The sequence below is a fragment of the Strix uralensis genome, chromosome 1 (assembly GCF_047716275.1).
Source record: "Strix uralensis isolate ZFMK-TIS-50842 chromosome 1, bStrUra1, whole genome shotgun sequence".
In the NCBI taxonomy this organism is placed as follows: Eukaryota; Metazoa; Chordata; class Aves; order Strigiformes; family Strigidae; genus Strix; species Strix uralensis.
The window spans coordinates 65,604,490-65,675,993 of NC_133972.1; the positions used below are offsets into that span (position 1 = coordinate 65,604,490).

The 71,504-nt window shown below is 45.3% G+C and overlaps 2 protein-coding genes across 2 annotated transcripts; one reads left to right on the forward strand and one right to left on the reverse strand.

The window, feature by feature from the left end:
• Positions 1-1,983: 1,983 nt before the first annotated feature.
• Positions 1,984-20,676, forward strand: LOC141949241 (elastase-1-like). The gene is made up of 8 exons (XM_074883017.1): positions 1,984-2,131; positions 12,189-12,292; positions 12,440-12,549; positions 13,336-13,467; positions 14,127-14,263; positions 14,410-14,555; positions 16,016-16,165; positions 20,554-20,676. Exons 1-8 carry the CDS (start codon positions 1,984-1,986, stop codon positions 20,674-20,676), a joined length of 1,050 nt encoding a protein of 349 aa, XP_074739118.1.
• A 4,758-nt stretch (positions 20,677-25,434) lies between these two features.
• On the reverse strand, positions 25,435-40,887 carry CSRNP1 (cysteine and serine rich nuclear protein 1). The gene is made up of 5 exons (XM_074869380.1): positions 40,779-40,887; positions 33,739-33,934; positions 31,146-31,405; positions 30,479-30,775; positions 25,435-29,335 (listed from the first exon to the last, which is right to left on the reverse strand). The coding sequence occupies exons 2-5, from the start codon at positions 33,908-33,910 to the stop codon at positions 28,352-28,354; spliced, it is 1,713 nt and encodes a 570-aa protein (XP_074725481.1). The 5' UTR covers positions 33,911-33,934; positions 40,779-40,887; the 3' UTR covers positions 25,435-28,351.
• Between the last annotated feature and the right edge of the window lie 30,617 nt (positions 40,888-71,504).

The window sequence follows — 71,504 nt, forward strand, 5'->3', positions numbered from 1 at the left end:
TTGTCTAAATCCTCTTGGACTTTGGCTCTTCATGTGCCACATTGCCACAACTTTTCTGACAGAGTGTTTATAACTTGTAGAAGTGATTTTTCTGCTCTGGTGAACTTAGCCATTCCTTCCATCATTTGGGTTAAGACTACATTCCTGAGCAATGCTCTGTCTCTTATCAAATCCAAGACTTCTCCTTGTAGGGATATCTGCAAGGTAGGTTGGCTGCTGTCTTGAGGTTTTCCTGTGCATTTTCGTTTAATTGTCAAGTACAGCACCCTTTTGTAGAGTCCTTTATCAATGCTTAAACCAAGTTCTTACACTCTGCAGAAGACTAATTTGATTCAACACTTTCAATGAGTTAGTTATCCCATTATTCTCCAGGGAGAGAACAATGTACCATTGTTGCCTCAATCCCCTGAAAATTTACAGTGTTCTCTTACCTTCGGTCACTGCAAGCTCTTCAAGAACAGCATGAACCTATTAGAAGCTGGCAGTACTGACAGTAGCACTGTGCTTTGTGTTTGAGGACCTTGGCATAGCCTTTAGCACCAAAACAAGCATTCTGAGTTCTTGCTCAAGATGTGAAAGCCATCTTCTCTGTGCTTTCCATTCCCATCTTTCTGCATCAGCACATGTTCAGTGAAAAGTTGTCAGCTCTGTTACTCCAGACAAGTAGGTGTTCAGCATCATATCCTGAAGTTGCACAATTCAGTTTGAGCCTCTGTTCTCCTGCAGTCCTTCTTCTTGAATTTCTCAGGGCAGGAAGGGCATTCCAGTTTGAATTTGCTTCTGCTGCAGGTGAACGTCTTACCTGGAAATATCAAAACCCATCTAAAAATAGTTCAAGGGCAAGGTTCCTAATAGCTATTTGCTAGTATTAAAGAACAGAGGAGGCTGGGAAACCACTGAGGATTTAAGTAACTTGAACACAGTAATTCAGAAACTGTTATTAAAGTTTGTCATTGGTAATCCTCATTAGGAAGACTGGCTTACTATCTTCTTCTCTCAGTCAGGTTGACTATGTTTGTTTACCATGGGTCAGAACCATATCCAGTAGAGACCTCTGTTGCTCAATTGCTTTGCAGCATCCAGGCTTACAAAAGAGGCATCTGGACAGAGTTTCAGTTGACAAAAAAATTTGTTCTGAGTCTATTAGTAAATCAAATGGGTGGTACTCATTCTTTATTCCTGAGTCCAACTGGCAAGACACATCTAATGTCCATGTGATTAAACTCTTTCATCTCTGAACCAGAGTGTGTGCAACCCAGTTGCCTATTGAAATTGTTCCTGGCCCATATTATGCATTAAAATGTGACCAAGTATTGTCTGAGACTATGGTGGCTGACATGGGGCAAAACCACACCAGGAATTGTGCAAACAGTTTCACAATATAGACAGCAGAAGGAAATGCCAAGCCCTTAGCTCTGGTGCAGTTTATTTCTTGCCATAGAAGGAGCTTTGGGTCTGAACATAAATGTAGGAAAGTTCCCTTTGAGCCAGCTAAGCCTCTGGAGTTCTGGCTTTGACTTGGGCTTGGTGATATTGAAGATGCAGAGCATGGAGTCGGTCAGTGTACCAACTCTCCTGATCACTTCTTCAGTTGATCAGCATGAATATGTCACTTCTGCAGAAAGTCCGGAGTTTTCTTTATCAATGGCAAACATGGAGAAGGGATGTATCAGAATGCCTTTCAAATTATCTTTGCTACCCTAGTTAATAGTCACGGTTGCCTCCTTGCCTGGTTGGAAGGTTCATCCCAGTGATCTGAAAGCTCAAATTTGTCATGCTTGGGAATATCATAAAGCCCTACGTGAAGAAAATCCATCAAACAAACATAGTAACAGATAATATCACTGCTATAATATCAATAAAAGAAGTACTGCAAGGTTCCCATCTTCTTTACCAGCAAGCTTTTACATCAAGTTTATCAGTGACTTAGTTGTCAAGAGCTTCAAACATAGTAATGAAAGTGCTAATTTAAAGCTGATGACCATGAAATGGGAAATGGTGGAAGAAGGGATGGACAATTGTATCCTGAGAGATAGACAATTGTATCCTAAGCAACGTAGCTCAAGGAAAGATGAAGAGCAAGGGCCTGAGCAGCAGGCCCAATGGATACAGCCCCAGATGAGGCTTCTCAGTTTGTTTTTTTTTTTTCTCATTTTCTCACAAGGTAGCAGTTTCCACAGAAGTCTGATCCAAGGTTGCAGCTCCACTATATCAGAGCTGACCCTGAACACAGGCAGCTGAACACCAGGAGGTGTGAGGACACTGTTGCAGCATCTGCTGTTGCACTCACAACCCTTGCCAAGCAGGGTTTGCCAGTAGACATTCAGCTGATCCTAGTCTGGCCAAGGACCTTCTGGTTTGAGGGTATCCAGTGAGTCCAAGAACCCTGCCCTTCCTTCCAGATCTTCTTGTACTTGTTTCAGGCCAGAATTGTGGTCCCAGGCTCTGCTGTCCCTGTTTAATGGTGTTGGTGTTGGTTGCCCTTCTGGATGAGAGCACACCTGCAACTTCTCAGCAAGAAAAATTCTGATCCTCAGTCAAAAATTGTTTTGCTGTGCATCCAAGTACACATGATCATCAACTGCTGTCATCTCAGATGCTTTTGTCCATTTGGCTGAAATACCAGGCACTGCAAATACAGTTAATTGAAGCTAAACTAGATGGGCATCTCCACCAACCAGTTGTGAATACTTAGCCATGACTTTGACATTGACAAATGGAGGCATTCAGTCTTTTTCTGCTCTTTATGTTGAGTTTCCTGAAATTGGCTGGAATTCTATTCTTTGAGATATGTTTTTGTATGTAAATTCCTACATCTCTTGCTTTGAGGCCATAAGCATTTTTCCAGAAATTCTGATGCTGAGAGAAACAGGTATTTGTAGGGTGTGTACCTTTCTTTTTACACCAGCATGAATGACATGAGAAAGAAGAAAAGAGGGAAAATAGAGGAGGGTACCTTGTAGGTATCCCATGTGCATACTACTGAGATAAGAATTTGTCAGTCTTGAGTGAGTGAATATACGTACAGGAAAAGCACGAATGTACATATTGACAACACACTTAGAAATAGATCTAGAATATTAATATCTAACCATTCCTTTTTTTAACATCTTTTCGTTTTAAAGATAAAAGAAAATGTAGCACTTCTGAAAACTTCCATGCTTCCAAGACCTGGAGTAAGATGAAATTAGCTATAGAACAGGTATGCAAATAGTAGCAGTGTAAGGTGATTAATTTTTAGCTTGGGAAACAGTGTGATTTATGACATATTTAGAAAAACAAATGCATAAGCACTCTGTTTACATATGGGGTAGTTAGAATTTTTAGACAAAGATGCATATTGCTTTTTATTAGTCACTATTTGAGAAACTAGGAAGTACCATATAGAATTTAATGTTACAGTAATTTAGATAAGAAGGAAGTGGCATAACAGGGTGTAAGAACAGCAGAAAAATTATTAAAGAAGTTTTGTCCTTGTTTGCAAGAGAGCCTAAATCAGCTAAAGATGTTACAGAAATACAGTTTAGTGGCTACTACAGACATATGCAATGTAGAAAATGCTCTCAGTGTACTTGCAGAAATGGCAAAAAATTAGGTAAAAAATTCTTTAGATCTTTTCATACACATTCCTTTCTGTTATAAATTGCTAATAGACTTCCACTTTGCTTTTTTACCTGTTTTTTCTTCACAATGAATAGCATTTTCTTCTTAACTTGAAGCTAAAATCTTTGAAATTAAATTAATAAGCATATTAAAATTACTATATATGAATGTGTTTACTACTCTTTTCTACGTTGAGTATGGTCTAAAAGAGACAGAGTGTATGCTATTTATCTTGTACTTTTTTCTCTTTACTTAAGGTCAAGGTGAACTTTGCCAGTAAACACACTGGGTGAGATTCTGATGTCATTAATACTAAGCTTTTCCATTGATTTCAGTGGAGTTAAGCGTACCAGTATTTATAGAGCTTCATAGACTAATTTTTCTAAAGCATACAGTTTATTTGCTTATAGAAAATCACACCCATAACTCCTAAGAGTTATGAAAACTGTGGATTTCAGTAAACTGCTCTTTAGTGCAACAGTTACTTAAAAAACTTAAAGAGATTGAATTATGTACTGAGTGTTCTACAGAATCCAGAGGCAAGATCAAGCTACTATGCTGTTAAAAGTAAATAAATAGCACATTATTTCTCAAGACTTACCCTTTCAGTTCTGTGTTGTGCATAAATAATTTGCATTATTCATGTTTTGCTCCTTTCCCAAGATTTTCAATATAGTCAAATCAATACTGGGAAATAGCAGTGCGAAACTACAACTAGCTGAACACTCTGGTCCTGATCCAGCAAAATATTTATCTACATGCTTCCCCTGCACGAATGTGTGTACTTAATTATTTTAATAAAACTATGTGAATGCTCAAAACTAATCATCAACCATTAAACGTATTAAAGTGAGTAATGTATTTTGCTACTTAAAGGAGCCCTTTGACCTTGATTTGTTTAGCAGTGTTTTGAATCATTAAGAGTTGAATCATCCAAATTCTTCGTACTGCACTGAGGAAACATGTCACATTGACAGCACCCAGCTGTAAAAGGTTATTCCTGGAAATGGTATCTTTGCCTGTAACACCAGAGATGGTTTTCCTTTTGTATCTTCTGTGCCCAATGACGAGGTGAAAAGCTTTTACGGGTGTTTTAATTATAAGAACTTTTGATTCATATATTCCATCTAGTTTGTCAATGATATGTTGTTCTAATATAAAGATTTCATATATAAATTCTACTATATTATGAGATTCTAGGAGCCTGTCTGTAGGTATTTGGGTGCAAGGTAAAAAGGTAAAAGTGTGGGTATATGTTCCGTGTTTTTTAATGCTGTATCGGGAGTTTACTATAAATGGCAGTACTGAGGGCTATTCCACAGTCTGTTAACAACCTGTTTGGTTTTGAATTAGCTTTTTGTAACATGACAGTGCAAGATACAATATGATCACTAACCTATGAAGGGAGATTGCTGTAATTCATGTGATTTATATTTTCTTAGAAGGAAAGCATTCAAATTATGACAGTGACCCAAGCCCATGAGATACTTAAAACAGACTGCCAAGGCCAGAACTCAACTAAAACAATTAGCAGAAATAAACTGGGTGTTGTCAGAAAAAATGGAGTGCTAGTTGCTGCTCATCTCCCAGTTCATCAGTCCTTATGTACTGTTTTACTCTCCAAATGAAACATGTACTAAAGCAATAACACATAGTCCCGAGGACTTGTGCCAGCACCTGGACTCTGAAAAGCAAGTGATGTGACATGGTCCTCTTTTGTGAGTGCAATACCTGTGACCATGTCAGCCCTCATTTCCCAGCCCTGGGTAGTGTAAGCCCACCCAGTGTGGCACTTCACTTGCAAACTGGATAAGGATCCAGGGTGCGTTTTTTCCTTGAAGCTCTCTTTTTGGGGGTTTCCTAACACAATGTACACATGAATTCAATTAAAATGTCCAGATAGAAAAAAATTGTACCACAGGTCACATGTTCATTATCTTAATGTTTTCTGGGATATCCTATTTTAACTCTAAATCTGTTGTGATACCAGCTCTGAAGTGCTGTTTTAATCTCAGATTAAACTCAAGAAGCTATAGTGGTGGTAAACAACTATTTTTTCTGCATCTCTTGAAGTCTTCAAACTCACCTTCAGTTACCTAAAGAATGAGAGATATGTGGAGGTGATAGAAGTTTGTCATGATGTAAGAAGTCATTCAAAGAACTTTGAATTACATCATGAGAAAAATAGTTTTAAATTTATTATTAACTGTCTTTTTTTTAACTAGGTTTTGACACTCTCTCCAGGTTATCCAAAGATTCAAGATTTTAGAAAAGGCACAAGCAGCAATCAAACCCTAAAAATGAGATATTAATACAAAATGTTTAGCTATTAGAGATGTCAGTAAACACTAGATATATAAAAATAAGTTGAGTAAAATATGTATTTTAGACTTTTTAATTAACATAAAATTAAAGTTTTCACTTTTTAAAGAACAACGTGGGATGACAGCTGTTTAAGAAAAGACTAAGATGACTCAGACATGAACACTAAAGTCTGTGTGTGTTCAACAAGGGAGAGCTTTAGGTTCACCAGCAGGGGACATTGCATTTATCATAGCTGTATTATAAAGATGATTCAATTTAAAAGACAGTGAGTACCAGACCCTCTCTCTTGCAGCCACTTATATTATTTGCTCAGGCTGAAAGCCCCCCGAAGTGGCAGTAATTTGGATTGATCAATTTTAAACATCATTTGCCTGCCTGGATGGTGCAGAAAGGTTTTAAATAAAACCAGTAAGACTGTCATATGCAGTAGTCTGTGTTAAGGACATTACAAGACCTGCCATCTCCAGCAGCCTCCAGGACCCAGGTTTTCTCCGGCTCAGCTGCTGGAGCCTGGTCTGGTGTGCCCTCAGTGGGAACACTGGGCCCTTATACCTGCTATATGATCTGCTACTTGCCATCTAGTCCAGCTTGGTTGTCCTGCACAGCCTCCTTGAATACCCTAATCCTCAACTTCATCTTCTTTTTCGTTCTTATCAGTAGCACCATCCAGGTTAGCTCTCTCCAAAGCTCAGCCTGTAGTTCCTTAATGGCCCATCAGTTATGGTCTGGAAATTTTTGGTCTTCATCATCATCTTAATTATCCCTTGTCTACCAGGTTTGTGTCTCTGTGTTTTGTTTACCCCTTTCCCTTTTTCTTGTTATCCCCTCTGAACTAAAAAGGTCCCTGATCTTGTAACTTTAATGAAGCAGATGCTCTTACATTACATGTACCCTCAACAGTCTGTATATCAAACTTCTCTAAAAATCACTTTTAGAGTAGAGTTTATGTGCGCATTATAATTTACCCACACCTCAGGTGCCTAATAAATTTATCAGGTAGCATTTTTCATGTATGTGTACATCACAGCATATACTAACGCTAGTGCTACTCAGTCACTTGCCCTTTCCATCAAACATCATCACATGAAACATCAGTAAATATGGGTTGTGTGTGCATTCTATGAGACCAACCTTAAATTTAATAAACATTTTTATCATTAAAGTGAATATACAGTCATTACCTCATGTCATTTTACATGTCCAGTGTTGAAATGTGAAGTTTTCTCACTTACTATTTTTATGTTTCTTTCTTCCTAAGCATTTCTTTTGAGTCAGATATATTTTTAGATGAACCTTCAAAGATATGCTTCTGGATACTGTGTGGTCTGACAAATTAGCCATTTCATATCATGCTTACCTTTTTACAGCTCAATGGTACTCATACTGAAACAAAGACTTCATCCTGTAGCAATAAAAAGAGGAGGAAATAGTGAAGTCATTTGTCCCTTTATCCTCATTTATTGATGATTAAGGACACTGTAGTATAATTAAGACCTGTACATTCGATTAATGCTTTGTCAGTGTTTTCAGGATAGTGTATCCATAGACTTTTTAACTTATATAACAGAAGGGTTTCTGCTCATGTTGTCCTAACTTGGTGCCAATTGAGTATAAGCTAAGAATATTTATGGGTTTATTAGTGTGTTGATCAACTCAACCTCAGATATGAAAGAGAAGGAATATAGAGACAAAATAATGAAAAAGGTAATACTTTGCATGCATTGGAAGGAATCTTCTCTTGTCCTACTAAATACATTTAAAACTATCTCTGTTGAGAAGGGGAGCATGTGATTTATATTAGCGCATACTTAACAATGTGCTTAATACTGTCCTGAATGGAGATATTGAATTGCTGCTATACAGAAGAAAGGGAACCTTGGCATTTGCACTGCAAAAATAAAACTGAAGCTTTCATTTCTAGAGACATATAAATAAAGATATATGCAGAGCTGAACTATGTCATGCCAAAGATACATCTAGCCAGTAGCCTAGTGACAATGGCCAATAGCAGATGCTTAGGAAAGGCGTGTAAGAGCAGAGCAGACATAAAGCTGCACAGTAAACCCTCCCAATGTCTGGAAGTCAGTTTGTGCTTTAGGGCCTCCCCGAAAGATGACTATATCCTCATCTTTGTGTTCAGTAGCTTCCAATGGATCTCGTCAAGTTCACCCAAATCTCCTTATTTGCTTGTACAGTCCTGGAATCCATCCTATTCCTCACAACCTCCCTTATCCTTTCCATAACTCCTAAAATAATCTACTCACTCAGAAAATGCTGCTGTCATCAAAATATTTAATTCTGATGCTCTGAGAGCAAGGATAAAAAGGCTATATACTAATTAACTAAACAGTACCAGAGCACTAATTAACTAAACAATACTAGAGCACCAATTAACTAAACAGTGCTAGAACACCAACTCAGACATTGTCCTGCTTTTTCTGTACAGTTAAATGTTAGTACAGTCTATCATAACACTGTTTTGCTCCAGCCCACACTCCTCATAGCAACTTTTATGTGTAGTTTGGAAAGTTAGTATGGATGAGAGATGTTGCTCTCAAACCATGCTCCACCGACAGCGTGGATGAGACCTCTCTGGTTTTATAAAAGAGTTTTGCCATATGGACACAAACAGGGCCACCTGGGTTGGCTTTGTGGTGTGAATGGCGTCCCATTTTGATTACTGGTAAAGACTTGAAGCACAGAAATTCATTTTTTGCCTACACTTGTGAGAAACCCTAAGCAGCTCTGGCTTGAGATGGTCCCTCAAAGAGGAAGAGTCCTGGACTCCAATTCCAGGACCGTTCATGGTCTGAAAAAAATTTCATAGCCCCAGGAGGGTTATGGGCCTCTGAGATTTATCAGTAGGTGAGATGTTGTGTTTTGGATGGCAGCTCTAGACTTTGGCATCTCAAGCAAAGCTTCACAATTGGAGCTCCATGGTAAAGCTGCAGTACCGAAAACTAATCAACCTTCTCATTGCCATTAATGCTAATCTGCATGTTTTTTCTTTTCCTTCCCTTACAATTAAAGTTCTAACTCATAAATTCAAATTTTCACCCTGACAAGTGCTTGTACATGGAACAGCTTCCCAATCCCAATGCTCAAACTCCTCTCTCTCCATTCACATATGTCGCTTAGGTTCACCTTTTCCACAAACCATATATGTAGAGTCCAGACAAAAACACAGACAGTCCCTCAAGAGCTCTATGCTAAAACAATGCCTGAAGTGGAAGAATTCTGAAAACAGCTGTAATTCATCATCCTCAGTGTAATTTATTTCTCCTTTGGGCATTACAACACAGCCCAACATCAAAGCCACTCAGCTGCAGAATGATTATGATACCATGAGCATTGCTGTGGAGTACAGATTATGGACAACTACTCAAGCTAAACGGCATGATGTCCAAAAGGAGAATAAACAAACAACAGTGTTCTACAACTGAGTTATATGTAGGGAACATATAAAGTCTTTGGAAAAATAAATTAGCAATAGAAAATGAGTGAGTCTGCCAGGTCTAACAAGGATGATATATGTAGTGAAAGTGAGTGAAGAGACTGTTTGGCTAGGAGGCCACTTGCTGACATCCTAGCCAAAACTAACTGCAACTAAAAATGATCTATGATGTAAGGGGGAAAAAAGTGTTCAATGACTTAAAGAAGGTCTCAGTGCTGAAATATCACACTGAACTTTTTATGACTTCCAGTGAAATAAAAATGATTTGTTAAAGAGGGCTGTTGGGATGATATGGAAAAGGTCCTGGTTCTACTGTGTCCATTCCATGGACAGTGGATCCCATTGGCATACCTGGGTGGATGATCCTTGCTATCCTCTCTAGTTAATTTCCTTAACTCTTCTATTTTTTACTTGACAATTGGTCTGTGGCTGCAGTTCAAGTTGAAGATGAGCTTTACTTCCCACCCGTTGATGGCCTGTGTGTTGAAGAGGATTTCCCCTGATCATGGGAACAAGTCTCTGAGTTTCTGCTAGCTATAGGCATTTCTTGTTTTCTTCCTCACTGGACATGTAAAGCGGGGCTGTATTTTACATTTAACTGGAGATCTTATACATCTGCTATGCTCCTGGATAGATGCCTTAAACCATTAAAGAGATATGAATCATGATGCTCCACAAGTATAAAATGGTTAGGGAACTGCAGTTAATGGGGATATAAAAAAGCAAAACATACTTCCCCCTAGAATAAAGTTATCCATTACAAAGGCTTCTACATTTTCTTCTGAAGTGCTCCATCAAGGCCGCTGTCAAAGATGGGATGCAGATCTTGGTAATATTACCTGGTGCCTTCCCTACCTACTGCCTGTCCCAGGATGCCGGAAAGCAGCTTGGCAGAAAAGGACCTGGGGGTCCTGGTGGACACCAAATCAAACATGATCCAGCAGTGTGCCCTTGCCACAAAGAAGGCAAATGGTATCCTGAGCTGCATAAGGCAAAGCATGACCAGCAGGTCAAGGGAGGTGATCATTCCCCTCAGCACTGGAGAGGCTACACCTGGAGTACGGGGTCCAGTTCTGGGCTCCCCGGTACCAAACAGACATGAACATACTGGAGAGAGTCCAGCAAAGGGCCACAAAGATGATGAAGGGACTGGAGCACCTCTCCTATGAGGAATGTCTGAGAGAGCTGGGACAGTTCAGCCTGGAGGAGGGGAAGGTCAGGGAGGATCTAATCAATGTGCATAAATACCTGAAGGGAGGGTGCAAAGAGGATGGAGTCAGGCATCAGTGATGCCAAGTGACTGGACCAGAGGCTGTGGGCACAAACTGAAACAGAGGTGGTTCCCTCTGAACATCAGGAAACGCTTTTCTACTGTGAGGGTGCCTGAGCACTGGCAGAGCTTGTCCAGGGAGGTTGTGGAGTCTCTATCCTTGGACATATTCAAAAGCCATCTGGACCAGATCTCAGTGGCCTTGCTTGAGCATGGGAGTTGGACCAGATAACCTCCAGACCTGCAACCTCAACTATTCTGTGATTATGGGACCTTTTCCATTCCTCAGAGATATCCCAGGTTTCTTCCAGCTACAGCATCCCCCTTGGCCATAGCCCACCTCCCTACCTACCCTCTTGCCACTGAGAGCCAGCATTTTGGGGCAGGCAGAGCAGAACTCATTCAGCAGGGAGGAGGGAGCAGAAAAGAATCCTAAAAAAGGGTCAGCATGTTCAGCCAAGGTCAGTTTAATACGTCCAGCCAAGGTTGAAACACCCTCAGTGGTTACGCTTCTCCCTGTTTGCTATTGCTCTTTTTATCTAGTTGACAAAGATCAGTTCATGTTACATGGAGTAGCAGACAGCTGGACTGATAGATAAATTTCTTACAAGGGAATACAACATGTGCATCAACGATTTCTAGTCTGAAGTGTTGGCTTCTTGAGCCTGGTTTTGCACTGCTTTGTTTTTGACTTGATCTGAGAACACTCTGAATTTATCAGGTTTTTTTCTGCTTCATGGCCCTGTGGGAACTATGCAGTGTGGAGGTGTTTGTGTAACCTTGGGCTCTACCTTGAACAGTTTGCTGCTCCCCCTTTTTTTCCACATAGAGAACATTTTTCATCAGATCAGTTTAATGAGTTATGAGTATAGATAAATTGTATTAATCACAAATTTAGACAGCTTCTTATCAGATATTTTAGTATAAAAAGAGTTCGTCTTGGGAAAAATGCTACCACTTCATTAAAGATGCTTCAGTTTCTGCTTCTTCTTAGTTGCCTGGGTAAGTTGCAATTGAAATATTTGAGCTGGGAAAGGGCGAACCTCTCAACCTCTAAGAGGTGCAAATTAGAGCATATCATTTTTCTCTCTGCAGTTACTGTGCTAGGGCAAAACCTAATGTGGACATATTTATTCTGGTGGGAAGGAGTTTTCTCTATTGCGGGAACAAGATCTCCATAAGAAAGATCTAATAGTTCTCTGAGGGAGGGGAACGGAAACCTACAACCTGAAAGAAAGGGGATTTAGGTTGGTCCACAACCACCTGGCAGTTAGGATGGGGTTGTATGGAGTACGGGAAACAAGTCAATTTATATGAAAGCTTTGCATCTTGAAGCCTGTTTATGGTATTTAAAGAGCCTCCAGGATGGAGAGCAATCACAGTGTCACCACGTGCGAGTCTCAATCACTTGATCTTTCAGACCTGCTTAGCTGGCTGCCCTGCACAGCACAAGTCTGTTGCTGGCAGTAACCCGAGATGACTGATGCTGTTTAGAAATCCACATGACAAACTGCACTCCTTTTTTTGTGTGGTTAGGCGCAATCTCTGGAAGTCCCCTAAGGGATACTCTTCAGGAGGATGTGCTGACAGGGCGAATAATTGGTGGCCATGAGGCTGACCCACACAGCTGGAAGTGGCAGGTAAAGCTGGTGTCTTATACTTGGAAGAAGCCTTATACTTGAAAAAACAGTGAGAAAATGACAGCTTCTGCTGTCCAAAGCCACACACACTGTTTCTGCAGAGGCACAGCATGGCTTGGGTGTAAAATATGTTGTCATTTGATCCAGGTATCGCTTCAGATTGCCTATCCTGACTACCCGGGGTACTACTCTCACATTTGCGGTGGAACCCTTATCACCGGCAAATGGGTCATGACTGCAGCCCATTGCTTCAGCATGTGAGTAGGATAAAAAGCATTAAAATTCTTGTTCTGCTCCTCATTTGTGCTGCAGACAGGAGCCAGACCCTTCTCACCCTCTGAGCTGTTCCTTGCACAGCTGGACATCTTACTGCACACTTAATCAAGGGAACTGGAAAACTCTGTTTGCCTTAGTCTTGATTTTACATATTAATTACTGACTTTCTGGGAGTGGAAATCAAGCTGATTGCTGATTTGCATAAGAGGAGGTGCATCTGCATAAATGTGAGCATTTTGAAGGGGTTTGCATCCTGAGAAACCTGCAGAGATGGAGAGATTGTACAAAAGGCGTGTTTCCTAGCTCACAGGCCATGTTGTACAATTTGCTCTGCATCATGTCTAACATGCACCACCTAAATGATACAACATGACACCAATAAGCGAACACTCCTCTTTAATTACTCATGCCTTTAGTGAATGTACTTACAATAAAGTGTAACATGCTGATCCTTCACACTCTGTTTCAGAAGATGCAGAGATGCAAAATGAAGGTTCTCGTTCAAGACCAACCTCAGCACTGTTAGCTGATGCTGCACCTTCACTTGTTTTGCCAGCAAACCGCAGGCAGCATTTGCCTAGTTCATAAGACCATTTAGCTACAGTCCATTGAAAATCTGCCGGTGGAAGGTGCTTTACAAATTATTACATTGGTGGAAGGTCTCAGTGGTGCAGGAATTACACTACAAAGCTAGCTGTGGGGAGTGTTTTTTACATTTCATTTACATTACATTTACATTCATCACATATTCTGTGATTCATTTTCAGGCCAGAAGGATCAACCTACCGAGTGGTTCTGGGTGAGCATGATCTCTTGCAGGAGGATGGCACTGAGTACGCTATTGATGTGGATAGAGTCTTCATTAACGAAGGCTGGAATCCCAATAACATCGCCAATGGGTAATTATTTTGGATATCATCAGGTGGTTGAATGGTACTTAGCACCTTGTCCCACTAGCGTTTATGTGTATATTCAGTCCAGTTTCCAGTGAGGTTGGATTTGTGGGAAGCACTGGAAGATGGTGCAATGGAGATTTCCCAAATGACCTCCTCTCTTGGAGGTGTTACATGGTGTCTATGTGGATGATCTCAGTCCTGTTTTGCCCAAGATGGGGGAAGGATGGGCCTCACAGATGAATCCAGGATGTACAGCAGATTCAGGAGCTTGCCAGCAGTCACACCACTGTTTACATCTGATGAAGGAAAGCCAACAAGGAAATGCTGACAGATTGTCTTAAACCGCCCCTCAGAGGCATGCTTGTCAACTCAGGGTCCACTGAAATTCACTCTGAGGTTGGGTGCCTCCAAAGAAGTGAAGATTTTGGGGGGGTGTTAGTCCTTTATCAGTCTGTACCATGACCTCTTCTCTCTTAGTTGCTCATATTTTCCTGTTGTCTGTGATAGCTATAAGGATTAATTAATGATGTTTGCAAGGTGCTACTCTATCATCATGCCAGAGGCTAGAGACCTGTATAAGTGACAAAATGTGAGTGAGGACATATGGTTTATGATAATTCAGGATTTTTGGTAAAGAGTCTTTTACCTGTACCCCATTTCAGCTATGACATTGCCCTGCTGCGCCTCAGTTCTCCTGCCTATGACAATGGGTTTGTTGAGCTGGGACTGCTTCCATCTGAAGGAGACATTTTGCCCAATGACTATCCCTGCTATATTACTGGATGGGGCGCAACTAGTGGTAAGTAAGGGTGAAGGAGGAGTGTTGAGGGTCCCTCCTGGTTTCAGAGGGGCCACCATGCAGATAAGGCTGAACAAGGCAGGGTGTGGGCTTCCTTCCTCAACTGCTGGAGCTTCTGAACCAAAATCTCACCCTTTCTTTGCCAGTGGATGGCAGCGTCCCAGACAGACTGCAGGAGGTGATGATGCCAATTGTTGACCATAAGATCTGCTCCCAGGATGACTGGTGGGGATCTCAAGCAAAAGTCACTATGATCTGTGCAGGTGGAGATGGCGTGAGGGCTGGATGCAGTGTAAGATCTGTTATTATAAGAGGATTTTCAAGATCCTCTCTTTCTCTTTCCTTCCTATCTGACCTTGCTGTTCCTTCAGCTGGGACCTGGTTTTGCCATTTCTTCACCTGCAATAGCTCTGCTTCAAATCCTGGCCCCCTTGCTGCTTTCTGCTGAATATCTTCTAAACCAGACTGCACCACATTCCTCCAGGTCCCCACAGAGCAGCCAGCAGAGAGAAAACCTCCAAATCCTCAGGGTGTATCTCTTCCCTCTGATTTTGGAGGGGAGATTTGCCCTTTATTCCAGCAGCATGTCCCATTGACCAGCTCCGGGGGACTAGGTTGAGACTTTGTCAGTCCCCTCTGCCCTCATCCAAAGGATGAAGCTGCACGGTAGTCTTACCACTCCTCCAATGTTGCTGTCATGTTGCACCCCAGACCAGGCAGTGTTCCCCACTGCTTGTCACCCCTCTCCTGCCCAGCCGCTCTGCTTACAATAGCTGAGGTTGCTGCAAGTTTTGGCTGTGTCCAACTGCACCATCTAGCCCAGGTTAGGTGGAAAAGGAAGATCCTGTGAGGTTCCCTTTATCCCAGGGACTCCAGGTGGCCCCAGGTGGTAAGGAGGTTTGGCATGTGAAGGCAGGTGATACCAGTTACCTCTGCCCATATTCCCTTCCCTACAGAGGTGGCTTCTGGTGAAAGTAAACATGCAGAGCCCTGAAAAAATAATGGACAAATATGTAACATATTTGATTATGTAAATATATGAATATAGTAAAATATAGAAATAAAACAGGTTATATAATTATACATAGTAAAATTATAGGTATGGTATAATTATAAATCTATAGATGATTAGTGTATTTTTTGGTGTGGTTTAATTACGGCAGGACCTTGTTACAAACCGGGTTCTGAGCCAAGCAAGAGCCTTTATCTTCTCATATATTTTAACTCAAATTGCTTTCTTTTTCACCACCTTAACTTCCTGGGACCCTTTGAATATACTTGTTTGCAAAGCACAAGGGGAGTAGTATTTCCCTTCTACCTGTTTCCTTGTAGCTGGAGAGTGCACTGATTTTTTAACGGAGATGCTGTGCAGGTGGACCTTGCTGGGAAGGATTGCATGTGATGCAACGTGCCCTGGACCATTTGCTTACAGTCACTATATTTGCAATGGTGGTGGTAAATGAGGGTTTCAGCCCTTCCCGGGATGTGTATGTGTATATATGAGTGTGTGTCTGTGCGTGTAGACTAAGATAACAAATAGTCTGATCTTTGCAACACCTTGGTAGGTGCTGGGTAGTCTCTGCTCCCATGCTGCTGGAGAGCAGTCAGCCCTTTGCAAAGTAAGCAGCACAAATTTTTACTTTCATGTTCAGAACAGTGATTAACTAACTAGCGCTCCTTAGTCCTATCCAGTCATTCCTCAATTGCTCAGATAATTTGGCTTAATATGTTCCTCTCCTTCCTCTGATCCAGGGGGACTCTGGGGGCCCTCTCAACTGTTACAAAGATGGTCACTGGCAAGTCCATGGGATTGTCAGTTTTGGGCTAGTTCCTTACTGTAACACCTACAAGAAGCCCACAGTCTTCACACGTGTATCAGCCTACGTGGACTGGATCCGCAATGTAAGTTGCTTAGTGCCTGCGAGGTAACCTGACGCATCTTCTGTGAAGGCAAGGGAGTGCCAGAGTGATTGGAGTCTTTAATTTATTAAACTGTTAAGAGTTGAACTGGGGGATCTGGGGAGATCTAAAATCAGGATATTTGGTGCTACTTTTGGTGTACTCAAACAATTTTAAGGAAGGAGCTGCTGCCTTATAGCTGAAATGTTCTGCTGAGGACCACAGAAAAAATTCAAGCCAGGCAGGAGCTGGGCTTCATGTCCAAAAAATTACCATCGCCATTCACACAGACAGAACCTTACTCCAGGAAACCACTGAAGGAATTAGCTGGCCGATGAATGGGAAATGCAGTAGACATGAAGCATCTCTACAAGTGCAAGTCCTGCAGTGCCGCACTATGCACTTTCAGCTTTACATTTGACAATGAGCAATGAACTCTTTGCTCCCAGAAATAATGTCTGGCACAAGAAGCAGCTGTTTCCCAGGCACAGGTGGTGGTTCTGTAGAAATGCCAATGTAAACCATGCTGGAAAGAATGGTGGGGAGAGATATTTTAAATCACTGCACATAACAGGGAGGCTACTGCAGTCCATAAACCTTTCTGGGTGGGAACAGGTCATTGGAGCAGTCCCCTGTCCCAGCTGGGAACAAACCCTGCTTCAGAGCACTTACACGTGATGGAGACATGCATTATTCTGGCTCTGTACTGAATTCACTTCTCTTTTGTTTTCCAGATTATAACGGATAATGGGGGTTACTAGAGAAGGATCGACTGGTGCATGAATATGAGAAGAGCTAGAATGAAGTATCTCTGCTCATTAACCCTTCTCTCATCCCTTCTACACCTCTTTGGGCTATTGATAGAAAAATTTGGCTAAGAGTATAATAAAATATCAGTGATTACAACCTATTGCTGTGTTTGCTCGGCCTTAGGCACAGGTTCAGACCCAGTCAGCAGGGAAGGAGGCTCCAGCAAATGCTGCAGCCTGTAAAGACAATATAAACCGATGACGGTGTCCTTAACTTGGGGCTGGGCTGTGGGCAGCAAGCACAGCTCTTCAGGGCTGTCAATTTAGCACCAAACCCACTCTGCAGAAAATGACCACGATGAGATTTTTTGGCTGAGGGATTCCACAGGGATAACCCCACCAGTGGCAAAGGTGGTCAGCTTGGTGCTTGCAAGTTGGTGGGAACAGAGCAATGGTGTGACGCTGCTGGGCACAAGTATAAACTGGGAGAGGAGTGGCTAGAGAGCAGCCCCGCAGAAACGGATCTGGGGGTGCTGGTCAGCAGCGGGCTCAGTATGAGTCAGCGCTGTGCCCTGGCAGCCAAGAGGGCAAACTGCATCCTGGAGTGCATCAAACACAGCATGACCAGCTGGTCAAAACTGGTGATTATCCCACTGTATTCAGTGTTGGTGCTAACTCACCTTGAATATTGTGCGCAGTTCTGGGCCCCACAATTTAAGAAGGAAGTTAAGGTCCTTGAATGAGTCCAGAGGAGGGTGACAAAGCTGGTCAAAGGGCTGGAAGGAATATCCTAAGAAGAGCTGCTAAGGACTTTGGGTTTGTCTAGTTTGGAGAAGAGACTCATTGCTCCCTACAGCTACCTGAGGAGGGGAAGTGGAGAGGGAGGTGTTGAGCTCTTCTCCCTGGGATCCAGTGATAGGGTGAGTGGGAATGATTCAAAGCTGCGCCAAGGGAGTTGCCGACTGGACATTAGGAAGCATTTCTTTACCAAGAGGGTGGTCAAACCCTGGAACAGGCTTCCTAGAGAGGTGGCTGATGCCCCAAACCTGTCAGTGTTTAAGAGGCACTTGGTCAATGCCCTTAAAAACATGCTTTAACTTTTGGTCAGCCCTGAAATGGTCAGGCAGCTGGACTAGATGATCGTTGTAGGTCCCTTCCAGCTGAAATTATTCTATTCTATTCTATTCTATTCTATTCTATTCTATTCTATTCTATTCTATTCTATTCTATTCTATTCTATTCTATTCTATTCTATTCTATTCTATTCTATAGCAGCCGGCAGATATTTGCTTGCAGAACTGGGTTCTCTTTATATTTCTAAACAAACAGCTTCAATACAGCACTGCTTATACAGAGGGAAACTGCCTCAAGTATACAGGCAAACTCAACTGATAGAAAGTACAATCCATCTTATTCTTAAATTCACTCTGTGCAGGATGTTTATTTTTTAAATTTATTATCTAAGACTAAGTGCATAGAAAAGGGAATTTCTAGGGTGCTTTTCTAGTGAGGAAGCAATAAATTCAGTGTAAAATAATCTCCTGTGCCGTTAGGCATGCAGGGACCTGTACTCCAGCCAGCCAGGCAAGCCTATCTGCAGTGTAAAACTTTTCCAAATAAAAGCCACGTTCCTATTAGACACACAACAGGGTAATAAAGGGAGGGAAGGAGGAAGAGAGGGAGATGTACATGCACAATAAAGCAAGATTTGTCTTTTGATGAACTACAAGACCATCTTCTAGGAATACATGGGGAATCCCACAACCTTCCCTCTCCTCCTTTTGCTGTGTATAAGATGAGCATTTATGAATGAAGGATTTTGATTTGGTTCTTTTTCCATTTTACACTACTTATGTTCCATCTTTCCTAAAGCCTGCACACACCTAGGGCATAGCAGTATTTTTTGCAAAACCCTCTGTTTTTTGGGAATGCACATTTCTTCTCTCGAAAAGCCACTAGAGGGCATTGGCAAACCAAAGGAATATCCAATCCGGTTATCACTGACTGCTAAAGAAGTTTTGTGGGCCGAGAATGATAAAATGGCATGTACACAGCCTTGAACTCTGTCCTTCTTGTTTGCTTGCAGACACACAGATAAGCAATGACACACAGGAGCTGCCTTTCGCTGCCGTTATCCAGAGGTCTGACTTGCAAACAGATAAATCTTCCTTATTACGGCAAGCACAAATGAAAATGAAACCAGTGGTGCTTTCTTTAAGGCTTGTAAAGGAGTGGCGTCCCAGCTGTATTTTTAGCTCTCTGCTTTATTGAACTGCACTTGGCAGTGTCTCCTGGGTGCTCAGTAGTTTGACAATTCTCTTCTGACAAGTAAAAAAAACCCTGAATCTCAGCTTTCCTGCCCCTTAATATTGCTGAATGGTTCTTGCTCATTTTAAGACAGCATGTGTGATTTCTGCTGCTACATCAAGTTCAAATATTTAACTTCTCCTGAAAGAGCCTGGATCTGTTAGGCTCAGTGATGGAGTAATGTCCCTTATAAGAGCGCTTAGCAGCCAAGTGATTGGAGCATGCTGGCATCTGAGATCTTGGCCTGACTACATTCAAGCTTTTCCCTTTGAATTTCAGAAGGAATTAAAAAGACATAGATCAAAGATTTTGGGAAATTAGATTTTTAAAGGGAGCCCCTCAAACAGCTTCAAAAAATTACTCAGATGCTGAGAAGTGAAGTATTAGCGTGTCTGGTGGTTTTGCAGTGTCTGATGCCTGGGCTGGGGGTCAGTGCATGGGCCACAGGGGGATTTGGGGATGTCACATGAGGTCCCAAATTCTCATCAGTCTCCATCCCTGGCCTGGGCTGAGCAGAACTGGGAACTGTTGAGGCCATTCCTGCTCCCTGGGCCAAAAGCACTCCTGGGACCAAAAGCACTCCTGGGACCATGTTTGTTAGCAATTTAATCAGTATGAGTGTGCCTTGCCACAGCCCAAAACACCACAACCATCCCCTGTTCATCCCCTGACGTGACAGCAGTGATAGGCTACACCTGTTTCTGCCCAAAGCCATGCAACTGCCCTGGTCTCCACGGGGCAGCTGTGACCATCGCGTGCTTGAAACCTCTTGTCACAAGCTGCTCTGAAAGCCAGGCTGGACATTACTCCTTTAAATTCTTCCTCCACATGAGCAAGACCTGGACCTGTTGCTGCAACAGCCAAGAGGAGAAACATCAAGCTGCACTGGCAGGAGCAGGAGAATCAGGTGCTGGAGACGTACAGCTCTAATTCAGGGTCATTATCACGTCCCCAGTGCCAAGAGGAGTGTTTCTTTCCACGTTTTGATGACAGGAACAGCTTGTGCTTCTCAACCATGATTTATTGCATAGGATAAGAGAGAGATGATAGCCTGGCAGCACGTGGACAGGGTACATGTGCTTCTCCTATGCCTCATTTACCTCTTACTATCCAAGAGCCATGTTAGAACTACTTGTTCGCCAGAGCTGCTGTGCAAAGCTGTGATCCCAGGAGCACCCCTCAGGAAGCCTATGGAAAATGCTGTGTTTCATGCAGGTTTTACTGTGTGAAGATACTAGGTGTCACAGTGATATAACATCCAATAGCATTGGGAAAACATGGCTGGGCACAGTACTGTAATGCTCATACATAATGGTCCCATCCTTTTCTCCAAAGCTGGGCGGTGAGGATGCAGCTAAACCGGAGAACAAACTAGATTTTGAAAAACTGGTGCTCCCTACATCTTTATGGGGAGCAGAAAAAGGAGCCAGCTGTGGCAACAGGACACTTATCTCTTGAGGGTGGTCCCATCAGGTGTAGGGTGCTCCAGTGAGGTGTAGGAATGGCTACTTGAGCTATTTGGGGAGGTAAGGCTGCAGATGCTGTGAAACACAGCTTGGGGGTGCAGGGATAAAATACAATGGTCAGTGCCATTAGGGATATCTGAGGACATCCCATCCTATCCTGCTGCGTCAAAGGGGCAGAGCTCTCCTGAGTTCTCTTGTCATCTCCACCAGCCCCATGGGGATGTCTTCATACCCTTAAGCATCTCAGCTGGCCCAAAACACAACAAAGCTGGGGAGCTTTAAAGTCACACAGAGATAAGCTCAGCAATGGGACCTTCAGACACACCACAGCTGAATAGAGATGTTCTGGTTATAGACATCTCCTCATCCAAATAGTACTCTGGGCTGCTATACTTTATCAGAATAACCCCTAAAATCTCTAGTTGAAATTATATCACTATGTCACCCAATCATTCCCTTGCTCACTTGCAGACAAAAATGATGGGTATTTGGGAGTATGACTACAATGGGCTCCCTTGCCTCCTGACAGCTATTCAACCTTAATTACCAGAAAGCACTTTGGGATGTTTTCACTATGAAAAACACTTCAGGACCAATAACTTCTCATCCCTATTTATTTCAAAGTAGTACCAAAGTATTTATTTCCAGGGAAGTGTAATAGATAACAGTTTCCTACACAGGGTATCTCACTGGAGCAGGTTTATTTTGGAGGGAGATCCTTTTATGTTGTTCATTCTGGTGTCACGATTCTCCTGTAATGTTTTACCCTGGTGTGTGGCTTGTGTGGTCCCCAGGGAATCAGGTCCCCAAGCCATCTGGGGCTTTTCAGCCTCCTTGGCTGGACTGACCTGGAAGTAGTCACAGCCTTCACACTCATGCCAAAGTATTTCAGCTCTGTTGGTCCCAGATATTCTCCCTTTGGTGGGTTGAGCCTACTGATGTGATGGAGCCAGGGCATGTCCAGCCACAGTCATTTTGGTCCCTCACTCAGCTTCCCTGGCCAAAATGTAGGTGCATCTCTGGGGGGTTTTGAGCATTTACCTTCTGGAGATGGTTTCCTCCAGCTGTGGATGTGTGTGCTAGGCCAGGTGAAGAAACACAACCAAGCCCCGGGACATCCCCACCTCTCCTCCACACCCAAGCCGGCCATTTAAGCCTTATTTTGCTGGTTTTTAATATGATATTTCAGTGAGATACATGGTGTCTTTGGTGCCACAGAGGAGGACAACCATTGCCGAAGAGCAATTTGGGCAGCACTGAGAGGCTGGGAGAAGGAGGCAGCTGCCCAGTAGATGGCAATACTGCCATTCACTCAGCAGCAGGTTTAGAGGATTAAAACAAGCTGCTGGAAACTGTGGATTAAGCATCACCGAAAACTCTTAATGGTCATAGCTGTGAAGGAGAAAACTTAGTTCTCTCTTTTAACTGCTTACCTGAAGTCTCACTTTAGCCAGCGCTCTGGCAACACAGGAATTTTTGCTGTTTTACACAGGGAAGACACCAAAGCCAGAATACTTAAATTTATTCAGTGCATTAACATCATCTGTTTCCCCAGATACTGAGGACTCACAGCTCCTCCAGAGATTATGACCACAGAGGGGCCCTCACATGGTGCAGAAATCAAGCTGCTTTTATTTTGCTATGTAATTTGGGTTGATTTGGTGGAGAGGACACTTCCTTATAGTGCTATGAGCATTTCTGTGACATTGAACGTCGTTACCTCAAAGAATAAGGAATAACAGCTGAACTTTTTTTTCCCCATCCCTTAGCATTGACAGACTAAAACTCAAATGGGCCACAGGAATGTGTCAATGATTGCCAAGGTGATCTCTGAGTTAAAAATCTCAGCACCTACAAGCTCAATCCTATGGAAAATGCACGTACATAGGCAGAGAAAGTGCCTGTTACAGTGACCGAAGTCTTGAAGCCAGCAGGGATGCAGAGGTATCACCTGGAATGCTTTTATTGCCTTTGCAGAAGGCTTGAGGCAACCTTACACCCTGTAGTGTCATGCTGCTTGGTCACACAGTGCAAAACTGCCTTTTTCTTCAATCAACCAGACACATGATGAGAAAAGGTTTTTTTTCCCAATGCTCCTGCCTCCAAAGCAGGCATAAGCCCTTTGCATGCAGGATCTGGCCCTACGGAAATGCCCCTGCTGCTGCAGAGCCAACACCCCTGACCGTGCCTTGCCCTGGACCTCCTGGGTTGTTTTTTTTTTCTCTGACAGAGATAAAGTCCATCCTACCCGTCATTTTATAGCTGTTTCTGCAGAGAAAAGTCCTTGGGTGTCTCATTCCCGCATGGCGCCAGGTCTGGCGGAGCCAAGCCTCGTGTCACAGCCCGTCTCCACCGGCCGTGGGTCGTCAAATGACTCATCCTTTTTCCGGAGGCTGCTCTGCCACTCGGAGAGAATTGCTTTTTAGTCTGGTGACTGCACGCATGGTTCAACTCTTGTAGACACCTAAAAATGAAACGAAAGTGGGCGATGAGTAATTCTGTGCCTCTAGGTGTTACAAGCAAGGCATACAGGGTGGCTGTATGAAGGTAAAAAAGAAAATAAATGAAAATAAAAGAGGGTGATGAAGCCCTAAGCAAGGTGGGAAGTACACAGACAGGTTTAATTGGGGTCAGTAAATCACCCAGTCCCAGGGATGGGAAGGAGCACCACTGCCTGCTGTCAAATGGGGTGTGTGTCCCAGCTCTCTGTCACCAGACTGGGGCACATCCATCCTCGTGTGTGCAGAAAGTCAGCTTGCCTCAACCCTGCCATGGCCAGGGAGCAAATTGAGGGTTGCACCTGTGTAGGTTTCACCCCTTTTAAGATGCAGCCCTGTAAAAGTTGAGTGGCCATAGCTTTAACATCAGCACCTTTCAGAGAGACAATCCCCAGCCAGCTGGGGAAAATCCTCCAGGGCTTCTCCTGCCTTGCTCTTCAAAGTAAACATGAACTCCCCTTGGCACAAAGAGGCTGTGATAAACTCTGCCATTTCCCCATGGAGATGCCTGTGCCGGAGGCTGGTTGATGGGATGCAGCACCTTGGGGATGTTTCAGCACTGTCCCTTGTCCCCTGGCCACCACGATGCCCTTTGCTGGGGCACAGTGCAAAGTCATCACTGTGAGCTGAAAACCCACCAGTGAGGCAGCTGGAGCCATATGCTGGGGGCTCTTCCCCTCCCAATCAGAAAATAATTAATATAAGAGGGAATCATAGGCATAAACCCCATAAAAGAAAAAAGAAAACACAACTAAACACATCCTTCTGGTGGGAAAACTGGAGTCGGGCTTCACTGCATGTTGCAGAACAGCCACAGATGGGCCTCTTTCAGTATTGCTGTTTTTACGGCCCAGCAAATAATTTGTAACAAATAGTTTATTCAATTAATTGAGCTTCTCTGCTCTGGGGGCAGATGGCAACCTTTAAAAATGGATTCCCGGTGGAAAACTAGACAATGGCATTCTTAGGCCAACTTCCTTTGCTTTCAGGTCAATGCCAGTGGTTATGATTTATGCCTGTGCTGCCAGATGCAAGCCCATGGGACAGGTGTGCATTTCCCCATCCAGGTTTCTGGGATTTATTCAGCTTTTCTGTTGCACCATGGGCTGGCTCACATCCTCACCCTCTTATTTCCCTGCTGCTGCCAGGACCAAGCGTATTTTCTCTGCTTTTCCCCTGTGGTGCAAGATCATGGTGATGCTTCTTCTTGGCTGCAACCTTCCAGGTCCCAGGGGTGCCATGGGGTGATAAGAAACAGTTTTTAGCCCATGAGTGAAAGAGGATTCCAGGGATTCCCAAGGGTTTCCCAAGATTTCTCCTATATGTTCCTTGGTGATGGAGATGCTGCCATCATCACTGTCTTTTCCATTGTCCCATGGACAGGGGCAGCCACCATCCACAAGCCAACATGTTGCATCACATTTTTGCCCTCAAATTAATTAAGCAAATCACCAAAAAGGTCCCTTCTAGTTCCAGCCCTGGGAAAAACCAGTCTTGCCAGCCCAGACTCTCCCAGCCAAAATGTGCCAGTTCAGCTTAAAATTTGAAAGCAGAGGCTGGCACTGGGTGCTTATCTGTGAAGAAACCTGTCTCTGGATGAACTCAGAGGGACTTTTGGGCACACCTCATGCATCTCCAGCTGCCCCAAGATTCTCTCCCATGTGCTTTGCTAGTGTTCCCCGCTACGTTTCAGTGTCACGGTGACATGAAGGCTGTGATGGACCTGGGGACACCTTGGAGGCTACCTGGGAAGTCCTCCCCTTTGCGTACTCAGCTGCTGTGCGTGAAGCAGGGCTCTGCAGGGATGGATGAGCTGCCTCGGTTCCATGCCTCCTCCAGGCAGTAGGTCCCCTTCGCTCTGGGGACCGACCCTATGGCTGGTTTCCCACTATGGGACTGGCCCCATGCTGGTGTTGAGCCTCCCAAGCTCCCCACGTGCCTTTCCCCAATGCAAGGGCATGGGGATGCTCTTCCATGGGCTGCTTTTGGGGGTGGGTGAGAAAAGCAGTGGGCATCCCCAAGCTCAGGAGAAGCCCCTTGGAGGACACCAGGCTGGGACAAGGACTGCTTCTGCCCTGGTAGGATGCTTTCATCTCAAAACTTGGGGTGGGAATCCCAGGGCATCCATTAGCTTCAAAAAGGAGTCAAAAAAGCCAAAAACAAAAAAGGGACAACTATGACATATAATGCAGCGTACACACTCGTCATCCAAATTTTTGAGCCACAGTAAAGGATAAACAGGGTGAAGATGCTGCCGTATTCAAAATTCTTTTATTGAAAGTGTAATGGAAATTTCTTCATATTGCTTTGATGAAATGAGAGACAGCAGCTGTAGACAAATATGCTTTTTTATAAACAAATGCAAATGGATAAGGTAAAAATAAAGCATTTTTTTTAACTTGTACCTTTAAGCAACATAATCACAATATATACACAAAGAAAGCTAAAATAAAGCTATGTTGAAACCAAACTGTTTCAATCAATACATTAGATAATTACAGATTGTGTCAATAAATACCCAGCTTTTAAACTGTTTAACAGGCAACTTTTTACACAGATACCGAGAAGAAAAAAAAATTATATATTTACAATTCAGTGCCCTGGAAAAAAAAAAAGATAAAAAAATCTTTTTTTTTTTTTGGCACCAACACAAATAAAAAGAATAAATTATAGAAAAAATCCACAAAGGCAGGCGTCTATCCCTGTCATTCATTTAAAAAAAATGTTGTGTATATATATAAAATATATACATATATAGACATACATATTTGTATATATATGGATATATTTTATATATATATAAAAACACATATATATGCAGAAAACCTAGGAATGTTATAAAATATATTAGTGCCAATAAATACAGAACGGTACCAGACTTTCAACTGTCAGTAATTTTGATGCAGTCTGAAGGATAGAAACTACCACCTAGGAGATAACTGAAGGGGATTTTTCAGTCTAAAGAAACGACGACAACAAAAAATAATAATATTATATATATATATATCTCCAGAAAATCCTCCATCTGCCAGTAGTATTCCTACAGTCGCCCTCCTGCCCAGCGGGGAGGTCCCCGGGGGCGATGCTTCGCAGGAGGATGTGGCAGCGAGCGTGGGTGAGCACCCGCTCACAGCCGCGGCAGGTCAGCTCCGCTTCTAAGTTGACTGGCTCAATACCAGAGAAGATGTAAAATTAAATAGTAATAATAATGATTTTAAAAAAAACCAAACAACCCAGCCTTTGTCATATTCGTACACCAGAAGTTTCCTAAACTGCCAGCAGGTTTGCACGAGGCACCTGTCAAATAGCAGGTACCCAAAAGCACCATCCCTGTCGTCGGGGATATAAACAGTTCAGCCAATGGAAAAATCCTCAAATCCGTATTTTGGGTTTTTTCCCCCCCCATTTGGGTGCCTCTGCACACCCCAGGAGCTCCTCCCAGCATGCCGCTCTCAGGGCAGCAGGGCTGGGATGTCAGAGCTGCCACCTCCTCCCAGGAATCACTTGAATCACCAAATCTCACATTTTTGAAAGGGGGAGTTAAAGCCGGTAGGTTTTAAAGCCTTTTGTTTTTTTTTAATAACGCTGGCGTAGGCACTTAGTGTATCACTGACATACAGATTTTATGTCCAATTACATCTCACGGCCAAATAGTGTCATGTTCTCAGACTGATTTAAATAGCAAAAGGCCAAGAGGGCCTCCAATATCCTTCCTAAACATGATTTCTCTCATTTTAAAACACAAAAGCCTTCAAGTTTTTCAGCTTTGTTTTCAGGAATTAGTTTTTCTTCCCTCTAAAACCGTACTCAAAGGATAAATAACCCCATAACCTTCATATCCATCTATTTTACTTGATTTACCCGATTTACCTATATAAAAATAAATAGTATAAACAGTCTGACCCACTAGACTTTGGAGCTGTGATACCCTTGACGTTGGGATGTCCTAAGGAGCACTTGCTGAGGAACATGAGCACAGTGTTGCTGTTGTTCGTTTTGCTCTCCCAAAGCACCCCCCAGGGCTGCAAAGGTCCTTCTTATTACATACCCCCCCGCCACCACGGTTCCTCTGCATATTCAGGCACCATAATTGATTGGAAAAGGTCTCATGGCCAATCCTTTGGAAATTCAATAAATTATGAAATAACTTATGAAAAGGGTTGGGGTTTTTTTGTTTAAATAAGAGTTAGTTCATATTTCTTGAATAGTTGAAGGTTTTGCTTGTTTTGCTCTTCATAGTGATATTATGGAGATGGATATCAGACACCACCATCGTATCTGCTAGAGGGCTGATAGAAACCAAAGGATGTTGTATGAACATTTCCCCCACCCCCCTCCTCCCACCCATTTGCATTCAGCTCTTTTAGAAATGTGAAGTGAAGACCAAACATCCAACATCTTTCAGACTCAGAGAAAACAGGGTCATCTTTAGGATGGGTGCTGCTGAAGACCTGATTGCCCTTCCAGGTCACTGATAAACCACAGTGCTATTCATGTACTACAGATAGGAAATAAATAAATACAGATATATTATGCAAAAAAATATGATTGTACACATAATACATCTGAGGTATTACCAATTTAAATAAGGTTTCATGCTAGTTCAAGCTTCGGTGGCTAGTTAAATTCTGGAATTTGCAATAAATAGATGAAGAATGATTATGTATATAGTGTATGGATCACTTCTGTAAACCTTGTCTGATTAAACGTAAGAGGGTGTTGGGCTAACTCTTACGCAAACCACAAATTTTCACAATAAATACAGCTTCAAAAAGTTGTCTTAAGAAGTTCCTGCAACACTGAAACGTTTCTAGAAGGGGCTGTGTGTACGACTGGCAACATTAGCGAGGAGTATTTCTCAACAGGTCTTTTCATACAAAACACAAAGAAATTCATACATGAAAGTCTTTTTTCCCTCCCTCCCCACCCCATCATGAAAGTTTAGAAATTTTTGCACAAACAGTGAGAGAACTGATTGTAGCTGCAGTATGTCAAAACGTCCATGTTCTATAAAGACCAAAAATAGTTTGCTTAGAAAGTTTTTTTGTTTGTTTTTTTCCTCCTTATTTTTGAGTAGCACATCATCCTTTCAGTGAAAGTTTGCCTGTCCGACTGTTCTTCAGTTTTCCTTCTGGCGCCGGTCCTTGCCACCCAACCCACGTGGGTGTTTCACACTTTCACTGTCTCCATCAGCGATGACTTGATGGCATCCTCCAAAAGTTGATTGTCTGTGAAAGGGGCCGGGGTTTCGGGGACAGATTCGGACAAACCAATGAGGGACTCCAAGAAACAGGAGCCCTGATCTCCAGCTTGTGGGAAGCCAGGGAAATTAGGCAACTGAAACTGTAACGCTGAGAAGTTATCGAGGTTCTCATACTCCTTTAAGGAGTTGTAAAGGGGTCCCAAGTTATAGTCTGAGAAGGACTGGAAGAAATCCAAGGAGTCAGAGGAAAGGCTGAGGTCGGCGTAGCTCTTGGAGCAAGGCTCAGCTGGGGATGAGGCGCAGCAGGACAGCCCATCGCACCGCGCGTGGGCAGCATCCTCCAGCAAACCGCCGCCATCCTGGTTGGCGTTCTCGTCCAGGCACTCAGAGAGGTGGGACAAGTGGCCAGGGACAGGCTTGGCCTCGCCGCTGTGGTCCTCGATGAAGAAGTCGGTGGGATGGAAGCAACTCAGGTCATCCTGGCCGTGGCCCCCCTCTTCCTCAGCATCCGAGTCGTTGAAATGGAGGATGCGTGCCAAGCCATCATCATCCACATCCGACTGGGATTTGTCGGAGGGGAGGCTCTCATAGGACTCCTCCAGGTCCTCACTGGGATGGGAGGAGATGGAGGAGTCTGTCATGTCGCTGCTGCAGCTGTTCTCCCCCAGGGCCTCCAGGTCGGGGCTGAACTGGAAGGCAGGTGCCAGCGGCACCGCACGCTCCTCCAAGGAGCCCTTCCCCACTGCGCATCCCAGCGACGGGAGCCTCTCCCGAAAAGGGGGCTCGGCCTCCGCCACCTTCTCGCTGCTCTGCTGCTGCTTCTCCAGCTCCAGCTTCATGATGGTGTGGATGAAGTGGGTCTGCACACGGGCCTGATTGAACTCGATCCTGCCCTCGGTGTTGCCGCAGCCATCCTTGGTGCAGCCACAGGGGAAGGAGGTGTGATCCATCTGGCATGGGGATAAGCAGAGTTGGGAGGGTTAGGACCAAATTCAGCGGCAGAAAATCGAAACTGCCCATGACTCACCCACCCTGAGAAACCACGTAACGGCTGAGGGGTTTAAAAGCAGACGGAAAAAACAAAAATAATAAAAGACACCCTGCTCTTTTGAAGGGTTGTCATAAAAAAGAGTTGGATTTCAGTACAACTGAAGAAAGTTTAAAAGTTCCAAAAAAAGCAAAATATAACGCTCCAAAAGGAGACATAAGGGGGGAAACAGGAGTTTTTATATATTGCACCATGGTATTTAATACCTGATCCATATCGTGAGCTTTTGCCCCTTGCCAAGATAAGGACAAGTTGCCCAAGAGGCACCTGCAGCACCTTTATGTCCCCCTTGGCAGCAGCCACTAGAGGGGGGCTGTGTCACACACATGGAGCACCCATCTGCCTGTGAACACCCACCCTACACCACCCCCAGCCTGCAACCACGGCATGGAGGGAGCAAGCGGCACTCAGAAGAGGGAATATGGCTCCCCAAACACAGCTGGGCAGGCATCTGTAAAAACTGAAATGAAAAATATAACAACCTAATTGAATACAGAGGGATTATCCCACTTTGCAGGTGGTCTGCACAGCAAGCTGTGGGCTGATGCTCAGCTGACACTCCCACATTTGCCTGAGAGCACTGGGAGTTGTGACACACACCAAGGGAAAATAAAATTAAAAATAAAACTAGGAGGAGGAAAAAAAATTGCAGCCTTGCATGAGAAGCAAGAAGCTTTAGTTTGCAAAGACATTCCCACGTGGCCCATCTTCAACAGGAGACCAAGCAGGTACAGGTCTCGTGGGGATGGACAGGATGGGTGCATTCACGCTGCAGGCTCGGGCACATCCCCACTGCTGCAGTGGCAGTGCAGGGACAGCTGCATGTGTGATTTGGGAAGTGGAGGCTTTCGAGCAGCGTCTCCCTTGCCACCTGGGGAGCATCTCCAAAAGCTTTTCTTGCCTGCTTCGCTCCGAGTGCGGTGGGAACAGATGCATTTTACAGGCTGCTCTAACTTTGTCCTGCTTGCTCAAAACCCCTCTGCTTTAACATACACATAAGATGGAGTCACGACTTTTCCCCCATGCCCAGAGGCAAGAGTAGTACCTGACATTTAATGCCCGCCAAGCTGCAGCTGCAGGTCTCTGGGTCACAGACCTCCCGGCAGTCGCAACCACAGTCCTCCCGGGACAAGCGGATGTTGTGCAGCTCCCGCTTCTCCTCCTTGTCGATCTTCTTCACCCCCACGGCTTTCAGCAGTGCGCGTCTCTTCTTGGCGGGGTAGGGCTGGAGGAAGAAGCCATCCTCCAGGTCCACGTTGCTGACATCAATGTCATCGTCGGAGATGTCTTCAATGGTGAGCTGGTTGGCCTCCTCCGACTCCTTCGTGCCGTTCATGGTTAGCTAAGGACAAAAAATGGGCAAAGCATTAGGGACCTGTTGCAGACACAGCACCATCAGCACCCCCAGGCCAGGAGAAACAAGAAAGGAAAGATCTGCCCCCTATGGTGGCTGACCCCAGGACCATCATCTGTGTCAGAGCCCCCAAACACCTGACAGACACCTGACATGTGGAGTGCAATATCTTTTTCATCACTTTTCAAAGGTGGAGAACTGAGCTGAAAGCCCCACATCAGAGCCTGTGTTTTTTGGACACACAAACAGGGTTAAGGACCGATGCCCCCAGGTCTCAGAGAGGCTCCTACTAAAAACTGGACATTAACTAATGATATCCACCAGCTGCTCACCAATCCAGCCCCATGCTCCTACTCACTTTCCATTTCAATGCTTCCAACTTCTCCTCTTTTAATTTCTCTTCGAGTTTCTCCCGACGAATATTTTCCTGCTCCTTTGAAAACTCTGCTAGCGTGAACTGCCGGGAGGAGCTGTGTTTGCTCACCATCCCCAGGGTACAGCCCCCACGACTAGGCACGCTCGTGAACCCCTGGCAGCGTGGGAAGTAAAACACAGTGACCCGGTCAAACTCCACATTGTTCTTCTTTAGTCGCTTGCATTTCTTCAGGATAGACGTGGCTAAAAATGGGGGAAGAAAAAAAAGCACAAAGTTAGTACTGCCATCCTGCAGACAGGATAGAAATATTACAAAAACAGGCCGTAAATATTACAAACTTGCAATTACTCTCTCAACAGGGAGATGATGGGACAGGGTTACAGCATTGCTTGATGGCTTCTGGTGTTTCAGGATCTAATGCTTCAAAGGTGGGATGAGGATAGAGAGGAAACTAAGCCAAGTCTCGATGCACTGGAGTCACTGATCAGATTCAACCCTAAGAAACGGCTGCTGCTTCTCCTTCCCGCTTGACTTCCTCCAGGAAACATACATTTGCTTATTCTTCACGTGCAGCAGAGCATAACGAACAAGTAACAAACCATCCTACATGCCTGTCTTTCTCTAAACCCAAGCACCCTGCCCCACGTCCCAGAGCTCATGGTCTGCTCCTGGGATGTCAGAACACCAACACTCCAGTGCTGTGTGGCTCCACTTTTTGTGGCAGGGCAGAAAATAGCCGAAATGGCTGTTTTTCTGGTACTTCCTTTCACCATTCACTGGAGGAACTATGAATCTATAGTTTATTCTCAAGAAACTCATTTGAGAGCAGCTGCAAAGATGCTAATCTTTATGCAGGTGATCCCAGGGTAAACATAGCAGTACATGACTCTGGTTTATCTTAAACTGCTGAAACATGCTACACACCATTTAAAGCAGAGCCTCTCCAGAGATACCTGGTTCTGCACATTTGCATGTGCAAACGTAGCAGATGGAGGTGGACTAATTAGCCAGGGCAGTTTCAGAGTCAAAGAGTTTCCACGAAGTAGCTGGCCATGGAAAGCAAAGCAAAATGCAGCAGTATGGGGTTACAGAGCTGCTTTTTCTGCTGCATGAGCACGTCAAGAATGAAAATCAGCTATGCACAAATTCAGTCGTGGGGTTTTTCAGTCCCATTCTCTGCTGGTGCATGGATATGGTTGCCACCATGGAGAATATGGGAAAACAATAACCCAGAAAGGATGGATGACTCCCGCAGAGCTGGGATCCAAGCCCCACACTTGGAATGGCAGAGGCACAGGCAGCCCTTCTATGGGAGTCAACTATGGGACTGCCGAAAACCCAAGGGGCTCGGTTTGGCTGGACCCAAAGGCTGGGAAAGTGTGAGACCGGGCAGTTAGCTGCACCCACATTTCACAAGTCTCATTTGCCAAAATATAGCATTTCAGTTTCATACGAAAAAAAAAATAGCGTTCACCCAGCTGCGTCAGCAGCTTCTGCTAAATAGCTGGGGGTTTCACACTGGGCTCTGCAGTCACTTTGATGATATCTTTGCACTGCACGTTGCATTTTCATAATAACCTTGACTCAATCTTCTAAAACATTAGCTCTTTATCAAAAGGCAAGTTAACCACCGCGATCATCTATCAGATAAGCTGCTGCACTTTGGCATTTGCTTCTCTCTCCCCGCACCCCTCCTCCGAAATTGTTTTCCCATTCCTGACCCTTTTCCAATTGAGCCAGAGAATACAAGAAGTTCATTGTTTTGTCACAAAACCTGGGAAGACAAGCAAGAATGAGACTCTTTATTATTACAAGACTTCTAAAGCCTTTTCAGCCCACTGCATGTTTGTGTATGTCTACCAAGTGGACCTTAACTGCTACATACTGTGGGTGATCAGTATAATTTACTAGGTTGGACTATTACTCCTCTGTGAAGATGTTCCCCTATTGTATTTTTTATTTTTCCCTTCACATGGCAGATAAAGGATTTTACAACCTTGTCTTCTGTGTGTTTTCTTAAAAGCTCTCAAAACTGACATTGCTGGAAAAACAAAATAGCATTTATCTGTACTAACAGCAGAGGCAATGTCAAACGTGTCATGTTCTTTGGCAAAGTACCCAATTTAGGAAATGAGTTCTGAAATGGTAATTACGCCACTGCTTAATCATTTTTAAAAACTAGTGTTATGGCCTTTGCTGTCTGTTTAGTTTTTGCCTATGGAATGGCTTGACAGGGGATTGAGGGATGGCAGGATGGTTCTACAGCACTGGCTTGGAGGCACCTGCATGCCTCTGCACACCCAGGTCCTTCAGTTTCTACTCCTGGAAATTTGGACTTTAGCAAAAACATTATAAAGGAATGATAAATGCTGGAAGGACGGGCTGAGGAAGACTACCCTGAGGAAACCTACAAGATAAATTGGTGTAATGACAGGGAGCTGGCATTACAGCCACTGCCACCCCTAAAGCTGTGCTCCAAGGGGGTCTCTGCATGGTGATAACCCACAACCACGCAACAAAAAACCCATGCAGAGGGATGTCTGATCCCAGGAAAGGGGCTGCTGGAGATACTCACGGGTGAAGCTGGGCGTTAAGGCAGAGCTGGGCTTGGGCTCTCCATGGGAGCTCTCCTCATCCGACTCCCAGCCTGAGGACGCAGAGGAGGAGAGGGGGGAGCAGGAGGAGGAGGAGCAGTAGGTACTGTCATCCCCCAGCTCTTCATACTTCCTTTTCAATACTCCACTCATGGTTATACTGTATTTTTCATATAACTGGAAACAAAGGAGAAAAGCAAAATAAAGCAAGGGAAATACCAGCAGTTTCTGGTGATGAGCAGGATGACTTTAACCTCCAGCAAGGCTTCTCTACCAGGTCCACCTGGCCACGCAGGTATGATTCCCAAAAAGTGCTCCCCCAAAGAAACACACCTTACCGCCTTCGCTGTGCACACCTGCTGAATTTCTCTCATTTTACAATGCTGCAGAAAAACAAACTATAACAGACAACAAACTGTTCAGAAACCAATTCAATCAACACAAATGTTATCAAACAATAAGTATTACATTTTGCTTACTAATTCTTTTACCTTAACTCCTTATCCAGATCGCTTTCTATGCAGTTACAGCTTTAACGTCTTGCTAATTACAAAAATAAGCCAGTTTGCAGAGAACAATCTGTTGGCATGATTTACTTGCTACAGCCCCCTGGGGGAACAGACTTATTAAATGAAGCACTGAAATACAAATATATCAACTGTGAAGAACAGCCCTTCTCCTCGCAGTGCCTTTCATAGTCAGTCCCCCATTCAATAAGCTATTCTTGTTTAGGCTGGGTTATGTATCAAGCATAGTAGCAATTAAAAACAACGCAGATAATTAAAAACAAAGGAGCTCTGTACTTGCCTAGACTCCTAAATTTCCTGCATGCTTTCCCCCTGCTCATCTTAAAGAAAAAAAGAAAACAAAAATAACTTTGCTGCATCTTTTAACCTTTGCTTTTATAAAGTTTGTGGGGTTTTTTGTCTCCTGAAATTGCACAGAAACTACTCACTTCACCTATAGTAGATCAGAGCCCACCCAACCTGGGATGCTCTTGCATAGACGATGGACTGTTTCTCCTTTTAGACACCGGCAACACTACACCAGATGCTCCCGCTTCTGCAGAAGTGGGCGCCAGCTTATTTTGAAGCCAGTGAGCCATACCCAAAGCTGAGAACCAGGCTGCTGCTGGAGGAGTGACTTGCTTTGACCCCATCCCACCAGATGGTAAGGCAGAACCACAGTGGGAGAGATGCAGCCCCAGCCCAGCCCAGCAACTCCCTCCAGCAAGGAGGGGAGAGCCCCAGCTATGTGGGATGCTACCAGCCACCCTGGTGCTTCAATAAATCCAGAGATAATACACAAAACCTAGAGAATCCCTAAGATTCAGATGGTGCTGGGACAGACACATACAGCCCCGGAACAGTGACACTGCAGGTACAGGGGGTGTCAGACACCCAATCCCTGTCCCCTCCCGCCAGCTGAAACTCCTCCACCAGCCAAATTTGTTCTTTGTAACCATAGCACTTTCTCACCCTCTTTTGCATGTCTGAAGTTAATTTAAGTCTCTGAAAAAGAAAAAAACTCACTAAACCCGCCCTCCTGACAGCCCTGAGCAGGCGGCACAGAAACCACAGCAGCTTCAAAACCTCCCAACGATGGGATTTGCAATATCTCGACAGCACCACACAGTAACACATAGCAGGACGGGAGCACACGCCGTGCCTTCAAAGCCCTGTGCCAGCCCACGTTAATTATGTTTACCAACAGCTTCCCAGGAGACAACAGTCCCCTAAAGGGTCAAAAAATCCCTGGATGAAGCAGTTCCTCGGCCGAAGAAGTTAATCATCCACTGCAATACACGCCTATGGGGCCAGCACATCCACCACGGCTCCCTGAACCTGGGGGCTGGGGAGAGGCAATCCCCTCCATCCCTCCCCCTCCTCCACCACAGAGCTGCAGGTGGTTTTGCCACGGAGGGGCTGTTGTTTTTTTGGCCTTAATCCAAAACAGATGGGGAGAAGGTGGATTTGGCCACCCTCCAGCCCCGGCAGCACATGTCCTACCTGACACCTGGATTAACCCCTTTCCTGTCTGTGCCCCACAAAAGCAGAGCTCCCAGGCAAGCCAGGATGCCCAAACCAGCTACCTGGCTGCATTCACAAATCTTTTTTTTTTTTTTTTGGTGCCTTCTGCTCTGTCTCACATTTGCTTTAAGAAACACCCGGGAGCAAAGAAATCCTCCAAATCCATGGCAGGGGTCCGAATCAAAGCCTGGGCTGCAGCTAGATGTTTGCTCATCCCAACTGACCCCATCATCCACCCAGAGCAGCCAAAAACTTTGCAAAAAAATCCCACACTTGGCTTGAAAGAACATCAGTTCACACCGCAGAGCAACCACTCACTGCTCCAAAGGCCACCGCCAATGTTGCCAGTGAAGGATGCCTCTGTCTAGCCAAGGGAGGGAGAAAACAGCTCCCCAAAAAGCCCATAGGATACATGTCCAATGGCAAATGCCCTCAGAGATGCAGTGTGGACCACATTCAAGCCTCGTGGGAGACGCTGGGGAGTGGTGGAGCAGCCAAGATCACACAGCTGAAACAGGGATAACTCACAGGCCCGGACCAAAAAGAAAACCCCCATGGCATTCATTTCTACTGGGATTTACCTGGTCTGCAGGACTCCCAGAGAAACAAGAAGCTGGATATCACAATGCTGCAGAGCAATGCAGCTCTGATGCTCCCGTCACCTGTAAACGCAACAGCGCCCATCATGAGCCATGTCACCTCCCCCCAAGCCACACAGCAAGAAAAAATGAAGCATTTTCCTCAAGCAAGCTAACCAAATTAACACAAACACCAAGCCAGAGCCAAGGCAAGCTGTGTATAAGATGGTGCAATTTTATTATTTTTTTTTTAAATACTATCATCGCCAATCTGTCTGGCAGAAGGATGAATGGAGGTGTGTGCATCTCCCATCCATAAGAATAAGCCAAATGCATAAAAAAAACCCCCACCCTTTGGCACACTGTCTTATTCAAAACACCTATTGTTTTGCTAACGCAAAGTAGGTGTCATGCAAACATGATTCTCAATTAATGGGAAAAAGCTGGTGAACCTGTTGCCCACCACCTAAAACACATTCTTTTTTCCCTGTAACGCCTTCTTTCTCTTTGCTGATTTATGCCTGCGACGTTTTCCACGTCAAGTTTTTAAATCCTTCTCAGGACCTATACACGGTGTAAAGGGGCTGCACCCATTGGTGTCTGCCTGTATCCATCCCAAAAAAATCCTCCAGACAGGGGTTTCGCTGTCAAGGCAAAGACGACCCTCCTCTCCCCTCCTTGCCCTGGCACTTGGGAGCAGAATTCACTCCAGGGATTTGGATGCTGCCTTGATAGCCATGTCGCTGAAACTGCGGGCCGCTCAGCCAAAAAAATCCAGAGGCCAATTCAGACGCAGTGAGGATATTTTAACTGCAGTAATTCTGCAAGTAATCTTAAATCCACATTGATGTCTTACAAAGAGGTTGCAAAAATGCGCACAGCAGCATGAAAAAAAAATAACATATATATATGTATCTGTGCTTGCCATTGCAAATCTCTGCAGGCACCACTGAGCACAGGATTTTACCACCTTCTCCTTGTCTTTTTTTTTTTTTTTACATAACCTGAAATAAAATAATCCTATCTTCCTTTTAGTTGCCAAAAAAGACATTCTGTTCTTGGCTAAGACTTCTTACTCATCTATTTTACTGAAAACAGCTTTTGGAACAAGTACATAATGCAATGGATCAAACCCGCAGGAATTCCTCTCTGGCACCAGAACTCCCACTATCCTGGGAATACTTTCTAACAAATATTTAGCCCAGATGTGCATTCCTTTCTTTTTCTCTCCCTCTTTTTTTTAAAAAAAAGCATTAAAGTTGGGGGGGGGGGGGGGTGGCTGTCTAGTTGGGGGGAAGGGAATCAAATCTGCAAAGTCCCATTTCTGGTGCTTGGCAAGTTGCAGGGTAAAGCCCTAATACACTGGAATGCGAGGAATTAATGTTTTAACTATCCTCCTCTTGGACGACGTCTCAACAGTAAATATTTCGAGTCATTTAGATTTAAGAAGGTTTGGCATTTGTTTAGCCAAGCACAGAGGAAGGCAACTAAAACCCCCACCAGTGTCCAGTTAATCTATTTATAAGAGACTGCACAAAGAGGCATCATGGTTTTGTGCAGAAGCACGGAGAGATGTTTCAGCGTTATATTTGGGGCTGTATATGTGCTTTGCACTGGGCAGTGCAAGCAAGGCAAAGGAAATTTCTCCCAGCAAGTCCAGTGGCTGCATTTGCTTGTGCCACAACTCCCATGGTATTGCAGGAGAACGCCTACGAGCAAGGATATTTTAAATTTTGGGGTTTCCGTTGGTGGAATATCCTAAAGAATGGAAGGATCCCAAATCTGTGCATGAGCTATTGAAAGCAAACTTTCTCCTGCAAAGCAATTTGGGTTTAAAAAAAAAAAACAAAACAAAACCAAACCAAACACCGAAGAACCCCCAAACCTCAGAGCAATGCAGTAGGAGTATTTATTTTCCAGTGACTTTCTGAGCTGGTTTGACAACTTTACAAGCACAGCCATCTGCCTGCAGCCCGGGAAGCCAAGGTGGACTCTTCCCGGCACACCAGGACGAGAGCTCGGGCACCGGGAGCGAGTTAACAACTCTACTGAGCCGTGAGTCACAGCAGCTCCCACTCCCTCCCCCAGAGCCGCAGTGGCTGTGCAGGTCTAGCAGGAGTAAATATTAGTGTAAAAAACACCACCACATAGTTGAGCCAGGTACGACTCTGAATGCGACTTGTAGAGCAAACCGGGAGGAGTTTCTGGGGTCAGTGTTTATTTTGCACATCGCTGTTTATTGCTGGTCTGGCGACCTTGGTGCGAGTATCACCAAAAACTGGTGCGGAGCTGAGCTTCCCATTGAGCTATCCCAGATATTTGATGTCTAACAGCAGCGGTGATTCCAGTAACGCCTCTGGGTTACTTAATAATCACATTGCTATCAACACTGATTCACTGCTCGTTCATTTAACTATTTTAATTCTTTGCATATTTACTTAAGTGGTTTCCCCAGCGCTACTGTGATAGCCTCCACGATGACACCACTTCCCAATTTCGGGGCTGACCGGGGCCAAGGCAAGCGGGATCATCCCGTTGGGAGCCTCTGGGGGACAGTCCCACGCGTGTTCCCAGCCACGCAAGCTGTGCTCTCCAGTTCAGACCAGATTATTTTCACCCAGCTGGGTCTAAGGTTTCATAACCTTGCTCCGGTTAAAAATAGCCTCTGCCTACTATGCAACAGCAAAACCCAAAGTACCCCGTGCCACGGAGTAGGAGCATGAATCAGTTCATAGCACCACGAGTTTATTCTCCTGCCAGAGACTGAACAGGCAAAATGCCTACCCCGGGAAGAGCATCAGAAGCGTTTACTCCATCTACTAATTTTCAGAAGGCCACAAAGAAAAAGGTTTCTCAGATTTTTCTATCATCAAGCCCTTATTTCTCCCTGACAGCTTGAAAGGTAAATAAGAAACATTAGCAAATACATTAAAGGTTATCTGACACAGCCCAAATGAAACGAGGTTCAAACATACTCAGCGCAGATTGTGCTGTAATAAATATGAAAACAGCGAAGTGTGCTTTGTCTAGGAAAATCCTCTATTTGATTACATCTCATGAATAATTCACACCAGGTTTCCATATTTGTCCTCCTGTAGGTACACGCTGTGCATTACCTTGCCTGCTATATATACGCACGCATTTCCTGCGCTGAATTATTAAAGGCTTGCTGAGAGCTGCAGAGTCTTTCTGCGCAGAGAACAAAACTCACCATCCCGAAAATAAACCCCCCAACCTTGACAGGCCTTATCCGCAAACTGCTCAGCAGAGGAAAAATAAAAAATTCTCGCGGGGAAAAAAAAAAAAAAAAACAACACAATTGCTGATGAGTTCTCTGTAACAAATGACACGACTTTGACGTTTGTAAATGGCCGTGAGGGTTTTCTCTCCATCCCACCGAGGCGTTGGCATTACAGGCCGGGCTGCTTTAGGAAAGGGCTGTCCCTATGTGTCAGCCTCTTCCTACAGCGACATTATGTAACTCGGAGGTGACAGACACTTTGAAGGATGCCGGGGGACACACACACAAGCAGCGGAAAAAAACCCAAAACACCGAGAAAACTTAGTAGTTTTGGGTTTGAGGTTTTTCGTTGTTTGTTTTTTTTCCCTCAGGTGCGCTGTAAAAGCGCCGGTTTTTACTTTCGCGAGGCGGCGGGGCCCTGCTCCCCGTCCGTCGGTGGGTCCATCCGTGCGCCGGTCGGTAGGTGTTGCTGTAGCGACGGGAAAGCATCCCCAGCCGGGCAGAGCCGGGAAAGAGCGAGCCGGCAGGGCTCCCCCCGCCCCCCCCGCCTTTCTTTCAACATCAGAAAATTGGAACCGCAGCCGTAAAGATGGAGCGGAGCCTTAACTGACAAGGGGAAAACTCCGCGCTACTCCAAATTATTATATAGGTATTTCTATGTATATAGAGCACAACGTTTTCTGTCGATGGGAAAGTGCAGGAGGAGCAAAGCTCCCCCCCCACCCCGGGGAGCGCGGTCCCGCTGCCCCCGGCCCCCCACCCCCAGCCGCAGCCCCGCCGGGCTCCCCTCGCCCCCGGGCAGACGCAGCCCGGCCAGACGGCGCCGCTGCGGCGCGCCTGCCCGGGTCTGGACGGCGGGGAACCGAGACGGAGCCCCCCGACGGCGGGGCACCGCGCCGGGATCGGACCCGGACCCCCCGACGGCCGAGCACCGCGCCGGACACTGCACCGACCCCCGCGGCGAGCAAGCACCGACCTGGCTCGGACCCCGGACCCCCCGACGGCCGAGCACCGCGCCGGACACTGACCGGCCCCCGACCCGCAGTCCCGGCCGGCGGAGCACCGAGCCTCCCCCGCGGCGGACTCCCCCCCCAAGCCCCGCTCCCCGCGGCCGCCGCCGCCCTCCAGCCCCATCCCCCTGCCGGCGCCGGCTGCCCCCCCGCGGGCCCTACCTGCGGCGGCGGCGGCGGGTCTCGGCGCGGCGGCTCCGGCTGCAGCGGCGGTGCCTGGCGCGGCGCCTCCCGCTCTGCCGCTGCCGGGGCCGGGGCTGACGCCGCGCCGCGCCGCGCTGCCCTTTTTCGTCAGTGGAAAACTCCGGGCTCTGACGCAGGCGGTGACAGGCGCGGGGCCGGCGCGCGCCCGGCCCGCCCGGCTTCCTGCCCCCTCCCCGGGCGGGGCGCTGAGTCAGGGCCTCGGGGACGCCCCGCCCCGTCCCGCCCGCCGGTGCCGCCCCCAGCACCGCGCTGAGGCCGGCGGGAGGGGGATCCTGGAGGGGTTGGGGATCCACAGGGTGTCGGGCACCCCCAGGCACAGCTTGGACCCCGCAATGGATTTGGGTCCCACGGGGGGTTGGGGACCCACAGGGGGTCAGGGACCCCCAGGCACAGCTTGGACCCCACAGTGCATTTTGGTCTCACAGCGGGTTGGGACTGCCAAGCAGACATTGACTCCATAACGGGTTTGGGTGCCTCAAGGTGTTCAGAGCCCACAAAGGGTTGGGGAGCCATAGGCAAGGATTGGACCCCAAAACAGGGCATCAAAGGAGATTTGGGCCCCACAAGGGGTTTGAGACCCACAGGAAGTTTGAGACCCACAAACAGGCTTGGCCTCTGAAAGGGATTTGGACCCCACAGAGTGTTTGGGTCCCCACATGGGCTTGAGGACCCACAGGCAAGGCTTGGACCTCAAAGCAGATTTGGGTCTCACAGAGGGCTAGGGAGCCCCAAGCAGGCATTGACCCCATAAGAGGTTTGGATGCTTCAAGGTGTTCAAAGCCCACAATGGGGTCGGGGAACCATAGACAAGATTTGGACCCTGAAACAGATTTGGCCACCACAGCGGGTTTGGGACCTACAAGTAGGTTTAATCCCTGAAAGGGATTTGGACCCCACAAAGGGTTTGGGTCCCTACATGGGATTTGGGACCCTCAGGAACAACTTAGACCCCAGAATGAACGTGGGTGACTCAAAGGATGGAGGACCCACAAGCAGGCTTGGACTCCAAAATGCATTTGGGTCCCACAGGGGGTTTGGGACCCACAAGCTCAGCTTGTACCCCAAAATGGATTTGGGCCCACAAGCAGGCATAGCCCTTGAAAGGGATTTGGATCCTTCAAGGAGTTTTCTTCCTCACAAGGCGTTTGGGACCCACAGGCAAAGCTTGGATCCGAGAACATATTTGGGCCCCACAGTGGGTTAGGGTCCCACATGGGTTTTTGGACCTATGACCGTGGGATGATCTCTGAAAAGGGTTGGAGCACCACAAGGTGTTTGAGACTCACAAACAGGCTGGGCCCTGAAAGGGATTTGGGTCCCACAACGTCTTCAAGACCCACAAGCCTCCGAAAGGGATTTGTGCCTTGCAGAGTGCCAGGGACCCACAGACAGCCTTGGACCCCAAAACAGATTTGGGCCCCAGAACAGTTTTGGGCCCTATGAAGAATTTGGGACACATAAGCAAGGCTTGGAGCCCAAAACGAATTTGGGTCCCACAGGGATTTGGAACCCCTGAGCAAAGTTTGACCCTAACAAAGGGATCTGGGCCCTATAAGGGGTTTGGGTCCCACAGGAGAGGCTTAGCCTCCACAAGGGATTGGGATCCAAAAGCAGGGCTTGGCCCACAATCAAGAACTGGCCCCTGAAAGAGTTTTGGCCCCACAAAGTGGTTGGGATCCAGAAGCAAGGTTTGGTCCTCAAAAGGGTTTCTCAACACCAAGGGGATTTGGCACCTACACAAAAGGCTTGGCACCCAAAAGGGATTTGGGCCCTACAGGGGTTTGTGGCACCACAAGCAAGGCTTGGACCCCAAAAGGGGTTTTGGTCCCATGAGGGGTTTGGGATACACAAGCAGAGTTTGGACTCCAAAAGGTATTTTCCCCCCTCCCCAAAATGCATAGCAGCCAGACTTGGGCCCTGAAGGGAATTTTGGACCCACAGGGATTCGATCCCAAAAAGTTGTTTGGGCCCTACAGGCAAAGGTTGATCCCTCAAGGGGATTTGGGCCCCCCAAAGGAACTTGGGGCCCATGACAAGGGTTGACCACCAAAATAGTTTTGAGCCCCACAAGCAAGAGTTGTCCCCCAAAGGGGTTCTCTGAAAGTGACTTTGGCCCTTTAAGCGAGGCTTAAAGGCCCCACAAGCAAGAGACACAATGTTTTGGGGAGTTTGTTTCCCAGCATGGCTGGATTGGGGGGGATGTCCTGGAGTCTGCAGCAGGTCACCCCCCAGCTCTGGTCACTGCAGTGTTCAGCTGAGGATCTCCACATGCTTCCCACTGACGACCAGGAGCTTTCAGAGAGCTGCGCCACTGGGACTAAACCCCTTGCAGTGGTAGGCGAGGTGCAGGCTGACCTGGCATCGCTCAATTTTGTTACTTGGCTGGATTTTCACCCCACAAGCTGGAGCTGAGCCAACAGCCAGTGTCATGGTCAGAGTTCCCGGGCTATGAAGCTGCCTGCTCTTGGGACTTCTCTTCAAAATGTAGCCTTGCTGTACCCCACAGGGTTTGGGTAGAGCCAAGCTGCAGGAGTCCCTGTGTAGGACCAAGTCCACGGAGGTGAGAGGACTTGTCTCCTCTGGCTCCATGGAGGAGCCTGAAGATGGCCAGACCAGGGTCTCCTCAACTCCATCTCTGCATCCAGCCTCTAAGGGGCTGCTCACCCTCTTCCTACGCCGAGGTCCCGCTTAGATCCTTCTCTTGCCATAGCTTCAAGTCAAGATCAGATGGAGTCAAGTTGGATTTGTCTTGGCCAAGAAGGTGGACAAGGTTGGACTGGGGTGTAAAGGGATTTCCCCAAGCACCGTAGCCCCATGCTCCATTGTGAGCCCCTTAGCTCCCAGACACTTCCCACACTGCTACGAGTCAGGGTGCTGGTACCTCTTTCCAGGAATATTATTTTACTTGTAAACCTCTTGGGCTGCCTTTCATCTTTTTTCTTTCTTTTTTGTAACACAGGTGTCTCTTTGGAAGGTGCCTGGTCTGACCATGAAGAGTGGAGAAGACGAGGTAAGAGCTTTGATATGGTACAGCTCTTTTAGACTAGACCGCTGTGAAAGTCTCACCCTTAGTCCTTTCACCAGTGAAAACTTTCAAACTCTGGGGCTAAAATGTTGGAAAAAAAATAATAATCTGATGCTGAAAAAGGTCCTCTTCAGCGCCAAAGCCGCAGCCAGTGTGATACCACCATGCAAAGTAGTGCCACAAGGATTTTTGCTTTTGGTCTTACCCCAGTGTGTGTCAGTGATTCCCATGGAGAGGGCAGTCGATTTTGCTGCTGTATTTGTTGCAAGTCCATAACCCCGTGGTTGCCCCACACTTCTCATCTCCAGGTGCTTCACCCCCGTGTCTCTCCTCCCTGTGTCTCTCTCCCCAGCCCATGAAACAACGGTGACAGGTCCCAGGCGTACAGGAGCACAGGGGGAATGAGTTAAGAGTTTACTTCAAAGATGCAGATATTGCAGAGGAAATATGTAATTTCAGATGGTGCCCTGATGACGGGTGGGTGCTGTCTTTGAGGTATGATGGCCTTCCTGAATATGCCGATGCACAGTGCTCGATCACCAAAGGAGCGGTTTTCCTGAGGTTTCGTTTACCATGTTTGGACATGGCCGTGATTAATATTTCCTGACAGGAAGACGTCATATGTGCAGGCTTTCCTCTTCAGGGTTTGGGTCGAGGGTGACCAAGTTCAGGTTATACACTGGCTCCTCACTTCCTCCGCCTCAGAGACTACACCCCAGCCGGCTGCTGCCTCCCCGCCAACCCACCAGCCCCCCTCTCTGCAGCTGCAGTCGCCCATTGCTGAGCCCAAAATGGGTCCTGGCACCAGTGAGGCCTCACCGCACAAGCCCAAGGGACCTGGAGAGCTTCAGTGTGACGGGACCAGGACATAATATCCCCCACCTCTATGCTGTGCCTGTGAGATGAAGGGAGGGTCGTTTCTCACCATCCCCGAGCTGAGTTTGGCATGAAACCCAGGGTATGAAGGAAAGGGGATATCCTGGAAAACGCTTGGTAATGTTGCCAGCGACCTCTGGGTCACAACATTTTCTCTCTTGCTTTTATTAGTTTTAATGAAAGTAAAGCCACTGTGAGGTAGAGTCCCATGCAGGGTAGAAATTATTTAGCAATTCAATCAGGTGATGAACATTTCTGACCCTGAACTGCCCATGCTTGCGTGTGTGTGAAAGAGAAAGGGGGAGTTGAAACAAAACTTTCTAAGTCTTCTTTTTGCAGCACCATTTTTTTTGTTTTAAAATCAACCTAAAAGCACTACTACATAAATAAGTGGAAGCTTACACAGAAGGATAAATATCCCTCAACCAGTATAAGATGTTTTCCTGTGTAGGTTGAATGAAATATTTCAGTTTGACTCAATGTTGTTGCATCTCCAAGCCTCCTTCCTCTAACAAGTGAATTCAAGAGAGAGGGGGGAAAAAAACCCAAATCTGTTTCACTTTAACCTGAGCCAGGTTGGTTTGGTTTTTAACACATCTTTTTCATCTCTCAAGGAACATCCTCATCTCCCTGTGCAGCTGGAGCGGCTCACAGCCCCTGTGCCCAGGAAAGCCCTCGTTCCTTTGGCAAAGGCTGCTGGCAGCACTGGCCCCGAGCTGGTTTCCCTGGCCGGGCGCCATGCAAGTGCTGCTCCGGCGGGAGGAAATTCCCTGCTGACCGGCCGCGGCAGGGATAAGTGGCCTGGCAGAGAGCAGCAGCGGCAGACCAAGCGCAGGGAGCTGGGAGCCCAGTGGGAGAGGACTGAAGGAGGATGCTGCATGATACACAGGGTGGCAAGATAAGAGGCGTGAGCTGGACAAACTCTGGATGTCAAGATCTTCGCTGCTTGTTTTGTGCTTGCCCTGCAGCAGGAGAAGCACTTTCCCTGAGTTTAAAAGCCTTTTGGTTCTTTAGGGATGGATAAATCAAGAATATCTGGGCTTGGAGATATGAATTTTTTTCCTAGTTTTACATGCACGTCCCAAGCACGGTTCTGAAAGGGTTTTTCAGCTGTATCTGACTGTGGACGTGTTGCTGGGTACTGTAGCAACCCATCTGAGAATAAAGATATGGGGGACACGGGGAAAGAAACCACCACTGAACCAAACCCGCTTGAGCAATCACATGTCCACCACCTGGCCCCGTGGCCCCGACTCGCCCCATGGCCCCAACTCATCCTGTTTCACATTCAGATAAAATGTACGCTTAGCTTTTATAATGTGTTGTGCAATTGCAGTGAACTGCTGCGGCTGCTCATGGGCTGCCTGTCTTGGTTCCAGGGCTCCTTCCCACCCCATGATTCTGAAACACAAGCTGAACAAGGGCATTGAGTTGTTTTGGTTTTTTATCCCCTGAAAGATGGATATAAAAGTGGCAAATCAAAGACTTTGCTTCAGCCAAACTCTGGGCTATTCACCTACACTGGGAACCGTGGGAGGGTTGCGACTGTGCTGGGACAGCCTTGGGTGAGTGAGACTGGCCATGAAGATGTTATAGAAGGTGTCCTGTGGTTTCCTCATTGATTTTACACCACCACAACTCCATCAGCTTCTGGAAGCTGCTCCTGATCTGAGCTGATGCTGGAAGACAGTCAGATCTATAGCATTTAAGGCCCTATATGCTGTGCTGTTATATACTGCTGGGTAATTATTTATGCATTTACTGAAATGTGCTTTCTTCATGCATTTTGCTATGCTGTCAATCCTCGATAGGGATAGGGACATCGTAATTCGGTGCTCTCCTAAATGTACAGGCACCTTGTACGCTTGAAAGAGATGGAGAATGTGACCTATTTGCTGGGGAGCACCGATGTAATTGTTACATCCCCAACAAACACGCAAAAATCATCAACCTGAGCGAGTAAGTGTTAATTTAAAATGCAGGCATGAAATGGGAATTGTGAAAGTGCCGTGTAGTTTCAACCACTTGCTAGCAATGGTTATTGGCAAGGAAAATATGTATGACAAAAAAACCCAGCTGAATTCAAGTGGGGCACCTGTGTCCTCAATTAACCTAACTAATAGTTAACTTCGGTGTCAACAGAAACCCTCGCACCAGGATTTGGAGGTGGGAAATACATGAGTACTGTGTTTTTCACTCCTTGACATTTTGCGAGTCGTCTGTTTTAGCGCTAAAACGTCTCAAGTGATGGGACTGTTGCAATTTCTCTTTCAAGGGTATCGCTCTCGCACAATAATTAAATCTCCGTTTCTCAAGCGTAATTGCCAATGACAGTACCTCTGAAGTTGCTTTTTATGCTTGACTGTTCTATCTCCTGGCAGAAAGGGCTTCTGGAAAAATAAAAAAGCCAGGGAAGATTTGTGAATGGCAGCAAAGACAAGAAGCAGCAATACATCCTTCCCCCCATGTAGGGACAACAACTATCCCTAAACATTGAGGCTATCCAAAATACGTTGCAGTCCTGGATGCCTAACGGGCCCTGAAGGAAATGGTAGCTTACAGTACAGCTCCATCATTACCAGGCTTGTTGGAAAACGGTAATTTTTCAGCACTAGGACCTGTCTCCTGTTCCAGGTTGGTAATTGGTGATGTTGGCAGAGAGCCAGGCACCACTCGCAGCTCTGTCTTGAGAGGACAAAAACCTCCATTACTTTATGCTCTCTAATTCTCCCAAGGTGTGCTGCTGTCTATCAATAGAGTCGCCATGAGGTAATAGAAATTACAAACCTCCTCAGACTTATTTGTCTGAAAGCGTTTCTTGTAAAAATAATTATGTGAGTCTCCGGAACTGTGGTACATGAGAATGGCAAAAGAGAAAGTTTGCAAATTAAAATGCAACAAAAGGCTCTTTATCATAAACTACGAGGGAGACTGGGCAAGAGGGTTCTTTCCTTTGGGGTGGCTGGTGGCAGCTTTTAGCGAGAAAAAGCAATTTTTGTTGTCTGTTTGTCACTTTGCAGTGAAGCTGCTTTAGACCCAGACCTGGGTAGGGTGATGATTTGTCCAGGCACCACTTTGGGTTCATTCCCTACCCTTGCCACGGTCTCTCCCTGCAAGCTTTGATAAGTCACTGCCATGTCACTTTGGTGGCTTATGATGGGGACATCACAAGTCCGGTCTCACTTGCTTTGCCTGGCTGGGGACAGGGCTTTGCCTTCAGGCCCCCGCCAGCCCCTGCCCTCCTTGCAAGAGGCATACTAAAACCTTCATTGCACCCTGTTCTTAACCAGCAAGACACCATCCAGAGCAAACATATTTGCAGTGATGTGACAGACGAGCTCTGGAGGAAATTATGCAAAGTTTGAGTGAATGGGCTGGACTGTGAATGGGAACATCTGGGGCACCCACACACCTGCCCTGGCGACTACCAGGGGTGAAGCCTCCAATGCAGGAGAGGGCTGGATGCCTCTGGAGGGCTGCAGTGTCTCCTTAGGCCACTGCAAGTGCTTGTTTCAGAGCAGAGAAACCAGGATCTGAAGCCGTTAAAAATAACAATATGTCTAGAGCTCAGTTTTCTCCTCTAAAGAAGGTTTTTCAAGCCCACAGTATGGGGAGAGCCATTACTTCCCCCGGGCAGCTTTTGTGATACCTGAGATGGACTGAAACAGCAGTAAAATACGTGCATAAATCATATACATACAAGTAAATATGCGTGCATCTCTATATATTTAACTTGATTGAATTCACAGCAAATTTCACAACAAAAAATGCTGCTCCCATGTCACCAAGAGCAGGAGCAACATTTGGTGGCCGCAGCAGCCATGGGTGACACTTCAGTACTTTCTTCTAGGTGCTGGTGCTTATTTGAAAATGGAAGTTACCAAAAGGGCATCAGGTCTCCATTTGTGTGCTGGCTTTATCTGTGAGCTGTCACTATCCTTCTGATGTTTGCAGGATGACCAGGGTCGCCAGGTTTTAGCGTCAGATCCTGGCAGCATGGAAAATTTGCTCTGAAAAGGGTAAGAGCGTGGAATTAGGTACAGAAAGTTAATTATTATTTGTCTTTGCTGGTGCTTTATGGGCTTGGTGACAGGTCACACTCCTGAAGTGCTTGTGATCAACATTGGGGCTTCTAAGCCAAATTCACATCTACTGTAAAGCTGTTTAACTCCCAGCAAGGCCACTGACATAGCTGCCATGTCCGGGGGTCTCGGTGATCCCCAGTGTGACTGTGCCATGCTCATTGCTCCCTGGGGAGCAGGACCTGGCTCTTACCCCCAGTTTTACCAGTGGGAAACAGAGGCATCAAGCTGGGGACATCCTTTTGGAGAAGGATGGGCACAGGCACGAGGTTTTGAGGCTGAGCCAGCTATTGCCAAGCTCCTCTGATATCTGATAACAGGGACTCTGAACTACCCTGTGCTCAGGTATTTCTACAGGAATCCTAAACCCTTACTGCAGGCACCTACTGAACACATGTACTTAGGCAGGGCAAGCACTGCCCTGCAAGGTGGAAGCTGCATGAGAAAACTACCATTTACTAGTTTATGGCAAAATATTAATCCTTTGGTAATTTCATTGCCAGCCAGAACAGGCGACCTTTCAAATCTGAAGGCCTGACCCCAGAGGACCTGGGAGCATCCACCTCCCCTACCATCTGCAGCAAGGAGCCAATTGCATCAGTTTTGCTCAAGCAATTTGTGACCAATCTGGGCTTTTCCTCTTTGCCTTCCCTGAAGATGCTGGCACGCCAGCACGCTGTGCTTATCTCAAAATGCTTTTGAGCTCTGGCTCCTGTTCATGGAGCAGCAGGCTGCTGTGCTTTAAAAGGTTACGCAGCTCTCAGCCCCCTGCTATGGAGTCTGCGGGAGGCGATTCCTGCTGCTGTGAGCCCAAACTGCGGCTGTGCCCCCACCGTCTCAGCGCCCACCCACCCTTGTGTGGGGAGCAGAGGGCAGAGACTGCAGCACAGGCAGACCTCCTGCCTCACTGGGGCCTGCTCTGTCAGAGCCATTAGCCTCCTCGCTATATATTTTAAAAATGGGAAGTTTTAATGAACCTCTATCATTGGGGGACAGCAAACAGTATGGTGGTGGTGGCAGTGTGAATCAGGTCTGGTCTGGGGAGCAATGGTGTGCTGATCTGGCCTCGTGTCCCTGCATGAGGGGACATCTTGCTTTTCTGGGATGTTCGCCATCAAAAGTATGTACATCTCCTAAAGTCTGCAGTACTAACAGTCCTGGAGGACAAAATCTTCTAACTGACACAGCACCCCGTTAGCTGTGCAAAGGTGTTAGGGACCCGGACAGCCCCACAAAGTAACCCCTCCCCAGCATAGCAGGGAGGTTGATTTGGGCTTTGATGTATCTCACACCATCTGAAGGCTATTTTCCCCAACCATCTATTGAAAATCAAATAATCTATGCTTCTGCCCCTTTCCCCAAAGAGTAAAAATGAAAATGTAAGACATATGTATACACACTTACAGATACACTTATTAACATATGTATGTATACATGGTGGTGACATCTCTGGATGGTAGAAACCTCTATAAGACAAGAAGATAAATGATTGACACCCCATTTAACAAGAAGCAGAGCGGGAGAAAGGGAGATGAACATTGTCCTGCTGGGGCCAAAATAAGAGCAACTTGGCCAGGTCCAGCCTAAACACAACCGTGCTGCAATTCAGAGAGGATTCAGGAAGGGCAATAAACATGGGTTCTTTTGGTTTCCATTCTGGTTTTCGAGCTCCTAAACATTTGCACATGCAAGCTTTTCTCCTCAGCTGTGACAGCTGCAAAAATGAGCACTCTCTTCCAAATGAAAGCCAAGATTACCATGTAATAACTTGACCCCAGGACACAGACTTCTAAGAAAAGTACCAAAAATATGGCAGTTCCCCTGTATCGGCAATATGCACATGCGTGTCCAGACATGGGATTTAGCAGAAGGCTTTGGTAAGCCAGCATTTGCTACATGCAGTCTCGAGGGCAATGAAAAGAGGAGGCTTTTTGTTCCAAAAAATGCACTTCATTTTATTTTTGAAATTAATTTACTCAAGACAACAGAAAGAAGACAACAATAATAGTGTAAAAAAGGAGGCTGAGTTTAAGACAAAATGTTAATATTGCAGGAGGCCTGAAACAGCTTCTTAGGACTCAACTTATCCCCACAGGTGTGATTTTCTGTTCATCCATCAACCTGAGGAATCTCTTCCCTGCCTGGCTCTGCCCACAGTGCGGTCGAAGTTGTATCACGCACCTTGGAGAGCATCACAGCTTTAACTCCACAGAAAAACACTGCAGGGGAGAAATAGTTTTTGAAGTCAAGCATTATAATTTACTAACAGGTTTATTAAAATCTTATTAGAAGATTATTTTTTAAAGTCCGTTTTACACAGCCGTTGCCCTTCTGCTGCTGTCTAATCCTGGAAAATCTCCATGAATGAGTCATTTGCACTCACTATTACACCCTCTTATTATAAACCTGTGTTTGCGTTTGCTTCAAATAGTATCAATAAAGTCATAATAGTGCCATAATATCTCACACACCTCCCCTTTTGGAGTCTCTTTTTCCATTGGATGAGAGGCATCTCAGTGTGCTTTCATGGGATGGTTCTGGTGTGCAGGGCTAAGGGATCATTTTGTTTGGAAATAGCCTACAACTTCATTCCTCCCGTCCTGATCCTTATGAAGAGGCTTTTAGTGCATATTTTTTGGATTTGGTAGGTCGGAGACCCATTGTTGAGGGTCAAGAATTTGCAAAGGATGTCCCTGCTTCCTAAAGACAACCTCAGGCAACCAATTGCTGTTATCCGCGTGCTTGCATGTCATGACAGAGAAGATATCTGGCAGTAGTACGTCAGGAATATCTGAAAACCACCATGTTTGTTTGTTTGTTTTTGTTATCCGAAGGCTATTGAGTGTTAAATGTGACTTCAAGGGCTAGGATCCTTGCATCTTTGCCTTGTTTGGCTTCAGGTCATGATGTTCCTACTTCCATGCAACCATTAAAAAGAGGGCGAAGGAGAACCTGATACAAGGACATTCATTTCTGGAGCAGTGTTGGTTAGCAGGAGGTGCAAACACTGTCATATAATAATAAAAAAAATTATTGGTAGGTATAGAGTGTGGTTTGGTCACAGCTTTCATTCCCAGCAGTGTCCTCTCTCTTTACCAGTTGGTGAGTTTCACTATCGCTTTGGTGATGCAGTCACTGCACCACGTTCAAAGCCCCAGGGATGCAGCAAATCCTCCTCCTCCTCCTCTTACTCACCTGGGTGGACTGATGGGGACAGGGACATGTGAGGAAGCTGCCCTGTCTCTAGAAGGGCTCTCCCTTGTTGTGCAAGCCATGTTCTCCTGGCACCCCGGAGCGACCCTTTCCTCTGGGACAGTTGGCCAGGAGTCCAGGGAAGAGATTTGCTCTGAATGTAACTACAGGAGGGGAAAAAAAAAAAAGTACATTCAAGGTTTAAAATTGCACTTGCTGCAGGGGATGTTTCCATTGGCAGTCGGAGTCACCAGAACCGGTGCAAATGATTCAAAACATTTTGTTAAATGAAGTTCTTAGATGATGTCAGAGCTGAGGCTGCTTTAGCAAAACCAAAAAAGAAGGAAGGTCGAAACCAAAAAGAAGAAAAAAAATTACACCATTTGACAGGGAGGGATTAGGAGCTTAAAATTATATTTATAGGCTATCCAAATATTTGAAAGCTTGGAAATTCATAGTTCCAGTGCTTTAGCTCAGCTCTAGAGTCCTGCCAGCCTCTTAGTGTAAGTCACGCAATGCAGCCAGCTGGGCTGGACTCACTAAATTCATGAAGCCTATTTTCTGTTATCCAGCCCTGGCTCCCATTTCCTACAGGCTCACAAACAAATCCCACTGCCTTTGCGTGCCTCAGTTTCCCCCTCTGTCAAATACAATTCTGTCCTCCACCATAAAGCTTTTTGAGATTTGGCACCAAGAAGAGCAGGGGAGCGTTTTAGTCTTCTCTCTCCCGTAATGTGTGGGTCCTGATGAAATAGCAAACTGATCATTCAAAGATCAACAGCAGTTCTTTGCGTGACCTATTTTTACACCATTCATTTCTGTCGGACACAGAAACCCCATGGCTGAGGACAACGCTGTTGAGATGCTGTTTTCTTTTATGGCTATCACACCTGCTTGTTTCTCCAGAGCTGTGCAAAATAACCACGTCTTTGTCACGGCTCTCCTAGCCCACTTCATCTTTATTGATTAATAGGTCATAATCCTCTTTTAGTGAAAACATAACCATACCCACGGCTAAAGGATTCAGATATCACCGATGGGAAGATTACAGCCTCTTAGTCTTGAACATGAAGAGTGAGATGGACTGTCAGAACAAGAGCACTTGTTAAGAGGAAAATCAATGGTAAGCTATTCGGGGAGGAAAAAAAAAAAATCCCAGCCACCACAAATGCATTAAACACAGGCTTCAGTGCTCCAGCTTTGTATAAGCCCAAATTAAACGTGACCATAATAAACTGTTTACTTTCCTTGGGTTTACCCAGTAGAAAGGAGATTCCAGTTTGCTGTAATGCCTGTGACAGTACAAGTGTTGGGTCTAGTTTGTGGTAATATGGTTGCTATTATTAAGTTTTGTTAGAAAATACTTCAATACTTTCCCTTCCTTTCTTTTGGAAAGTAAATCAGCTAATCGTAAAATGTTAGTCAGGGCTGTAATCTTGACCAGTTACATCCTCGCTGAGGAGTTGTGGTGTCTCAGGAGGGTTTGTGAGATGGGGAGATGAGGTGTCCTGCCCTTTCTCTTCCCTTCCTTCCCCCTGTTTCACTTCGCTAAAATCCCATGCTGGGACTGAAGGGACATTCATGCAAATCTTAGGCACATTCCTTAGCCTAGTGTCTTCTTGATGCCTCGGGCAGTGCTTTTCTTCTCATCCCCCACTATTTGTAAGCTTCCCCCAGCAGGGACTTACATGAACATCCAGCCTTGAGCATCAGGGAGGGATCAAAATCCTATACTCTGCAGGCAGCCAGTGATGTACAGAGTACTTGTTTCACCCGTGGTTTTAAGACAATGATGCTGCTGTGAGTTTCTGAGCAAGGGTGCATTTAAGCATGGGTGACCCTGCAGCTCTGCTCTCTCTCTGGAGCCAGGCTCGCTGTAACCAGCCACTTTTACCGGTCACCAGAGAGACACAGAGTTAACAATAAGTAATGAAAAAGAACTAGATTTCCTTTGTTATGCAGCTCATTGAATGAGGTTTCCCACATCTGCAGAACTCACCACATCTTTTATGAGATTTGACTGTCAGCAAGATGTTATGAATCCCAGATGTTAAAATATAGATTTATTTATAACTCAGAGCTTATAATAGAGCACTCAGAAAGATTGTATCCAGCCCCTCTCCTCAAAAGATCTTCCTGAAATAAAAGGCTTAGCTTTTATTATTTTTTAATTATTCTTGCTACATGATTTATCTTTTGTATTACCTCTTTAAATGTCCTTTAATTGCTGGGGCTTTAGGACTGGTGTGCATTGTGCTTCAGAGAGCACTAGGCCATGGAGAGCTGACCACTGACTCTCCCATCCCAAGTGAGATTGCTGCTGTTTGGAGGCTGGAGGGCAAATTGGGGAGAGGGGTGGCATAGGGGGAAATTCAGCCTCAGGACTTCCTTGGCAAAGCCATTGGTTGAAGGCACAGTCAGCTCCAGGCACCTGTGAAATTTGGAGCTGGAGGTGTTCAGTATCTATTGCAGCTTGGAGGAAATGCTCTGGTCAATAAAAAAGTGGTTCCTCACAGCTGGTGACCATTACGCCAAACACAGCGTTGGACATGCCACAGCTGCTATTCTGCCGGAAGATGGAAATGTTTTTGGAACTGCTTTTGGAGCATTTGTTCCATTAATGCTTTCTCCCTCCCTCCTCCTGCCCCTTATTTTTCAAATCGCTGCAAGAAATGCCCACAAGTGAAAGAGGATGGGGCCTTCCATGGGCAAAGGCTACTCTGAGGGTTGGGGTGCAAATATTCCTCTGAATTCATACTCCAGCAACACTTCCAGGTCCCAAGCAAAGCTTGCAGTGCTCGAAGCTGTGCACCTGCATGCAATAAGAGACACGCTTCACCACAACGATCCCACACTGTAGACAAAGAGGACAGCTCTGAAGGGAAGTATAAAGAGTCTTGTTTTGCACGAGGAACAGAAAGTCAGTGATTTTACTCCAGTTCACACAAGAAGCTGGCGGCAGCCTCAGGAGTCATGAGACAAGTTCTTGAGGCAGCGGTGTCCGAAAGCAGCCCTCCTTCCCATCCTCCCTGCTCCCTGCCACCTCCCCCTGCCATGGCAGCCGGTGCTGCCATCTTGTTCAGGGACCATGTCTAGATTTAGGAAACCCTGTCTCCCATTTCTCCCCCTTTCTTTTTTCAAGCTAGGTCATTTCCTAGATCCAGTTAGGAGAATGGCTTTGGTGCAGAGATAGCAGAGAGCATCTGGCCAAGTGCGACCACGCCATCCACCCCTTGGATGCCATCACTGCAGCCTTTAAAGATCAAACCCACTGTCCACACTGCAAAGCTGAAAGCCTGCAAAAGTGCTCCAGCTCCTAGACTGTGTCCAGCCCCTTCCAGCTTGCAAGCGATGGCCTGGAGCAAGGTCGACGCATGGGATCCCAAGCTCCAGTTGCCAGGCTAAGGGCCAGCTGGACAGACAGAAAGCATGAAACCTGTGAGCCCTGCTGAGCTTAGCTTTGCTCTCATGCCTCACCAGGTCCATGTTTCACTAGAGAAGTGGTGGCTTTCTGCAGCCTTCCCTCTTGGGCTGGGCAGTTTGTAATTTTAAAGGCAAAGCAGAAAGGAGGATGCCTTGAAACTACTTCAAGGTGGGCCTCCCACACCCTGAGATTTGCAGAGTTGGAAACCCGAACCTTATCTGCATCACACCAGCAATGAACTGACAGAAAGGCAGGAAATTGGCTGTCAGTGCTGACACTACACAAATCTCATGGTGCTGCAAGGAGGAACAGCAACTGGGTAACTGGAAGAAACTACCTGGGCTTGGCATTTCCTGGCTGCTGGGAGATGGTACGGAGAGGACCAGACCTCTGGTGTAAATCAGCACAGCTCCTTTAGTGGCTGAAGAGAAAAATCTTTGGAGGGAGTTTATGGGACGCTCACCAGCTTGTAAATATTTTTTTGGCATATCAATTTGTGTGTCATGAGATTTAAAACCTTCATCACCCTAATGTTTTCCATCCCATAGAGAACTCTGATCTGAATATGATATGCACTTGAGAAAGTTTGCCAGTAGTGTGATGTTACTAAACTTGTGAAATGCCTCTCTTAACCACAATATTATGCATTTTCCAAGCCACATACCTATCTATTACAAGGTCTTTCAGATAGAGTTATAGACAGACTGTGGGTCATGAGATCCTGACCTTGGTGTGTTTTTACTCCCTTCTTCTCATGAATTAACTCCTGAACTATTGACTCTCCATTGAATGGATAGCAGAGTTCAGCCACATTTTACATGCAAGCTTTTACATCCTGTATCTCAACAACTACAAGCCCCAAGGACGAGTAAATACTTCAACCTCAGCCATAAAATTGATGTGTTGCAAAATGAACAAAATGGGTTTAGTAACTTACAAGGGAGATACCATCAAGTCCATAATGAGCCAGAACTGAGAGTTATCCTGTCCCTCTCAGCAGTGTGGCTGGGAGAGCTGGGAGTAGATCACCCCTTTGCAGGTACTCAGTTTATGCCTTATATCTTCTTTAATAAACGTAAAATCTACCTGTGGTTCTGTCAGATCTCAGCCTCATGAGCCCCCCTGAAAGGAAAAGATTGACTTAAGAATCACAAGACTTGCAAGGACAATAATGAACTTTTAAGTTCTCTCCTTGCCTTCTGGTTTTTGAGTCTGCAGATCACTCCCTGCTAGGTTAGTGAGCTTTCCTCCACAAGCAGAAAGGCAAAAAAATCATCAATAAATCATAGAGTTCCCAAGATCTTGGGAAGCACAAAAAAAGCAATAAAAACACAGAAATCATTCAAATGGCCAGTACCACATTAACAGGATCAGCAACCACACTCTGCTGCTGTAGCAGGGTGCAGATGAGCATGGTAAATGTGACTATAGCTGCAGATCGAACCCCTATTTTGTCATTAAATAATAGAAGGCCCCTAAAACATAGCATATAACACTGGCATATTAGAAGCTGTACAAGCTATTTCTACATTGCACGTCCTAGTGAGCAGAGTCCTTAAGAAGCTGAAATTTAAAAACTAAAAATAAAAGCTGCAGTTTTCTTTAGAGTTGGAGGTCAGATGGAAAACATAGTTTAAGATCTGGTAAAGAAATTCTCTTTAATATTCGAAAGTTGCTTGGCTGAGGAGTGAAATAGCTTCATATATTCCCAAGGCTCCATAGCCAGCCTGGCTCTGAAAAACACCCCTCCGTGCTCCTCTGACATCCAAGATGAAAAGTTTGAAGCTTTTCATGCTGATTCTTCATGTCTAACTGAAAATTAAAACACAACATCCATCTCCCCACTCCAAAATACAATAGAGGCAGTGGTGGCATATTAATAAATATTCTCATTAGAAAAGATTATGAAGAAATAGTAGGCTGAACCTCAAAGCACAATATTTCCATCATCTTGGCAGGGAAAAGACACTGATATGCAATGCCAGATTAAACTGCAAAGAGGAACAGAGTGGGATTGAACCCACCTGGTGTGACACAAGGGTGGTAGGGAGCTGGAGAGATGTGTAGGATGGCTTTGCCTGCCTTCCTGTGTGATCTCTGTCAGCTATAAACAGGGCAATAACACTTCCCTATCCCAGACATGGCTTATCAGGAGAGGTCGGCAATAGATGAACTCAGGTCACATTCAGGCTGCCTACACATATCGTCACTGGGGCACCTTTGCTGCAGAGATCAAAGAGGCTGTCTGCTACCCCAGGCTGGAAGACTGGTTCCTGCTTCCTCATAGACCCTGTGGAGGAAGGTGATGGCAACACTTGAATTAGTCTTGGTAGTAGGTGGTCTGAATGCTCTAGTAACTAACCAGAACCTGGGCACAGGATCAAACAACTCTCCCATGATCACCAATAAGGTAGCTCATTTCCTGGCATGATTTTTAACCCATGCAAACTGTCAGGCTCCTATCTGGGCCTGGTTCAGGGCATTGCATGGGCCAGGATATGTGACATCATAAGCAAGACCACTATGTGGGGTTTGTGGAAGGGGGCAGGAAGGAGGTAACTGTATGGATGTGAGCTGTGTCATGGATAATGATATGTATATGCACCATGTCCTAGTATTCATCCTTAGGGCCAGAAAAAAGTCTGGGACAAGCTGTCCCTGATTGGTCTGCTGCTGTATCCCCACCCAGCATGGGCTTCCAAGTCCTCTGACTGGAGTCAAAGATGAGCCCTAAATATTAAAAAAAGGAAAATAGGTAGCTAAATGGTAACCATCACATGTAGCCAAGTATCAGTTCAGATATGGCTCCTAATGCCTGGAGCCTTCCTTGAGCTATGGCCAGTCACATCAAACTCCCTTCCCCACCTAAAAGTCCTTTGTCAAAACTGATGTCTTGGTTCCCTATAAAAGCTCAAGGTAAGAAAAAAAAAAGAGAAATGGGGGAGATTAATATCTTGTGTCTCTGAGTGGAGATCATGGCTATGTGAGTTTGGGACGTCAGGCATTTGCCTGAGATTTCAGACTGCCCCACTCATGTCCATTCTGTGTGCTCAGGCCATCCATATAGCACATTTGCAGCAGCCTGACAAGCCCAGGATATTCATGTGCTGTATATTCTTTTTTTTTTTCCAGGAAATCCTGTGAGAATCCTACAAAGCGGGAGTAATAAAATATGCATCGTACATCAGTGTTCACTGAACGCATTAGCCTTTGCTGCACTTCATCTCCCTTCTTGCTCTCTCTCTGTCCTGACTAGAAACTCCTTAGGACACAGAGTGTGCCCCTGAGTCCTTAATATTTAAAGGATGCTCTGGAAGGCCCAGCTTGTGGGCATGTCTTGGTCCTCACATGGCTCCATTGAAGCTGGCTGGGCTGTCTGAAGAGGGAAAGGTTTAAGCAAGATGGCAAAAAGTGGCTCCTGTACTTCAAGGCTTGATTCTGCACTTCAATTTCCACGGGGAGAGAAGATGCTAGGAAAACAGGGAGAAGAAACAATGAAAGCACATCAGGGAGGACTTGCTACATGATGAATATCTGGATTCATCTTGTAGGCAGAGGCTGTTCTGAAGGTTAACTCTCACTGTATAAGGAGCATTCACATTGGAAATGTCCTCTCAGAAGGACAATAGAAGATTTTAAGACACATATACAGGGCAAAGTTTATTGAGATTGCAAAGCAAATCAGAGTCCTCTCCAGTGGAAGAAGAAGAACCTAAAACTAAGAAAGATGAAGTATGAGTCTGTTATAAGATGCTTCCAGACTTTGGTTTAACATTTTCACATAAGTTTGCTTCCATCGTTTGCCCACAGTCAATCACCCATTTAATAAAATTTATTTTACCAGTAAATCTAAATATCTAAACTTTCTTCCATTCAGCTGAAATCCACTACAGAAACACCTGGGTTTGCATTACAAGAGGTTTCCCCTTCCTTCTTTGCATCCTGCGATGGTCTAGTGACATAGAATTTCCCTTTTCTTCCAAAGCAAAGCAGCTCTGTTGGAATCAGTGCTGAGAACGAGAAAATAAGATGGTTTACATGGATATCAGGTGCAACCCACCCAGACCCTGCTTACCTAATCAAAAACACAGCAGCTCATACTAAGATTTGCTTGGTCCTGACTGAAGAGTTTGGAAAGGCGCCTCTCAATGTCTGCCATCAAAAATCTACTGTCTTTGCTCTGAGCTCAGCTGGCTGAAAAACTCCAGGGCTCTTCAGAAGGTGCTGTCAACTGGACATGTGTGCTGTGATAGAGAAATAGGTCAGAGCCATCATGTTATGGTCTGATTTTCAGTGTGCAGCCAAAGGCATTTTTGTGACTGAGTGTTTACATGCATGAAAAAATGCAGGATTAACCTTAGAGACGCTGCAATTATCACTGGCTGGCTCATGTCTTTTTGGTAGCACAGGAGTCCTTCGGTCATGGTGCTTCCTGGAAACAGAGCTAAATGTCCCACGACTGGTTGCGGGTAAGTGCCTAAAGCATATTTAGCCACGACAAAGCTCTTGGACATAAAGGAGAGCTCTTCAAAGGTGCAAAGGGAAACCTAACTCCTCTTGAATTTCCTGCTTTGGAAAATCTATCTAGCCATACTATTTTTTGCTTGACGGGCAAACTTGGGCTCAAGTTTCTCCTTTTTAAAATAAGCTTGACAAACTAATTAATTAAAAAAATCTAGCTATCATGTTGTACTCTCGCTTGTGACACAGTAACCAATAGTGCATTAATAGATAAATTTATCTGAGCTCAGTGGGAAGTTCGTGTATACCTGGTTTACATTAAATAGTAGGTCAACATAGTGAAGTATAAAATTAATCACACAAGCAAGTCTGATCAGGACTAGAGAAAACAGTAAAGTGATTAAGTATGTCATTAATTGATAACTCAGAAGAGCCAGACTAGAGGACACCACAGAATTATTCCAAATTTATTTTCTCTGCTCTTTTTAAGTGTTCCGTTTGGATGAGCCCATCTGAGGATTCAGAATCTGGCTAATTCCAGCAGGGCATGAAAGGCAAAATGACAAAACACAGTGGAGACAATTTCCATGACCTGGCAGATAAAGACTGACCTGCAGAAAAACTGATTTAGCTGTGAATTTTCAGGCAGCTGATTGCTTTGATCCTGGCCTTCTGTCCAAAGTCTAGGAGGCAGAGTAGGTTGCTTCATGGTCTTTTAGGTATCTCCAGGATCCTGGGCAAATATAAAACCAGTAGATTTATATTTTTTTAGATCTATTAATTGTAAGACCTGGAGGAAATTATTCTTGTTTTATGATTCAAATATATATATTTTAGAAAAAAAGATATCTGATCTGCTTTTTTTAAAAAAATCTATGGATGGAAAATCAAATACAAACCTCAGAAAAAGGTTCCTGTAGTTGATAGTTTTCATTGCTGAAAAATGTGTATCTTCTTTCTAGTATGAATTTGTCCAGCTTAAATGTTTTGATGTCTGATCTTATTATGCCCATATCAGGTAAACAGAATATCCTTCTGTCATTTTTTGATGACTTACCAGAGTCAAGTCATTCCTTAGTTGTTTCCTTGCTTTTCTAGACATCTTGAGGGCCCTCTAAGCCTTTCAGTGTAGGCCATATATATCCAAATCCTTTTATCACTCCTGTGACTCTCTCCAATTTATTAGTATTTCTTCAACTGCAGAAGTACAACTGAGTCAAATCTTGCATCTGTCAGATCTATGCCAGATGCATAGATTTGGTTTTTACCTTCAGGATCCCTCTAAACCCCTGGAAGATGTTCTCCAACATCTCTGCTTCCTGGGGCACTGTTCTATACAGTAAATGTGCACAGAATGTCTTCACTCCTCAAAGGATAAATGTACTATATATATTGAATATAGTTTGACTGCAATGAACATAACAAGCAGTCAAGGGTACCCACTACCCTGACTTCTTCTTTCTTTGGCAGTCCCCCATCATTTGCAAACACTAGTAATGTGTTTCTCTCCAGAGTTTTCATTAAAAAGGTTAAAGTGTAAGGCCAAAAACTGAACTCTGCAAAGTACCACTAGAAGCACAAGAGCTCAGTGAACTGTCTCCTGTTACAATTAGGGTTTGAGATCTATCAAATGTCTAGTTCTTAACAGATTTTACATATGCCAAGTGGATTTAATCAGCTTAAAATACCCTGTGCTAGCGATACCTTTATAAAGTGCCAACTCTATTAACACTGTTGTCCCTATCAACAGTGAAAAGGTAAGTTTAGTTTGACAGGATCTCCTTTCCATGAACTGGTGCTGATTGGTATTGACTACATTACTGTCTTTATTAATATAGAAAATTTGAACTGATGTAGTTATCAGCAGTTTATTATTGTGCTAGGATTGATACAGTCTCCAATTCTAACTCACAGGCACCCTGGAAATAATGAAATTCAATACTAATAGCCCTTGGGTAGCTTGGTGAAAATCCTGGGGTTCAAGTTATCCATTTAGCTTTAGTCACTTGCTGCTTAATGACCACAACAAGTATTAGCAGAGTGGAGGTATTTAATTTTCAACACATAATAAGACTCTATCACTGGACTTTTTCACCAATACAGTACAGAGATATTTACTGAACAATTCTTCCCTCTGTCCTTTTGCTTCCTTTATCAATATCTTACTATTTCTGACTTCTCATTTATACTTATTGTTAAAATCAGCTTTCTCTTTCTTCTGAATGTGTTGTGTTTGACTCTGTGCGTGGATACCCAGACATTACCCTATAGGTAGTGTATATACATTCCTCCGCCTGGGTCAGTGCCTCAGTTGTGGGGTTTTGGGGAAAGAGCAAAATATGCTCCACCGAATTTGTCTTATTTCTTTCACCTTCTCTTGTCTTGTAACTGATATCAGCCTTAGGAAACTAGCCATTTTAAGCAGCTCAACATGCAGGTAATATGCACACGTGTATATGTGTACATACATGTGGATTTTCTTCTCAATCTGCTGATTTAGATGTACATATTAGAAAATAGACATATTCCCTCTTCAATCCCTGCTTCTGTTTAGTTTGGTCAGTAAAGGAGTAGCTAGAGATGTCTTAGGAAGATAAGGGAACTGGGCTGCGGGAGCTGTAAAAGCCAAGCATCTGTTGGAAAGCAGGACTTTCCCCCACGGCAGAAGCTGATGCTGGATACCTGCCAGCTTCTCCTTCCTTCCCACACCAGGATTTTTTCAGCTGTCCCTGCAGCAACAGCGGTAGTAACTTTAACTCAGAGAAAAGGAAAAGGGCTCAGAGGTATCTCAGAGGGGTATTTTCCCCACTCCCATGTGTCAGTGGGAACTACAGGGAAGCTTCTTAGAGCAACTTCAATGTTAGAAGTGAGATTCCTATAAATACACTTTTTCTTACCTGACAAAATACTTGTCCTCTAACTCAGAGAGCATTGTATCTCCATGGAGAAGGAGCTTCAGAAGAAGACCAGATTAATTACAGGTATGATCTAAAGGTTCAAGGTGCATTGGCATGGTTTTTCACACCCAAGGGGCAAACCAAAATCAACATTTGGTGTAACAGAGTGTCCTTCCTTTGGAAGAATCAGTACTGGGGTGGCCAGTGTGGGGCTCTTGGGTTGCGTGCGTGAGCATCTCCTCTGGTCCATATGGTACCTGAGATATGTCTCAGGTGGTTCTTGGTCCTAGGCAGATTTTGGTACACAGATTATGAAGCCAGCTGTACTAGCCAAAAATCCAGAAACAGTATGAGGTCATCTTTGTGAAGGATGGGTGAGCCAAGGAGATGAAGAGCCCTGCTCTGAACCCTAAACTTCAGCTGCTGTTAAAACCACTCTGAGGTCTGTTACTTCTAAGCTTGGGCTCTCCAGGAGCAGTCATACATATTCCCTCTTTATTATAGCAAGAGGAAGGGATCTTCTGGTGAAGGCACCAACCTGGGGCTATTCAACCCAGCTCTTGAATAAAGACCTTATCTGTTCAACATACCTGAATGTAACCACCCATGTTAAGCCAGTGTGATCCCTCTCAGGGCAGCAATGGGAGCTCAGACTTGTAGCTGACCTACGTGTAGTCTAGACAATAAACTTAATGAAATGGCTAAATTTATATTTTTTGACTGTGAGCTGAATCTTATCCCATGATGCCTTGTTCTAAGCCACAGTTTACACTTGGACTATCATCTCTACAGGCCATGGCCAAGACACCCTGTTATTCTGAGTACAACCCTTCAAAGACCTCTGCTATCTGAAGGGGTCTCACCACACCTTGCTGTTCTCTCCCCTTCTTATGCTTTCCATGGGTTCCTGACTCCTGCTTATTTTGGAAAAATCCACATTTCTCAGGAGTCCCAGACTAGCTTCAAGCCCCTCTGATTTCAGCTGGACTTGGATCCCAGCCCATCTATATAGGATACGTCAGCTGATGCTGCTTGAGTTTTACCAATTACCTTGGCCTTAGCAGACTGGAAGCATCAATATTTGACACAATATGAGGGGACAGCCTCAATTCATGGTAACACTTAATGAACGTTCAAAGAGCTCTCCTAAGCCATTAAGTGTCATCAGTAACGTCAACAAAAAGGTCAGCAAACTTTGTGGGCTAAGCTCTGACCTTCTGGATATCTCACAATTTCCCAATGCTCTTGTACTGCGACAACAGTGATACATTAACTTGATATGTTTACTCAGGTTTGGCCTGAGGAACCTCTACAGCTATTTATCTTCTGCCATTCCTTTTCTTGTTAGACTTGGGAAGAAACTCAATTTTCAGAGATTTCTATTGTTGTTGTAAAAGTTAATTTGCTCTGATGCAAAGCAAGCCAGGCAGTGTGAGCTGTGACTCTTTTTCTTCCTTGCTGTCTGCCTGTCTGGCATCACTTTCTCTTGTAAACTGGGCTCTTAAGTGGAGACAGTGCATCCAAGGTAAGGATATTACCTCAAACCTCCTCTCTATAAATAGGCCTGGCTGCCGCCCCGAGGTTGCTCCTTCTGCTGTCAGAATATGGCTAAATGGCCACTTACAAATTCCAACATGTGCTTGATGTGGAGATTACAGCTGCTATCCAAAACAAAGGAGCTTTCTCTTCTCGCAACATGCTGCTCCCTTTATGAGGCAGTTTGGAAAACTCCTATCTCTTGAGAGGGTTTAATCTATGCCCTGGTTCTTCTTTTGTGTGAGGACAACACAGCTTCCTCCAGACCTAAGTGAAATGAGGACCCTTGAGTGTCTGCTGGAATGTGTTTGCTGTCCTGAAAATCACAGTGGAGGAAAGGTTTGATCCCTGGGGTTTCACCTGTGGAGCAAAATGCAAATATGCAGAGTTATGTCAGCACAACATAGGATGACAGAGTGTGGGGATGCCAACCTGGACCCCAACATGACCTTGGTGCAAGAGTGTGGCATTGCCCCCATATGCCCAGGAACCTTCACCCAAAGGAAGGATGCTTGGTTTGGTCTCAGGACCATACTAATGTGCCAGTGGTGGTGGCGAGGGTGTCTGTGAGTTGCAATTAGCTGAGGGTGGCTAATGAATATCGGTTGGCACAAAAAGGTCACGTTTTGCAAAGAAAATAATTTGTTAAATGCTCCTGCACAGATTGCGTTTTCTTACAGTAGTTTTAACAGCGGCAAAGAAAACTATGCTTTTCTCTTACTTTGTTCTTACACTACTTTTTCCTGCTTGAGGCATTTTGCAAAGGAAATGGGAATGGCTGCACTCATTTGATGGATGTGGGAACTGAGAGATCAGGAGAAGGGATGTTTCCTCCTGCCCGCCAGCAAGTCCAGGCAGGGTTTGGAGCCGACTGTCCTGATGTGCATCCTCTGACAGAGGAGAGCTTTCCTCACACTGACATGCCACAGCAAAATATGAGCATGACAGAGCAGCAGCTCCTAAACATTTGGAAAGCCTTGTCTTTGCTGGTGTGGTGGGGCTGAAGCATGGCTAACCCAGAAACAACTTCTCTTTGAGTTCTGACAATGGAATTTGGGCCTAATTTATTCATGTATGCTTGGCTGGCATCTCCAGCTGCCATTGTGTCTCCACAAAAAAATATAATTAACTTTCTCCTAGGCAGCCACAAGGCAGATGGCCATCATGGGCTTGGCAACAGCAAGCCAGATGGCATGGTGAAGGTAGTGGCTGAGGGGTGGCTGTGTTCCCCCACCTACCAACTTTGCTACAGGAGTTGGGTAAATTCTGTGGGTGGCCAGTATTTATATTTGCTTGTAAATTATGGCCCGCAAAATGCTAAATGAGTCTGTCTGCAACCTCAGAGCACAGCCTGGCTCCTGTGACCACAGTTTGAGTCTCACAAGTGGAGTCATGCTCACCTCCCAGCTACAAAAGAGCCCTTTGTGCATTTTCTCCTGCTCCTCTCAAGCTCTGCACTTCTCAGCTACTCCACTGTCCTGGTCCATGCCTCAGCCTCATTACTTCTAGCTATGCTGATGCTTGTGACTCAGCTGGACTCTCTTTCAACTACCTAGAACTCTTAGCTATCAATCAAGACACCTACCACTCCTCTCCTGCCATATGCTCTTCTCCTTTCTTGACATCTCCAGAGCTTTTCTCCTCACCCACCTGCCATTTGGTTGCATGTCTCATGGAAAACATTACCCGGGCAATGCTTCCTCACTCTCACCACTGAAGTTCCTTGTTCTGGTAGAAGGAAGATGTGGCTCTCGGTGATGGGAATGCTGATGGTCTACCCATGTTTCAGCCTTCACCTGCAAGTCAATGTCAGAAGCAGCCGACACCTCTCTCCACCTGTGACATCCTAAGGGAGGATATGGATAGTGTGCACAGCCTGAGTCACTAAACAAGGATTGCCATCATTTTAGAAAGGCAGGACTCATCTTTCAGGCTCTGATGATATTGTCTTCAGCACTCAGCCTGGAATGCTTCCATGTCCTCATTTCCCCCACTTGCTGTGACTGTATCAGTCCCTCAACCTTGCCACATTACATGAGAAGGAAACCTCAGCTCATGTCTGCGACCGTAAGCTTCATTTCCTCCCCGCTGCACTCATTTCCCAGCAATGGTGACAAGCAGCTTCAATTTACTGGCTCCAAGGGATTTTTATTTTGAATGTTTTATGCAAGCTAGAATGTGGCTGCAGCCAGGGGCAGGGCTCTGGTCCCGGGGGCCGCGGCATCTCCACCGTCCCCAGCATGGCCGTAGGTGTGGGAAGGCTGCAGAGGTTCTTAGTGTGAATAAACATTCAAAGGGATGCCGCTTGTCTCACGCTAATGCAGCTCTCGTTAGCTGATGATTTTTGATGGAGATGTGTGTGCACCAATGGGAGATTACCAGGATAGAAGTAATTAAAAAAAAGTTCCTTTCAGCATGTTATAATCATTCTGAATTATTAAACAGGACAGAATTTTTAAAGTCTAATTCACTTTTCCATTATTTATGCTGTCTGCTTCAGTTTTACCCCATCTTTTGAGAGGTATGAATTCACCAGAAAGTTTCACTTTCAGGTTGTGACGCTGCCAGTGTTGGAGACTGCCAAGGCTGCAATACTGCTTATTTAAAAAGCTTGGGATGGGGCTGCATCTTTTCCCCTTTCCATGTACAACATTTTAGTTTCAAGCCACTTTTAGCACTGCACCTACAAGCCAAGGAATTTTTCCAGTTGCAGCAAAAGGCCATTAAGGATCAGAGAAAAAGTCAGCACAGCAAAGGTCCAGGGTAGGGAGCAGCACATGGGCAGATCTGTCCTGCAGTAGGTATGTGATCAAACAGATAAGCCTGCAACCCAGTGCTGTCTTCCAGCCCTTGCTAATACATCCCAGCTCTAGCAGCAATCTTCGCTTCTTAAATGCTCTGAAACAAAAGGGTTTTAAACCATAATTTACTGTTTCTTTTTTTGACATATTTCTAAATCAGTTCAATATGGTCTTGAACCACTAAACTAAAGTGTTTGACTTGCTTCCAAATCGAAGTGTTCATACAAAAAAAGGAGGGGGGGTGGGGGGGGAGAGAGAGAAGAAAATGCAAGAAAAAGAGAAGTGCTCTGGTAGTTTAAATCAGTCAGCCCTGCACAGTGATTTAAAACCAGTGGAGCACTTCAAGTTTTCATAAGCACTTAGCTTTGGAAGCAGTCCGAGTCCTGAACACGTGCATTTGTGGAATCATTTACCATTATTAGAGAGTTTGAATGGTGCTTGAGCTCTCCCTCTGCCCTGATAAGCACTTAGATAGCCTATGATTAGTAGGGTGGTTTCAAGCTTGTGCACAGTTGAGAGTGATTATTTTAAAGCGTGCCATCGCCTGTCCCTATCTCCAAAGATCTGAGATTTTCCAAATTCACTAATTCCTTCAGCTCATCTGAATGGAAATTACTAACTAGAAGTAGTTACCTCAGTGCAATTTACAGCATGTGTCACAGAGAATAATAAATGTTTGCAACCGGGGCAGATGGAGCAATAATGTGCATGCCATAGAGCACTCCTGTGCTGGGTAAGACCTGTTATTAAGATATGTGATTGTAGAGCCTCTGTGCTCTAGCCGCAGTCTGGGAAATTCTGGTTTTGGATGCCCCAAAGTTTCCTTAAGCTGGAAAGGGCAGAAGGACAGTAGTTGACATTCCCATGTGTTTTTCTGTATTGTATTGCATAGCATTGATGGACAATACTTGGTTAACCCAAGTCCAGATTCTTGCACCGGCATGTAGGAAGTCAACGAGGTTGTAAGATGAAGCTGTGCAAAGAGCTGACCTCTCAGGTCTGCTGGCTGAACTAAGTTAGAAAAATTGTAAGAATTTAGGTTGTCTAAGGATGGAAATGTTTTGCTTTTCTGAGCTAAGCAAAAAACTGAAAGAAATAATCCTGTTTCTTGGTTTTTTTACTTGTAAGCTTTTTGGTTGCTAACTGTACACAAATTTCGAAATAAAATTCTGATGCAATAAGAAAAATTGAAATGCTTTAACTTGAAATCATCTCAGCAATTTCCCTCAGGTCTTTTTGCCGAGGTGGTAAAACCAGCAGAATATGCAAACCCAAATTCCTAGTTTTCCATGGAAATTTTTGACTAGCAAAAAAACACATGGTCCAGTATAAAAGCAATATAAAATGCCCAAATTTGTGCATGAAGCAAGCTGGGTTTGTGACGGCTGCTCTGCAGTCCAGCTCCCTGTGAGACAAGGCTTTGCAGAAACCCAGAGCTCTGCTGCTGCTGGTAGGGAAGATGACGGGAGTTTGAACTTTCGAGAGGGTCCCTAGATTCCTCCATGTGGAAAATCAGAACAATCTGCTGGCAAAGAGGTCAAACTGGAGGCATACGAAAGATAATCCCACCCCTGCCTTCTCCTAGACATGCAGCCAATGGTCTCCAGCGCCCTGGCCTGCTCCCGAGCTCCCCCAGCGTATCTCAAGACATCACAAGCTGGCTTGTCTCTAAAAAGAAAAAAGAGGGAGCTTTCCCTGGCAAACAAACGATGGGAGTGGTGATGCCCTCCCTGTCTCTGGGACCACCGAGCCCCCCATGCAGGGGGTAATCTCTGTACTATCCAGCAGGTTATTATGTGCTATAAGGGTCCTACAGCCAGGCTTGGGACCCCAGCCTGCTCTAGGTCTTTGTTGGGTGTCTCTTCATGATAGCTCTGCTCTTTGCTAATTAGTTTACAAAGGAAAGGTCCAGGGAAGACCAGATGCCTGGGTGTCTCTGCACCATGGGAGGCTGCAGTCCTGAACATCCCTGTGTAGGTGAGGTTGGCTGGTCCCCCTTCTCCAAGGCTCAACCTTGGGCTTGTGCATCCAGCCCATCGCTTTGTAGAAACAGGTATCTCCAGAGGATGGCTCACCTGACCCAGACCCGTGTTTTCAGGTGAGATTACTGTCTCCTTTGCCTGTAAAGGCTGGCTGATTCAGATGGAGACATTTGTGCTACAGAAACCTAAAACCAGGTCAGATGACACCCTGCCAACCTATCAACTCTTACCAGTGTATCGCACAGCCCCACCATCTCACACAGTTACCCTCCTGGCAGCATCGTTTTATGGGAACTGAGGGACTGTTTGACTTTCACCAGGTCATGCAGGTTGTCTGTAACAGTCAAAACCAAAACTGGGTCTTCCAAGGTGTGGGCCAACACATTAAACATGTTCATCCTTCCTCCTGCATAGTATGTGTGCTCTGTCTTGTGCTTGTCTGTGGTCTTTGTCTGCAGAGTTGCAGAGCATTTCTTGCACAACACTGAAGTCCATAATACTGTCAACGCTTTCCCGATATTTAAGAAAGCAGGTATGTACTGATTTCCTCCCATAGTAATGTCATTATGTTTAAAAGCTTGCTTTAAAGAGGTTACAGGCTGTGTGCAGATATCCTGAGGTGATGGTGGTATAGAACTAAACAGGGCTTAATTTTAACTGGGAAGTTTTGTGTACTCTTCTCATTCCCCGCCAAAATTCAGCTACCTGAATTGCAATCTTTCATTCAAATACTTGTGCGAAAAGCTTCTCTTTGCAGGAACAAATTCAGAGAATATTTTTGTGAGGAATGCCCAAGGAAAGCCTCAAACCCATTGATTTTACATATCCAAATTCCAGTGTCCTAAAGAAATGTATAGTAGAAGGCCCTCCCCTATCCATACCTTTGTGAAAAAGAAAACAATTTTTTTGCCAGATCTATCAGCCACTTCTAGAAAGGAGAAAGCCATATATTTGCACACTGTCCTGCTACCCTATAAAACACCGAGAAATTGGATCTGAAGAGTGTTATTGCTTTCTGGAAATACGAAAGGACTTTGAAAGACCAAGACATAGCCTAAATATAGCTGTGATAAAGGGGAACAACTCTTGGGTAGCTGTGCTGGTATCTTTAACTACAGCAGTGCAGACTGGAGTGAGAGATGTAGCTGAGGATGCAGTTCCTGCTCTGACCCCTGACTGTCGGGATGATGCTGTTCCAGCTATTTCACAGCTCAGTGCCTCAGTTTCTCCTTCTTCAAAATGGAGGCTGGGATTGTGTTCTGTCCTGTAAACAGCTTCAAGTTCTGCTTATGCCCTGCTGTAAAACAGAGGTCTGAGAGGTTTGTGGGGTTGGGTTTTTTTTTTTCCCCTAGATGCCTGGGTCTCTTTTGTCTCATTTTATAACCCTAATGGAGGGGAAAAATACACCTGAATTTGCCATGGTCTGGAAGGAGAAAGTCATTCTCATTATTAAGCTGTTATTTTTATGAAGCCATAACTTACAGGCTCTCAATACTTATGTTAGGGTAGTCAAAAAACAGGATAGGATCCCATAAACCATTCTTTATAGTAACCAGATGGTCATCAAGGCTGCAAAGGTACCTGACAAGTGCCTATTACAGGGAAACACCTGCATGAACCTTAAACCATCTCTATGCCAGCTCTGTCAGTGAGGTAACCTCTCCTGCAAAAGCTGCAGGGGGACATTGTCACATTCCCTCTCCCCTACCCGTTTAACAATGCTGTCCTGTCACAGAGATATGTAACCAGCCCTGACTCTTTGCTTTTTATTTTTAACCCCTTCATTGGACATAATGCGCACAGGTGAAATATTTACTCCAGCCTTTCTCCACCTGTTAGAAAACCAGGTTGACTTTTCTTTTGCTTCCTGCGTTATTTCTGCCTTCCCTTGGGAGATACCACCGGGAAAGGTCTTTGTCAAGTCCCTAGATCACCATGGGCAAGGCTGCAGGCTCACGTCCCCTCTGAGACCCTCCACGCTGGCAGAAGATGCCAGGTCCCACCAGCCTTCCCCATGACACTCAGTGTAACCCCTCTTGGAGGCCACTTTCCTCCCCATCTTGGGGCTGGTGGTTGGTTCACTTCCTTGCACCAGTGATAGTCAAAATGAACATGTGTAAGTATTAGGTTGGTGCTAGCTCATGTCACCTTGACCAGGAGAGGTTAGCAAGCAGCCTCTGAAGCGTGTTGGCTGGCTGATGGCAGGAGGATGCTCAGAGAGCGTGTTGAGCAGAGGATTTCCAATGAAAAGAGTAACCCATTCAGGCACATGTCTCAGTGATGTTGGCAAAGCATCTACATGACTAATAATTCCTAATAGCAACAGGTTCACAGCGCCTGGTGTGACAGGGAGGTGCTGTTACAGAAAGGCTTATTTAATCTCTCTTAAAAGTCAGAGATGGACTGGT

Bases quoted from the DNA above. Each gene is read 5' to 3' on its own strand.
- LOC141949241 (XM_074883017.1), top strand. From the start codon at position 1,984: ATGAAATGGGAAATGGTGGAAGAAGGGATGGACAATTGTATCCTGAGA. The intron at 13,468-14,126 runs GTAATTATTTTG...ACCCCATTTCAG, and splicing joins CCCAATAACATCGCCAATGG to CTATGACATTGCCCTGCTGC. The intron at 14,264-14,409 runs GTAAGTAAGGGT...TTTCTTTGCCAG, and splicing joins TGGATGGGGCGCAACTAGTG to TGGATGGCAGCGTCCCAGAC.
- CSRNP1 (XM_074869380.1), bottom strand. From the start codon at position 33,910: ATGAGTGGAGTATTGAAAAGGAAGTATGAAGAGCTGGGGGATGACAGT. The intron at 31,406-33,738 runs GTGAGTATCTCC...CCCCATTTTTAG, and splicing joins CTTAACGCCCAGCTTCACCC to CCACGTCTATCCTGAAGAAA. The intron at 30,776-31,145 runs GTGAGTAGGAGC...TTTTGTCCTTAG, and splicing joins TGGAAGCATTGAAATGGAAA to CTAACCATGAACGGCACGAA.